Genomic DNA, 72089 nt, shown 5'->3' on the forward strand with positions numbered 1-72089 from the left:
GAAATCATAGGTGCAAGCCTAAGGCATGAGGGGACCACATTGCTTGGTACTCAAATTGCTTGGTACTTCCTCATGACATAGCCTCTAATGTGACAAATCCTGCAAGGTTTTGGATATGGTATTTACATAAACCTTAACAGGAAATAATCAGCATTCTTTACAGCGTCCGAGACAAGGTTTTCAGTAGCGTCTGGATCCTCATCTTTAAACATAAGCATTTGCCTTTAAGCCTGAAAAATTAGAGAACAGAAAATGTTGACTAAATAAGCAGCTAGCATTTTTCTTTTGCGGTCAAATGTAATATGCAGTAACATAAAAGCACGACTATTTAAAAATTACAAAATAAAAAAAGTACTCCCGCGACAGCCGCGAGGGTGCTGAAAGGACAGCTCCGCTTCAGCACCACCAATGTTTTGGACAGCGGGAGAGCACGTGACTGCATGGCGGGGCCGCAGGAACACACACAGCTGGCGGCGAATTATCAGCGCAACCGCTCTCCACCGTCTAGCAGCCAGCTGGAGCATATAAAATGGCCAGCTTCCTCTAGCAAAGAAAGAGAAGGTCTGAATCAATACTGATGTGTTTTTTTTTTTGTGTGTGGTTTCCTAGAGGATACAGACACGACCGAAAACTTTGCTCCCTGGCTGCATCCACAGAATTTCCTGATCGCCAAACGGGATCTCAGCCGCGCTGGAAGACCCCAGCACACCCTCTGCAGGACGACACCTACACCTGAGCACTTCCCCCCCACTGCACCTTTTTTCCACCCACACGCTCACATTATTGAATAAAACTCTCCACGTTCTGCACTTAAACGGCCTCCTCTGTGTCTGTGCTCAGCTCGTTTCTGTCTAAGCTCACTACAATAAGAAGATTGCAAATATGCAAATTAACGTATAATAGGAGTCTAGTATATTCTCAATATATATTTTGCATAAATAGTCCTAGTTGTTCATCACTGAAAATTTGGTTTCATTTAACAATAGGGCTTAAACCCTCATTATTTGGCAGCTTATAAAATATCACTTGATCCAGCAGATCCTATTCTTTTGCATTTTATTTTTATATTGTGCGCTGACAATAAATTTTCATTCCAATCAAGCAGGAGCCACACCCGATTCCACCAGTTTAATTAGTTGAGCTTGGCTTTTAATAGATTCAGGTGTGTGCTTGGTTAGAATGAAAACCTGCACCCACACCGACCCTTTCTGGATAAGATTGAACACCCCTGTTGTAGGGCCTCCCTCATTCTCTCAAAACAGCATCAATTTTTCATGGCATGGGTTCCACAAAATGTTGAAAACATTCTTTTGAGATTCTGGTCCATGTTCTCATGATTGGATCATGCAATTCCTTCAGATTTACCGGGTGCACTTTCATGCTGCGAATCTCAAGTTCTACCACCTCCCAAAGGTATTCATTGGATTCAGATCCAATCTCTGGGAAGGCCACTGAAGAACATTGAACTCCTTGTCATGTTCATGAAACCAGTTTGAGATGACTTTTAGTTTGTAACATGGTGCAATATCATGCTGGAAGTAGCTATTAGAAGGTGGATCAATTCAAACAGGCGGTGGCATTCAAGTGATGATTGATTGGTATTAACAGGCCCAAAGTGTGCCAAGAAAACATTCCACACACCATTACACCTCTGTTGACACAAGGCAGGCTGGGTCCATGGATTCATGCTGTTGGCAAAATATTCTGACCCTGCCACCTGTGTTCCTAAGCAGAAATTAGGATTAATCAGAGCAGGCTATGTTTATCCAGTCTTCAACTGTCCAGTTTTGGTGAGTCTGTTGCATGAATGAGTAGGTGTACTAATCAAATGCTCAGTATGTGTATATTGAGGATGAACCCATATATTGATATTATTTAAGCTGTGAAAGACAGGGGGCTTAGCCTTGCCATCCCATTTATACCAGCTGCCCCTGATTAGAACAAACATGAAGCAATGCCCTTGTGCACTCCACTCTAAAGCCCCAATGTGGTCCATGTCAATTAATGGAAGGGGGTGCAGTGGTGCTTTTGCTGTGCCTGGAAGATCACCCAGTGATATTCATAACACGATGCACACCACCTGTGCACATCATCTTGAATACCTGGCCAATAGAAATCTGCCATGTTTAGTATTTTGTCCAGACCTAAATGTCCAATCAAATCAAATCATGTTAATTTGTCACATACAGAAGCATACATAGTATGACATGCAGTTTTTTTTCATAGGATTAATATTTAATTTGAGTACAAACCCGTATGATTACAAATATATTAAAAGACTAAAGATGAAGAAAAGCTCTAAAGATATGGAGCGAGGATTTTGATCTGAGTTAATTATAACTGATGTAAACATTTAAGGAAACTAACTAACTAAGTAATGCTACCATAAATACTGATGCATAAAAAAATAAAGTGATACTGGAACAATTTATTAGTATATAATAGACTCAGCAGACTCATTTTAATATCCAGTTATTGACATCATCAGATCATTTTATGGTATATTACTATAACTGATCACAGCACAAAGAACCCACTTGAATCACACAAGTAAATAATTTCTGAGTGAAATTCATTTGATGCAGTCAGCATAATCAGAAAATAATTAATATTTTTATTGTTATTCCACAATTTTTACATATATAAATGTAATTTATTTTCATGTGTATATTGTATGCATTTAATTGATTACAATATAAAATCAGTATTAAGCCTAAAACCAAGGCATTTGCAAGTTCTCGATCATGTCTGGGGGACACACACTGTTACACGTGGTTTGTCACTGCAAGGAGGATCAGCTGTCCTTCCTGTCTCCCTGTAGCATTGTCTTAGGTGTCTTGCATTACAGACATTGCAATTTATTGTTCTGACCACATCTGCAGTCCTCATGCCTCCCAGTCCCCAGGCCTATGGTATGTTCATGCAGGTGAGCAGGAACCCAAGGCATCTTTCTTCTGGTGCTTTTCAGAGTCAATAGAAAGGTCTCTTTAATGTCCTAATTATTGTAACTGTGACCTTAATTTCCTACTGCCAGTAAACTGTTCATGTCTTAAGGACTGTTCCACAGGTGCATGTGCAATAATTGTTCATGGTTCATAGAACAAGCATGAAAAACATCGTTCAAACCCCTTCAGATAAAGATATGTAAAGCTTATTGGGATTTTATGAAATTATCTTTAAAATACAGTCTCCTGCAAAAGGAACATTTCTTTTTTGCTGAGTATATTACATCAGCATGTGTACAAATCTGGTCATTAGACCATGTGTGGAGACCTCTCCCTGTAGCCTAATCTGAGACAAAAGTCATTAACAGAACATTTGTTTTCATATTGCTTCAGTTTAATTACCATGGGAAGCAGATGTTGATGCACTGGGTCTCATGTGACCAAGTGTCCCTCAGCTACATTTTCCATTTCACTTGTATTAATGAATATGTTTAATAATTTATAACTTGCTTGTCTTTCACAATCCATAATTAGACACATAGGATTTGAGAAATTTGCATCATGGCGCCTATTAGTTAGTTCTGTAAAGGTAACTTTAGGGCCTAAAAATGTGAAATGTTATCAGCTTTCTTATGTAAGTAGATTTGATTACATTGACAATATTCTGGCTTCAGTGACCATCACTAGGTTCAATGCACTATAGCAAACTGATTATTGCATGCAACCTAGCTTGCTATCCACATCAGTGACGCATGTCTGAAAGTGAATGAGGATAAAGTGTCCTTTTTGTTTGCCATACAGAACAAATACCACTTAACCAAAGGTTTCAGTTAATAATTAAAACCCATCTGCCCATGTGACAGAATCACACAAAATACACATTCATTCTCAGAATGTAATAATAATTATTTCTATAGCACTGTTCCTGTATTCAAAATGCAGCTCAATATGTACAAAACAGAAAGGAAAATTCGTGTAATACAAAGGATACTACTGCTATGAAACTGATCACCTAATCAAAATCTGGAGGAGTGAGGATTCACATACAGAGGCACTTCATTATATAGCCAAGCAAACACCACTGAAAACACAGATTCATATTGACGTCATATACTATAGAATCAAGAAGAGGAAATGTGTGTCAGAGGTCTGGAGAATCTGCTGGACTGGTTTTATAGCTTCCCATCTTAAGTTATCCTTTAAATGCACTGATAACAATCACTATGGTAAGTACTTTATAATGTCATTTTACTACAATCCTGTATTGCAAGCACAATTCTTTTCACCTCTTGAATTTTAGTGAATTTAAAAGGACAATAAATTGGAGAAACTACAGTGAAAAATCCATGAATATGGATTACAGTAAAATGCATGAATAATTAGAGCCTTCTTATGCACTACTGAGTGAGTGTTAAAGGGTGTCAAACTGACTGGCACCAACAAATCATGCCACGGTGAAAGTCATGGTAGATCACATTTTTCCCATTATGATGTTTGATGTAAACATTTCCTGAAGCTCTTGACATGTATCTGCATTATTCATTGTGCGGCTGCCACATAATTGGCTGATTGAATAATTGCATGAATCCTCAGGGTGTTGTGAGTGTATAAAGACCATAAAGACAGTGTTAGTGAAATAATTAGAGGAAGTATGGGTTCTATTTTTCCTGTCTTAGCATACTTCTTGCTTGTGTGTTCCAACAAAGTCAATAAGTGACTTATTGAGCAATATTAATAGCTTTTGCCTACAGTCTGTGACAGGTAACCTGTAAACACTACTCAAAGTATTCCACATCCTCCACTGTCTAGCTAACCAGCAGGCCTGTAACCTGTGGCTACTGTTAGAAATTTTTTTCTCCTTTCCCTTGATACTCAACACTAGGGTTGGAGTCAGTCTTCCCTTTGTTCACCCCTCATTCACTCAGTAGATTTGTTTCTTGCTCAATACTATTTGCTCAGGGAATTCCACATCGCATGATGACACTGTGACTCCAATGCCAATTGGAATCAATTCAAATGACCCTTCTTTTAGACAAATATCGATGTCCATTGATGACATAGGAAGACCCCCAGACAGCAATCTGAGATAGTTTCTGGGCATATTAATTAATAGTTGGCAGACTAGCATGATGAATCAGGAGCTGTATTATGTCACTGGTGGTCTCACAAATTGTAGTAGTAGTGTAGTACATTTATACATTGTAGCAGTAATTTGATCAAGGTTAAAATAATCAGGAATGTGTTTCAGGGATACCATGTGAATTTTACCTGCTCATCTAAACTGTGTTTAATTTAAATATTCCCCAGGGCATGTTTGGTATAAATTGAATCCATATTTCTTGGTGAACAATGTGGTGACATCATAAATAATATTTACAGCATTGTCATAATGTGTGTTCTTTACCCTGTAATAACAGTCAGGTCCTTAGGGTGAAAAAAAACACATTATTTCTCTTCCATTTGGTAGCCTGGTCATTGATACACTTCAAAGAAACTCAGGGGTATAAAAGGGTATGCTTGTTTACAACATGGGATGCTGCTTAGTACCATCAGTGCCTTGACTTTTTGCCATCAAGTGTTTCTTTACCCTCAGCGATGCTTTTTACCATCACACATCCAATGCCCATGACACTGACCATCACTCTGTAAGTTCTCTTTATTTCTGTTGTCTGTATATCATTCTGTATATGTTCAGTGACACAATATGCAATTTATACATTTCAGTTTGTTCACTGTTCAGTGACACTGTGCAATGCAAATAAAAAAGTATTGCAATATATCATGATATATCGTATCATGACCCATGTATCATGATATGTATAGTATCATGAGTCCCTTAGCAATACACAGCCCTAATTACAGCAAGTTTATGATTTTCCAATGACCATATAGGCAAAGACCAGGCCTTCATTCATATGTGCTCTGGACAGATGAATCAAAGATAGAGTTATTTGGCTACAGTAACAGCAGGCATGTTTAGTGCAGACCAAAGACAGGTTTTCAGGAGAAGCACCTCATACCAACTGTGAAGCACAGTGGTGGAAATGATATGGTTTGGGGTTACTTAGCTGCGTCAGGGACTGGACAGCTTGTATTCATTGATTCATCTATGAATCATATCAGAGTGCTTGAAGATAATTTGAGCCCATCTGTCCAAAAGTTGAAGTTGAACCAAAAGTGGACCTTTCAAAAGGATAATGATATTAAGCACACTAGCAAATCCACCAAGGAAAAGCTCAAAAAGAAGAAATGGAGGGTTATGGAATGGCCTAGTCAAAGCCCCGATTTGAATCCCACTGAAATCTTGTATTTGAAACGGGAAGTACATGCAACAAAAACCTCAAACATCTTTCAACTGAACGAATATTGCATGGAAGAGTGATCAAAAATTCCAGCAAGCTGATGTCAGAGACTGGTGAACAATTATGCAAAACACCTACAAGAGGTTACTTCTGCTAAAGCAAGCAATACTAGTTGAGGCCAAGGGTATACTTACTTTTTCCCCAGAAGAATATCACATCTATTGATATTTCTGTTGAATAAAAGATTGAAAAACTTTTGTTCAAGTATATCAACTTTATTAATAGGCCATGTTTCAAAAGATTATCTATTGTTTGCTTGTCCAAATATGTAAAAAAAAAAAGAAATAAATAAAATAAAATAAAATAAAATAAAATAAAAAACTCCAACAATTTTCATGGGGTGTACTTATTTTTTCACATGACTGTATATATTTAAGATGTTTAACAAAAATACTCATTAACCATTTAGAAATTACAGCCTTTTTTTTTTTTTTACATAGATCCTCAATTATCACAGACTCAAAAGTACTTGGACCAACTAACATAATTATAAATATAAATAATATTTTTAATAATTGGATGCAAATTATTGTCTGCCTGAAGTCTAGAACCCATGGACATTACCAAATGCTGAGTTTCCTCCCTTGACCTTCAGTTGCTGCTTGTTTGTGGGTCTTTCTGCCTTCAGTTTTGTCTTAAGTAAGTGAAAAGCATCCTCAATTGAGGTCAGGTGACTGACTCATCCATTTAAGATCATTTCATTTCTTCACCATAAAAAACTATTGGGTTAGCTTCCCATTATGTTTGGGGTCACTGTCCATCTGTACTCTGGAGTGCTGTCCTATCAGTTTTGTAGAATTTGACTGAATCTGAGCAGAAAATATAGCTCTATACACTTCAGAATTCATCCTGCTACTTCTATCAACAGTTAGAAGGGCAGGCTTTTTTAGAGATGTTTTCTAGCCAAGTCTAGTCTTGCCTTTTGGTGCTTGAGTGTTTACAGTGAGGAAAATGAGTATTGAACATGTCAACATTTGTTTCAATAAATATATTTCCAATGAGGCTATTCACATGAAATTTTCACCAGACATCAGTATTAACTCAGGAAATCTGGAAATATAAAGAATTCACAACATTAAAGTGCACAAATAAAGTTATGTGTAATAAAGTGGAATGACACAGGAAAAAAGTATTGAACACGCTAAGAAAAAGCAGTTTTCCAAGGCAAGGTAAGGCAAGGAACCAGCTGAAATTCATAAGTAATTATACCCCCTATCTGTGCAAATTAATATCAGCTGGGATAGTAAATTGATGGTCTATAAAAAGGCTTTTCGTTACCAAGGTGTCACACAAGAAACATCTCAAGATGGGTAAAACCAAAGAGCTCTCCCAAGACCTTCACAACCTTATTGTTGCAAAACATATTGAGGGAATCAAATACAGACGTATTTCAAAACAACTGAATCTTCCAGTAAGCACCGTTGGGGCCGTTATCCACAAGTGGAAGCAACATCACTCCGTCATCAACCGGCCACGCACAAGAGCTCCTCGCATGATTTCTGACCAGGAAGTCATAAGAATAGTCAGAAGAGTAGCCCAAGAGCCAAGGACCACTCTGAAAGAGCTTCAGAAACACTTGGAGGCAGCAGGTGCCATCGTCACAGAGAAAACAATAGGCAGTGCACTTCACTACTCATGCTCACCCCACAAGACTCCATTACTAAAGAAAAGGCATGTCGAAGCTCGTTTAAAGTTTGCTACAACTCATTTGGACAAGCCTATGAAATACTGGGAGAGTGTAGTCTGGTCAGACGAGAGTAAAATTGAACTTTTTGGCTGTCATACTACATACCATGTTTGGAAAAGAAATAGTACTGCACATCACCTTTAAAACACTACACGAACAGTGAAGTTTGGAGGTGGAAGCATCATGGTAAGGGGCTGTTTTTCATCACATGGTACTGGCAGACGTCATATAATTGAAGGAACGATGAATGGAGCCCTTTACCGGGAGATTCTTGAGAAGAATTTGCTGCCATTCACCAGGATGATGAAGACATGGGTGGACCTTCCAGCAGGAAAACGATCCAAAGCATACAGCAAAGAAAACTCTCAAGTGGTTTCAGAGAAAATAAATCAAGGTGTTAGAATGGCCCAGTCAGTCACCTGACTTGAATCCAGTTGAACAAGATTTAAAGACAATATGTTTAGAAGAATGGCCCAAAATCACACCTGAATATTGAGGCCGATTAATTTCTTCATACAGGAAGGACTTTCATAGTGTTCTTGGTTTTTGGGCTACTCTTCTGACTTCTGACTCTTTTTCTTGAGTTAATATCAAAGTCTGGTAAAAATTTCAAGTGAATAGCCTTATTGGAAATATATTTACTGAAAAAAAAAGTTGACGCGTTCAATACTTATTTCCCTCATTGTAACTGCATGTTTTCAGTATTCAAGAGGGGACATTACTGCTCATTATGAGCTGCCTATAAACCCCCTGGTGGTGGTGCAAAAATATTTTGGGTGGGTAATGTAGCAATGATTATACAATTTTTATGGGCACATTATATTGTTTACAAGTGTGTGTTTTGAGTGTTTAAGAGAGTGAGTGAATGAAAGAGAGAGAGAGAAAGAGAAAGAGAGAGAGAGAAAAACTAATTGATTACTCTGCAATTTGATAAGATTGTTATCTTTTTTCAGATTGAATGTCACTGCTGCAAGAGGTGGTTTCATGTGGCATACCTTTCTATGTCAGACAAGCAGTTCAAAAGGGCTCAAAGGTTGACTGGAAGTGCTGTCTAGGTAAATAATTTTTAATTCCTTTGGCTCCCATTAACAATCTAAACATGTACATAAATAAATTAAAAGAAAACAAATAAACATGTTTGAAATATTAAAACATTTGTGTATCATCAGTTCTTTTAATTATTTCCTTAATAGGACATCTATTTTTTTAAATAAAACCATTCAGTCCAGTCATTTTGACCCCTTTTATGCATTCATGTAGTTTTTTTTGGTTCATACATTGTAGGGTTAAATATCAAAAATCTAAAAGGTGTGCATCATAGCTGACACCTACATGAACACATTACAGTTAGTTTTGTGACTGTAAGCCATTCTCTTAAAATGCTATTGAGCCTTAAATTATGGTGTATTTTGTGTATATGCCCATTCGGTATAAAAACATCACAATGTTTAGACATGATTTGACAGCTTATTTTACTAAATATTAAAAAATATCTAAAAGGTGTACATCATACCTGACACCTAGATGGTTGGTTGTGTGACTGTAAGTCATTCTCTTCAAATGCTATTGAAGTTAGAAACGTGTCGTATGTAACTTTAGAGACGGTCCCTTGATTTGTGGATATCTGCGAATATCGAACATCCAACATCAAGCAAACTTTATACCAGTCTGAAACGATACATCTCACTGCTTTTGCAGAATACACAAAGGTTACACTTCATTTAACCTAAATTCTTTACCTTAATCTTTAAAGATTTCCTGTTTACTACAAAGTGAGCTAACATTATGCTAACCGCTGTGTCTAAACACTAAAATCAGGGATCGTACAAGGTGCTTTAAGTGCTTGAATTTAATTTAACCAGATTTTTTGGGGGAGGGTTGGGTATAAGGCAACTATATTTGTGCCCAAAAATGTTAATATTCCTGCAGACTGATGAAGTGTTGAATATGAATAGTCTTTTTTTTGGTCAATATAATAATACACCGACTCAATAATGGGGCATTTAGCTATTTGAATAAGAGGTCAAGAATACTTTATCTGAGTTATCTGAGTTACTGTAGCCTTTCTGCCAGTTCGAGCCAGTCTGGCCATTCTCTGTGATCTCTCTCATCAACAAGGCACTTCCATTTGCAGAGCTGCCACTCACTGGTTGCTTTTTCTTTATTGCACCATTCTGAGTAAACTCTAGAGACTGTTGTACATGAAAATCCCAGGAGACCAGCAATTACAGAATTACGCAAACCAGCCCGTCTGGCACCAACAATCATGTCAAAGTCAAAATCACTGAGATCACATTTTTCCCTTATTCTTATGGTTGATGTGAATATTATCCAAAGCTGCTGGCCTATATATGCATGATTTTATGCATTGCACTGCTGCCACAAGCTTGGCTGATTAGATAATTGCATGCATGAACAGGTGTTCCTGATCAAATGCTCAGTGAGTGTATATTGAGGATGAACCTATATACTGATATTATTTAATCTGTGAAAAACACGGGGGCTTAGCCCTGCCATCCCATTTATACCAGCTGCCCCTGGCTAAAACAAACATAAAGTGATGCCCTTGTGCATTCTGTTATATTGACCCAATGAAGTCCATGGCAATTTTTTCAAAGGGGACCTTGATTAATGGAAGGAGGTGCAGTGGTGCTTTTGCAGTGCCTAGATGATCACCCAGTGACATCCATAGTACAATGCATACCACCTGTGCACATCATCTTGAATGTCTGGCCAATAGAAATCTGCCATGTTTAGTATTTTTCCAGACCTAAATGTCCAGTCAGAGGATTAATATTTAATTTGAGTACAAACCTGTATAATTACAAATATATTAAAAATAGTTCATTATAACTGATATAAACATGATGCATACAAAATAAAGTGATACTGGAACAATTTATAAGGGTACTTTAATATTATGTTTGTAGTAATATTGGAGTTAGTCATATGATAGATTGTGTTTGACCAGACTCATTTTAATCTAGTTACTGACATCATCAGATATTTTTTTATGGTATATTAACATTATTTATTACAGCACAAAGGACCCACCTTAATCACAAAAGTAAATAATTTCTGAGTGAAATAATTTGAAGCAGTCAGCATGATCAGAAACTAATTAATATTTATAAGTTATACCAATATTTTTTACATATATGTGTGTAATTTATTTTCATGTGTATATTGTATGCATTTAATTGATTACAATATAAAAATTAGTATTAAGCCTAAAACCACAAAGATTAATAGACTGAATGTTCTGTGGACAAATATTACATCAGCATGTGTACAAATCTGGTCATTAGGCTATTTCTGTAGACCTCTCCCTGTGGCCTAATCTGAGCCAAAAGTCATTAACGGAACATTTGTTTTCATATTGCTTCAGTTTAGTTACCAAGGGAAGCAGATGCTTATATACTGGGTCTCGTGTGACCAAGTGTCCCTCGGCTACATTTTCCACTTCACTAGTATTAATGAATATGTTTAATAATTTATAATCTGCTTGTCTTTCGATACCCATAATTAGCCACATAGGATTTGAGAAATTGTTGATATGTAATTAACTAATAGGAGCTGTGATACAAGTTTTACCTTTAGGGCCTAAGAATGTGAAATTTGATTTGATTACATAGATGCTATTCTGGCTTCAATGTCCATCATATAGTCCAATGCACTATAGCAAATTGATTATTGCATGCAACCAAACTTGTTATTCATACTGTATCAGTGCTATAGAAATAATGTCTGAAAGTGAGGATATTTTTGTTTGCAATACAGAACAAATACCACTTAACAAACCCCAAAGGTTTTAGTTAATAATTAAAGCTCATGTGCTCATGTGACTTCAGAATCACACAACATAAGAGGTTGAATGACATAACAGGAGGAATGAGGATCCACATGCAGAGTCATGTCATAGTCAGGCAAACACCAGTGAAAACACTGGTTACTGGTGTAACCATGGTTCTATGAACAGTGAAAGACCACCAGAGATGGTAAAAGTACATGGTGGAAAGAGTCACATCTCGCTCACACGTCACACCTGACCTTGACTGATGGCATGTTGGAAGCTATATCAGTTTCCTCCTATGTCACGGTCGGTCTCCTAATCATTCTTGCAATCCGAGATTCTGGCGGTCTTGCGCCACACAGCTCCTATCACAGCTCCTATTAGTTAATTACATATCAACAATTTCTCAAATCCTATGTGGCTAATTATGGGTTGTGAAAGACAAGCAGATTATAAATTATTAAACATATTCATTAATACGAGTGAAGTGGAATGCTCTATTTCACTGTTCCAGACCGCCAGAGATGGTCAGTACATGATGGAAGACTAATACAGCCAAGTCATGAGGAACACAACCTAAGCGTTGTCTGGTAATACAGAAGAACTAACCAAAGGAATAGGGGCCACATTAAGTCTGTAAAATCTTGTGAACGTGCAAGGTGATGCCCTTGTGGCCACCGCACATATCACACAGAGGGGCATACCACGTAATGCTGCCCAAGAATTGGCAAGTTGCCTGAGTTGAATGACACCTGATAGATGCCGGAGCTGTAAGGCCTGCCGAATGATACGCCTCGGCAATAGCGTCTACCAGCTAGTGTGCAAGCCTTTGCTTCAACAAGGGTGTGCCTCTTCTGCCAGACCCAAAATAGACAAATAATCTGAGGCAGTCCTTAGCACGTATTGTCTTAATGCATGAACTGGACATAAGGCTGCCTTAAAGGCCTCGTCCTCCTGTTGAAATTCCGCCAGCTGAATAGGCTGATTTGCGAACTGAGCTGACAGTACCTTGGGCTAGAAAGCCAGGTTCGACCAAAGTGTAACCTGATTATATTCTGGCCCCCACCTGAGACACTGTGGACTCAGCGAGAGAGCATGCAACTTGCCGACCCTCCAGGTCGATGTTATGGCCAAAAGGAAAGCAGTCTTCATAGACAGACTCCTAATATCTGCTTGCTCAGTTGGCTCATAGGCTGCTGAACACAGACTGTCAAATCACAGACCTGCAGACCTACAAATCACCTGCAAATCCCACTGGGTATACACTACACGTGCTGGTGGCTTAAGATGCATTGCTCCCTTAAGAAAAGTCACCACTAGCCTATTTGCACCAATCAACACCTGCCCCACAGGATCCTGGTGGGCTGACAGAGCTGCTGCAAACACCTTAAGAGTGGCTAGGGAATGTCCAGTGTCCAATAAGTACTGCAGGAATCCTAACACTACTCTGATAGGGCAGTCAACTGGGCTAAGAGTTCAATCTATACACCATGAACCAAACAGTTTCCATTTACTGGCAGAAGTGTGACATGTTGAAAGGGCCCTAACACTCATGACAGTGTTCCTCAATCCTGCTGAGCATTGAGAGAGCGTCCTCTCAACCCCAGAGGCCAGATTCATAGCTTTAATCTGTCTGGGGAAGGATGCCACAGCGTCCCATTCATCTGTGACATCAGATCCTTCCGAGCTGGCAGTGGCTGAGGTGGACCAGTTGTGAGAGTTGATAGAAGGCTGAACCAAGGCATCGTTGACCAACAGGGCGCCACTAGAATGAGCCTGTCATGCTTCTCCTGTACACACCTCAGGATAGACCAGAGTAGTGGAATAAGGGGAAAGGCATAGAGAAGGAGGTCTGGCCATTCATGGGCCAGGACATCCTGGCCCAACGAACCCTGTTCCTCCTGCGCTGAGAATAACAGCGGGAAGTGTGCTGTTGCCTTGCTGGCAAAGAGGTCCACAGCTGCTGTTCCGTAAGTCCTCCAGATTGCCTGTACAATCTCCCTGTGCAGACACCATTCCATTCCCCTCCCTTTGGCCCTGCATGGGAGAGTGAACCCGGAGCACTGTTGCAGCATCTGAAAATGTGTGCTGCAGCTCTGACTGACAGGAAGTGTTTGTTTGCCCACTGCAGAAGCACCCATATCAACTGAAGACAGGGTAGGGACCTTGTACCTCCTTGGTGATTGATTAAAAAACCACTGTGGTGTTGTCTGTCCTCATCAGAATGTCTCCCTGAGAGTTCCCACCTGAAATGTCTCAGGGTGAAAAGTACTGCCCACAATTCCAGAAGGTTGATATGAGATGCACCTAGCTGTGGGGTCCAACTGCCCTGTATGCCTCAGTGTTGCCAAAGTCCTCCCCACCCAATAAGGGAAGCGTCTGTGGTTACCACCTCTCTGCATGCTGGGGGTGGAACCTTTGGTATGCATCTTTGTAAGAACTTCTCCCTCCTGGCTGTCAGAAAGTGGACTTTGCAAATAATGTGCAGCTGTCTCTGACCCTGGCTGCACTCACAGTGGGATTGTGGTGGACATTTGACAGGTCACGCAGTGGCTTCAGCCTGGGAGTTGCCATTGCATTTCTCGCGACCCTCACTACACAGCTACTGGTGTACAATGGAGTGTTTCAGACGACAACTTGCTCTTTATGAGTGTAAAGTTGTCCAAGAAAAGATTCATCAGGATTAAAACATCTTATACCATGGATGCCAAAATGAGGGGACCTGCATTCACTTTTACAGTTAAAGAGGTGCTCTCTTACAACAGATACAGTACAAGTGTTGTCTGCGTTTATAGAGCAGGACAGTTTGGAGCTTGGTGGATTCTCATTGGCTGCCAGTACAGCCTCTCTGAAATTTAAAAAAAAGCTGAAACTGGGATCGGTCGATTAAAACATCTCAAACAATGCAAAGTGTTTTCTTTAACTTGCATATGCATCTCTGTTGGATATGACGTGCCAAAGTGACTCAGACGCGGCTGTTCTTTCGGGAATATAAACTCATGAGCTATGCTTTTGGCTCTTACTCATACAAACCGATTCTTTCAGAGGGTGCTGCCAGACAATGTTTTTCTAGGCATAAATAAGAAACACAGATAGAAAATATAATGTATACAGAGGTCAAAGTACAGAAATAGAATCCTTAACATACACATATACAGTACTGTGCAAAAGTCTTAGGGATATTGAAAGAAATGCTGTATAGCAAAGATGCCTTTAAGGGAATTAAAGCATTTCTACAAAAAGAAAATACTATAAAGAGCAGTAAATGGTAAGATACTAAACAAAGTCAAGATTTGGTACGACACCCCTTTGCTTTATAAAAAAAAAAAAAAAAAAAAAATAGTACAGTTTGTGCAGATTTATAAGGAAATTGGCTGATAAGTTTTACTGAGCATCTTGAAAAGTCTGCCACAGTTCTTTTGCCTTTTTTTTTTTTTTGCATGCAAAACCCAACAGCCTTCATTATGTTTTTAGGATTCCTCCATTAAGAGGAAACCTATTGTTTAGTGTTAGTATTCTGCTTCTTCTTCTCCTCCTTATCTCCCTACAGTGTCCAATAACTCAAGATCTGAATGGTAAAAAGTTGTGAAATTTGGCACATTGATACTACAGGCCACGAGTAACTCCCACACACAACTGACACACATGAGCCTATAGGTTGCGCTACAGGCCACGCCCAAAATCTATGTGATTTTTCCTCCGTCCCATAAGTCCACAATGTCTGAAAATTGGTATACATGCATTATTTTTCATGGGGAACAAAAAAAAGACATCGTGACCCATAAAGTCCGCCATGATTTTCCAGTACATTGAAAATTTGTCCAAAACTACAAAAATTTTCTCCTCATGAACCGTAGGTCCTATTGACTTGAACTGTGGTACATATGTGTGGGATACATATCTTTCTATAGGGTGATGAGCAATAAGGAATCAAATAAAAGTTGGCCAAACTATTTACATATTGGTGAATTGACAACTGTTGCACATATTTCTTGTCCATAAATCAATGGAACATTAACCTATTAACCTAGTTTTCCGGTTGCGCAGAAGTGGAAGACTGTTTACCCCCAGCAAAAGGTATGAGGTAATGTCGGGTGCGCTGGGGTACCCGCTCCTCATCATGCTCTCGGGCAAAATGACCTGGCTTTTGACACCGTCTACAAATTATGGGCCCATTACGAGGAACTCGACTATGCATTTCTGGGCTTTGCAATGGGGCGAAGCTTTGCATGAGCTGATTTAATTGATCCTACTGTACCTTCAACATCTCCCTCAATTCAGACATTTGAGATGAAGTATGAGCCCCGCCAGCCAATCCCCATGAACACCATACTGAATCCCATGTGCCAATGGGACGCAAACTTCGAGCCCCCGCACCCCCCGACCTGCCTTCCAGCTCCCATAGAAGGGCTTCACTCTGTACTTCTAGTAAAGTGGAATTAGGCTGTCGCCGCACCAGCTGTTTAAGCTCTCGTCTCAAAGTACTGTCATTCATGTATTCAACAATTTGATTGCAAAGCACGGTTTCAGCATTTACCATAACATTTGGCGACTGTTACTTAAGCTTCTCCAGAAGGCTCATCAAGGCAAGGGAAAACTCCAAGAGCGTTTCCCCCTCTTGCTGCTTCCGGGAGAAGGAAGCTTACTGCAAGGCCACATATGACAATGAGCACCCATAAAACTCATGCAGTGCTCTAATAATTGTCTCAGGGTTCCCACGCTCCTCAGCTGAATGATATCTGCAGGGGATAAATAACGGGTTTTCATACATGCTCTAGTTTCCTCAACCCATTCTTTAAACCTCACCCCAGACTTACCACTACATTTTGGGCACCTCCTATCTCTAGGCACAAATACAAACCTATCAGTTACTGGAGTAGCAGTGCCAGTCACTGGTGGCAATATGGAGGCGTCGACTGTAACAGAAGTACTAGGTCCAGCAACACTGGCCCCTGGCGATTCAGATGCTCTTTCCTGTCGCAATCTCTCATTGTCAGCCCTAAGTTGAGCCACCAGCTCTAAGTTCCTGTAATTCGCCCTCCATTTATGATGGAATACACCTACCCCTTTAATTTTAATTATTTAAATCCAGCAAGCAACGCAGTCAGGCATTGGTCAAATAAAACACACACAAGAAGAAATTAACAATAATAGTCAAAGGAGGGCTGAGGCTTCCTGTATGAAAGGCAGGCTAGTATGACAGCACCAACTATACAAAAGTGAAAAGAACCCCTCCAATCAGAATCATACCCACAAAATTCACTGCAAATAACAACACAGCAATAATGACAACCCTTAGTGAAGTAAAGCCTAAGCTGCAGCAATGATAGCTTCTTTAATAGTTGTGACAGCAACAACTTGTGCTCCGACTGGGGCTGCATTAAAATGCTATGCTATACAGATGGGAGCCCTGACTGCACACCCCACTGAGAGTGAGCAGCACACTACACATGCACACAGTGTCAGTAGCCCAACATCACACTAAACAAGTAAATCGCATGACTGGACTAGACTAGCATCAAACAGCTAAGCGACAAAGCTAAAAAGTCATAACTCTGTAGTACGTAGCAACGAAAGGAAGGGGCAGGTTTTCAACCATGATGCACTCTGTGAGGCATAAACAACAGCTTACATGCTGTGCTAGGGCAAGAGCTCATTGGCCACGTATTTAATAAGGGTGACGTTTTAATCACGTCGTACACATCATTACATTCGCCTTCAATTTTGTCTTCAGTAAGTGAAAAGCTTGCTTAGATGGGTTTAGGTCAGGTGACTGACTCATGCATTTAAGAACATTTCTTGTTTCTGCCCTAAGAAGCACTTGGGTTGCTTTTGCAGTCTGTTTTGGATCAATATCCATCTGTACTGTGGAGTAATGTCCTATCACTTTTGCAGCATTTGACTGAATCTGCTCAGATTCTGAATGATATATAATTCAGAATTCATCCTGCTACTTCTAACAGCAGTCATATCAATCACATAAACAAAAAAAACACCAGTGAACCAGTTCCATTGGCAGCCATACTTGCCCATGCCATAACACTGACTCCACCATGTTTGACAGATGATGTGGTATGCTTAGGATCATGAGCCTGTGATACATTCATGAAGGCATGTCTTGATTATAGACCTTGACAATCACATGGTGGTCTCACCTGCAGAGCTCCAGCACAAGACCACAAAGTAGTCTCAAGCCAGGTTTCTGTCACAGGTCAAAAAGACGACCTCTCAAGCCAGGTTTCTGTCCGAGGTCAAAGAGACATCCTCTCAAGCCAAATTCCTGTCCGAGGTCGAAGGGACGACATCTCAAGTCAAGTTCCTGTCCGAAGTCGAAGAGACGACCTCTCAAGCCAAGTTCCTGCCCGAGGTCAAAGAGACGTCCTCTCAAGCCAAGTTCCTGTCACAGGTCGAAGGGACGACATCTCAAGTCAAGTTCCTTCCGTGGTCGAAGAGACGACCTCTCAAGCCAAGTTCCTGTCCGAGGTCAAAGAGACGTCCTCTCAAGCCAAGTTCCTGTCCGAGGTTCGAAGGGACAACATCTCAAGTCAAGTTCCTGTCCGAGGTCGAAGAGATGATCTCTCAAACCAAGTTCCTGTCCAAGGTCGAAGAGACGACCTCTCAAGCCAAATTCCTGTCCGAGGTCAAACAGACGGCCTCCCCAGACACATTTCTGTCTGAGGTCGACGAGGCGACCTCCCACACCAAGTTCCAGTCTGAGATCAACGATGTGACCTTCCATGCCAAGTTCCTGTCTGAAACCGACGTCACGACCAACCACACCAGATTCTGTTGATAGGACCAACCAAGTTCTCCTCATGCCTGAAACCAATGTCATGACCAACCAGGTTCTGCTCATGTCAGAGTCTGTTGACACGAGAACCAAGTTCTCCTCATGCCTGAAACCAACGTCATGACCAACCAGGTTCTGCTCATGCCTTAAACCGACGTCATGACCAACCAGGTTCTGCTCATGCCTGAAGACAACATCACAATCAACCAAGTAATGCCCACACCTGATGCCGACGTCACAACCAACCAAGATCTGCTCACGCCTGAGTCTGCTGACATGGACAAGCAAGTTCTGCTCCTGCCCGAGTCTGCTGACACCGGCAACCAAATTCCACTCACGCCCGAGTCTGCTGACACGGACAACCAAGTTCTGCTCATGTACGAGTCTGCTGACATGGACAACCAAGTTCTGCTCATGCCTGAGTCTGTTGATATGGACGACCAAGTTCTGCTCCTTTGGGTTTCCTTTCGGTTCTGCAATTCCATCCCACATCTGGACTCTTTCTGCTCTAAAAAATGGAGCCTAGGTGTGCAGATATGAGTGTGCATGGCATTCTGTGATGACTTACTTCTGGGTCTATTCCCACCTCATGCCCAGTGTTCCCAGAACAGGCTCCAGATCCATTTATATATCAACTTACAACATTTAGCAGACAGAAGTGCTTTGTAGTCACTAGCAAAAACATATCCCATCCTCCATTACCCTGACCAGAATAAAATGGTTACTATAGAAGAATGAAAGAATCAAGTACTATTTTCATGCATTCTAACAATATAAAAATCAGTAATAATCCTAAAACCACAGACTTGAGCTTACGTAAACAGGGCAGAGACAGATGCAAATGCAGTTTAAGCTTTATTAAGAGGCAGGCAGACAAATTGAAATTGTTGGGCAAAATCAAGGTCACAAAACATGCACAAGGTCAGGCAATCGGCAAACAGGAAAAACAGCACTTAGATGAGAATCACAAACAAGAACAAAAACCGGATCAAAAACCATGAAACACAGGACACAGAACATAGGCTTGGTAAGGTACAGGCAGCAAGGCACTGAACACAGAAATACAATACTTTGCCCTGAACAAAGACACACAAATGGCTTAAACACTAAACATAATCAAAGGTAAAACATAAACAGCTGTGAATAATGACACGTGAGGGAGACAACTAATAACAAGACAGTGTGGAGACATGACAGAAATCACAACAAATACACGTGTAACAGTAACATAGTCTGACAATCCGGAACTGAGTGCCGGAGCGAGCAGCACGCTCAGCAGCTCAAAAGCTTCGGGTAGTTTGTGTGCGCTGTCGCGCTTTGGGCTGCTGAACGCGTTGCTTGCTCCGGCACGCAGTGCGATGGGGAATCACATGAATAACACATGAATATAATTAATTTTCTGTGGACAAACATCAACATGTTTACCAAATAAAGACAAGTAATTAGTCGTGTGGGGTTATCTCCCTGTGGCCTACTCTGGGCCAAAATCCATTTGCACCTTTTTTTACATTCTGCTTCAGTTTAATTAGTAAAGGAAGCAGATAGTGAATTAGGTCTTTTATGACCAAGTGGCCCAAAGCTACATTTATACATCAATGGCGTTCCCAAATAACATATTAATAAAATATTACTTGGATTTAAAAATGTGTTTAATAGTTCAGAATCTTCTTGTCTTTCAAAACACATAATTAGCCACACAGGATGTCTGATTTTGTTCTAGCTGATGATGTAGATTTTTTGACTGTATTATGTAAGTAGCATACATTACATTGCCATTATATTGCGTCCGGTGTCTATCACCAGGTTCAATGCACTACAACAAAGTGATAATTGTGTACAACCTGGCTTGTTATTCACATCAGTGGCATGTCTCTGACAGTGAAGAAGAAATTATTTACAACTAAAGCATCCAGAAGGACAAATAAATGAGCCATAGCAAATAGCATTTAACCAAACCCCAAAAGTCTGAATAATCCTATAATAAAAACTACAAAGATATTTCAGAATCACACAACCCCCTTTTTAAATTACAGAAAAAGTTCAAAATACTGCTAAACAAATGCACATAATTTAACCTGGCCACTGTTCAATCCTGCCTTAAACAAATTTTTATTTTCCTAAATGCTAAGACTGTTGTGTCTATATCTTGTGAGCTACTTCATGTCTGTCAGACATGCAAACACTGAGAAACCCATAGCCACATACCACATCATTTCATGCAATAAATTGTCAGTCAGTTTCAGTCATAGTGTTAGTGGTAGTAGGTTAGTAAGTACATGTACAATTTTTGGGGTATGAATGGCCCAATGTCTAAATTAATTTAATATCAGAACCCTTGAAATAAGAGGTTATTTTATTACAAATACAGTATCTCACAAAAGTGAGTACACCCCTCACATTTTTGTAAATATTTGGTTATATTTTTTCATGTGACAACACTGAAGAAATGACACTTTGCTACAATGTAAAGTAGTGAGTGTACAGCTTGTGTAACAGTGTAAATTTGCTGTTCCCTCAAAATAACTCAACACACAGCCATTAATGTCTAAACTGCTGGCAACAAAAGTGAATACACCCCTAAGTGAAAATGTCTCACTTTTGTGAGATACTGTATATACTCTGGCTAAATATCTGTTTATTTCACAGTACAGTATTCATATTTTCATAACTCATATGGTTCATTCAGCATATACAAAAACTGTGATTTTAAACAACTGATTAACAAACTTTCATTACATATGGTAGCTAACAAATAAGAATTGCACCATGTCTTATATGCAAACACTAGAAATGTAAAATGTTGGGGGGAAATGCTGTTGATTACAAAAGCAGCGTGGTGTATGTATAGGAGGTTATTAAACAGCAAGGAAGATGAGACAGAAGCAGTGAATTTTATTCATCTTATTTAATGGAATATCACTCTCAATGCATGATGTCATAACATCACTTCGGGCATGAGCCCAAACAGTCCTAACTTCCTTTGCATAATAGTAGGAAGTATTAAAATATTACTTGTGAACAGAACACTGTGTATAATGACACATTTAAGCAAATCCCTAAGGAATAATCCTTATCCTCACATGATGAAGACGAGATGTATAAAACTTAGCTACCCTTCTCAAACTATCCTTTAATTGCTCTGCTAATGGAGACTGTGGTAAGTATATAATAAGGTAATTTTAATATAATCCAGAATTCATGTCATATTCTGTTTTAATTTATTTAATTCGGTTTTCAAACAATTTATTTTAACTTTATTTTTTTTGTCGTATTTATGCCATGAACTGATGCTGAGCTTAAAATGCCTATAATTTATTTTCATTGTTTCACCAAACTAGTTGTTTTCAGATCAAAAAAACTCATGCTGTTTTGTGTTATCCCAGATCTAACACACCTTATTCAAATCAACAGGTATTTGTCAAGCCCACTTAATGTGTGTTAGCACACAGTTTTTATTTACTTAATTTTAAAATCAACTGGATTCCAGCACTTTTCATTTTTCACTTCAGGCTCTACAAATCCTTGACATTATGCAAAATCTGACTGAATTCCCAGGCAATGCCACATCCAGCAACATCACATCCACCATCCTAAAGGTGTGTGTGGTGATCCCACTGTTCTGTGCCTTTCTCTACTGCATTCTGCTGATGCTGCATACATTTGCCTCACACCGGCAATTCTTTGACAGCTCACGCTACATCCTGTTTGCCTACATGCTGGTCAATGACACACTGCAGTTACTCTCTTCTGTACTGCTCTTTCTATTCGTCATGGGCAATGTGAAGTTTGCCATCATATACTGTGCACCACTGCTCTTTGTCTCCGTTGCCACCTTTCAGAATGGCCCACTAATCCTAGCTGCCATGTCACTGGAACGCTATGTGGCTATCTTCTACCCACTGCGCCGACCTATCTCTTGGACGCCTGAAAGAATTTGGGTGATTGTTTTGAGCTTGTTGATCATCAGCTGTATCCCTCCTGCAGTGGATTTCATTCTGATGCGCCCCAACGTGGACTGGGATGTTTTCACCACCCCATTGATCTGCAAAACTACGGTACTCAATGGTTTGCCCATACAGACTCTCTTCAAACTGGCTCTGAACGTACTCTTCTTTGCTGCGGTGGCCATCATCATTCTTTTCACATACATTAGGATCCTTCTGGAGACTCAAAAGATGCGTCAGGATCGGGCCTCGGTAACTAAAGCCCTGCACACCGTGGTTTTGCATGGATTCCAGCTGCTTCTGAGCATGATGGTCTTCACATTCCCCATTACTGAAAACCTGATTGTGCTGAACATCAAATGGATGTCGGAGCATATTCAATTTGCCAACTATTTCTGTTTTGTGCTGCTTCCACGCTTTCTCAGCCCGCTTATTTATGGCCTCAGAGATGAGAGCCTGAGGAGCTACATGAAAAAAGCCATGCCTTGCTGCAGGGCTCGTATTGGGCCACATAAATTGGTCAAAATTCCTAAATGATTGTTAAATGTAGGGAACAGCAACCAAGATGAACTATAATTGTTTTTTTCATGAGTTTACATAAGGCTGGTTTCTAATGTCATTGAAAGATAGTTAAAGCTGATTTCAAGTCTTCCATGACACAACATAACCAGTATGGCATGTGTAATAATTTGAAAAGGACTGGAGTATCATTTAATGTAACTGAATTAAATCCAACTGTGTATGATTAGAAAAAGAGGATCATTCAAATGTTAAATGTGTAGGTTTGTTACCATAATCCAATGAATTTTTTTTTCCAGTGTTGTTTCTTAAGAAATTTATATATGGCTACATGTGTTTAGAATGGTTTTGTTTCATTAAAGCAATTTATGCAACAGCATAGACACAAATTGTAATAACAAGCTCTGGGTTTAAAAAAACTTGTATATAAAGTGCATTACACACAAATACTTGATTTTCATTAATGACCTATAAACATTCATTACACAGTTGTCATGTCCTTTTTTATAGAAAAACCATGAACAGGGATTTACTTGTTAGAATGGACTGCATCCCACCTTGAAATATAATTTGCTTAGTTATGTTGCAATTATCTGTTTGCTGCCTCAACAAGCCAAAATCAAAGATCAAGTGTTTCATCAATGCATGTATGTACAAATGTTATACTCGTATACTATTCACATTTTATCTAATATAAAAAATACAGCACTCTGTCATAATGTAATCACTTATTTGTACCTATCTGGGTACAGGTTACACAGGTCCTCAATTAGATGGCTTAGGCCATGATGATCTCTTTCCATTATTAAATGCTTTTCATTACTATGCAACATAAATATTAATGTTGATTGAAACAGCCAAAAGTAGGATTGCAGTTTTATTGTGGTGTTAACAGCCTCGAAGATCCAACAGACACTGAAGGTACTACACAAAAGCAGTGATGATTTTAATGTGATAAGTCCCAAAAAGACAGGCAAACATATGCTCTGTTACATACTAGTAATTCAGCCACAATACCCAACTGACTGATCACACCCATGCTTGTTTGCAGTCACTACATAGGTACAGCTTCTCAAAAATAAAGGCCAGGAGTCATATTAAGCCAAGTACTCTAAGTCAGGGGTTCCCAAACTTTTCCAGGGCAAGGCTCCCCAAATGGCATTAACATTTGACCGAGGCCCCCCTTTTGCAAGATGTCTTTAAAACACATTAAAAATACAGACTTCTGAATATATCCCCCCTTTTTTATTATTAATAATTACCTCTTTCATCTTTACATTACATTAGGAATTGATTGTGTGTGTGTGTGTGTGTGTGTGTGTGTGTGTGTGTGTGTGGTTGTCTGAGAGTGAGAATCATGTATTTATTTATTTTTCACACCAAATAGTTGAGGCCCCCTGGGCGCCCCCTGGCGGCCCCCACTTTGAAAACCACTGCTCTAAGTAATAACAGGCCTCAGGCTTCATGTAAAAATGACAATAGCATGCCATTCTGTACACATTGAAAAGATACATAAATTACATTAAATTACTTAAGCTACCACTCTCAGTGTAAACATGTAAAAAAAAAACCCTCATCTGTCTGTTGTACACATAGGACTATATTCAGCATTGGCGACATCACCTGGTCTTTTAATCTTCACCTGTCCAGTTTTGGTGAGCCTGTGCCCACTGTAGATGCTCGTTTCTGCCTGCAGAAATACCACTCACTGGATGTTTTCCACAGCATTTTTTATAAACTCTAGACACTGTTGTGTGTGACAATCCCAAATCACCAGTTTCTAAAATATTCAAACCAGCCCATCTGGCACCAACTATAGTGGTTGTTGGTGAAAATCACTGAGATCATATTTTCCCACATTTTTCCCCATTCTGAAGTTTGATGTGAACCTTAACTGAAGCTTTTGACCTTTATCTTCATAATTTTTAGATTGCACTGCTGCCAAATGTTTGACTGAATAACTGTATGAATGAGCAGGGGTACATTTCTATAAAAAGTTTTTTGTAAAAGTTATTTCTATTAAAGTACAACCCGAATTCCAAAGAAGTTGGGACACTGTGTAAAATGTAAATAAATGTAAATAAAAACAGAATGCAATGATTTGCAAATCTCATAAACCCATATGTTATTCACAATAGGACATATAAAATGTATCAAATGTTTAAACTGAATAAATGTACCATTTTAAGAACAAAAATGAGGTACTTTTGAATTTGATAGCCGCAATATGTCTAAAAATAAGGTTGGGACGGGGCAACAAAAGGCTGGAAAAGTAAGTGTTACTAAAAAGAAACAGCTGGAGGTTAACTGGTAAGGTCAGTAGGTCAGTAGGTCAGTAAAAGAGTATCTTAGAGAGGCAGAGTCTTTCAGAAGTAAAGATGGGCAGAGGTTCACCATCTGCAAAAAACTGTGTCTGCAATTTTTGGAACAATTTCAGAATAATGTTCCTCAATATAAAATTGCAAAGACTATGAATATCTCATCATCTACAGTACATCATATCATTAAAAGATTCTGAGAAACTGGAGAAATCTCTGTGCGCAAGGGACAAGGGTGAAAATCAATATTGCATGCCTGTGATCTTCGGGCCCTCAAGAAGCACTGCATTAAAAACAGGCTTGATTCTGTAATGGAAATCACTGCATGGGCTCAGAAACACCTCCAGAACTCATTGTCTGTGAACATAGTTCGCCGTGCCATTCACAAATGCTGATTAAAGCTCTATCATGCAAAGTCATGAAATTCAAAATTACCTTACCTTAATTCTTAAAATGGTACATTTACTCAGTTTAAACATTTGATATGTTTTCTATGTTCTATTGTGAATAACATACGGGTTTATGAGATTTGCAAATCATTGCATTTTGTTTTTATTTACATTTTACACAGCGTCCCAACTTTTTTGGAATTGGGGTTGTAGACTGTAGGTATATACAGTGCATTGCATAAGTATTCACCCACACTGGAATTTTATTCCCACATTTTGTATAACAACCTGGATTTGAAATGGACCTATTTGATATATGTCATGTCATGTCATGTCATGTCATGTCATGTCATATGATATATGTCATGAATATACATAAAACCCAGGCGGAATGCAATATAGTTTGCAAAATTATTTACAAATAAAAAAATTTAAAGTTGTGATCGCATAAGTATTCACCCACATTGCTGTCAAATCCTTGACTTAGTTCTTTATTTTACTAGCTCTTTTAATAAAATCTTTCAATCTCTTCAACAAGGGAGGCCTCTCAGCGGTTGCTGCCTCAGGTCTGTGTGACTAGTGGCACTTCAGGAGCTGCGCCTAAAGTTCCACCTTGGGCCACTAGAGGACACCCTGACTGTCCTTGCAGAACTCCTTCCTCTGTCTCCTCATTTCCTGTGCAACCATATCCATGTATTTGTTATTTTCTCTGCTTGATTGGTGCTCTATTTAAGTTCCCTGGTTTTTCTCCTTAACTGCTGGAGCATTGCATCACGTCAGGTTATGTTTTTTGTTTCTGAGTTTCTTATATTTTTTATTGCTTGGTTTATGCACTGTTTGTTTATATTTAGTATTTTCTAGTTTTTTTTGTTTGTTTGTTTCTGGTTGTCCTGGTTCCCTAGTGTTTCCTAATCCTTGAAGTAGAAAGTAGGGCTGCAACTAACGATTATTTTCACAATCAATTAGTGGACCGATTATTATTATAAAAAAAATTTTTTTGATTAATTGATTTATCGGATGGGGGCAAACCTTCAGTACCATTTTTTCGTTTATTTAAAATAAAACCCACAAACTGAGTGTTACAAATATAAACTTCAGAACAGAATATATATTATTCATTTAGGTCTGTAGTTTAATTCTGTGCTTTTTGTGCATTCATAAAAAAAAATGCATAAATACTTATATATATACACACATATATAAAATAATATAATTATATTATTATTATTATATAATATTTATAAAATATTTATGCATTACTTTTCATGGATGCACAAAAAGCAATGAATTAAGCTATAGTCCTAAATTAATAATAAAAACGCCCTTTCACTGCACCTTGTGGCTTCTGTTACTCGCTGCTTTTAGACATATTGTTTTACTTGTGATCATAACATTTTAATTAGACATTACAGATCTTAATCGCGCTCCCACTGTGTATCATTGTGGCCTCGTTATTAACAGATCACTTCCGTTATAATAAACAACAGAAGTTACGCCGATACAACATATAATGACAATAAACTTAAACTAAACTTTTTAAGCAACTTGCGACAGCATCACTGTCGTGCTTCCATGCTACACAAACTCTGCTTTATAAAGTTTGATCTTTTCTGTGGTGTTTAATATAAAATCCTTAGAGGACTTTCTTCCTCAGTCACGTGATGATTTCTCCTCCGTCTGATGTCGACTGAGGTCATGTTGGAAATAAAAGGTAACGATGACAGAAACAGTAAACTGAAGAAAGTTATTGTCGGTGACTCTGGATATTAGGCTAAAGCTAGTGGCGTGACATTACGTGCGTATGATGCCATGCACCCCTGACTATGAAGCAGCTTATACTCCCGGTTAGTAAAAAAAAATGCTAGTGATATATTTGAGATGATTTTACCTTTCTAAAATTCACACACTAGACAGTAGAGTACACAGTGCATAGTGCAGGTGTACAGTACTTCATTTGGGTCACAACTTTAGTATTTACTCTCCGAAGCGTGTTTTCGGAACAGAAGTAACGTAATGAGTAAACATGCTCCGTGTCGCGCGCAGACCAACTAATCGATAATGAGATTCATTGACAATGAATTTCATAATTGATTATTATCGATTAGTTGTTGCAGCTCTAGTAGAAAGTATGCTTCACTTTTTACGCGTACGCTAGGAACAGCGTACAGTATTTATGATGCAAATTTCATCATCACCAGAGCACGGCCGTACTGTATGCATACCACCAGATTTTTATAACTGCGTATACTTTATATGTGCAGGTCGCACATACGCATTTAATTATTTTGCACTATTTAGTTGTTCCACAAGGTGGCAACAGTGACCCAGGGCCATTGATTCTCAAGGTAGAGCAAAAGCTGAATAAACGAAAATGTGTGCAGGTTAGAAAGTACCCGCATTTGTATAATTCTAGCCTTAAAGAGTATAAGGATTTGTATATGGGTGCTAATTGTGGTGAGAGATTGGCCGAGCATTGTTTTCCATGTTGTTGTGATTCTTCTTCGGTGTTGTCCTTCATACCAAAAGACTTGCTTTACTGCTCTGTAATGACTAAGGCTAGGAGGGGTAGTGCAAGTTGTCATAATACGCGTGCGTCGACCGTCTGTGTACACAAACATGTCAAATGGAGTATTCTTTGAAAGGCTATGCATACGACTGTGTACATACACTAGCGTATAAGTAGCAGTACAAGTATACCAGAGGCTTGAGTCTGTTTCCTTAGCCTGTTCCCTGTGTCTGTCCGTAATAAAGGAAGTTCTGCACATGCATGGACAGATGTTCTAACAATTTTCTTTACAATTTGGTGTTATAATTCAAAATTTATTGTTCCATCAATGATGGCAAGCAGTCCTGGCCCAGATGCAGCAAAACAGGCCCTAACCAGGATGCTACCACCAGCAGGTTTCACAGATGGGAGGAGGTTCTTATGCTGGAATGCAGTTTTCCTTTCTCCAAACATAACCCTTGTCATTTAAACCAAAAATTCTATTTTCTATTTTGGACAAGACTTTCTCCTTGCAAACCCTGCCATGCATGCCAGTGTTCTTCAGTGTTCTCATGAACATTAGCCAATGTGAGAGAGGCCTTTATTTGCTTAGAAGTTACCGTGGGTTCCTTTGTGACCACCCAGACTATTGCATGTCTTGCTCTTGGAGTGATATTTGTTGGTCAACCACTCCCGGGGAGGGTAACAATTGGTTTGCACTTTTTAACCTTAGCAGTTCTACAAAGAGCTATTTCTCACACACACACTCGCACACCAATGGTAGCAGAGCTGCCATGAACTTGGGGTTCAGTGTCCTTGCCCAAGGACACTTCGGCATGTGGAGTCATGTGGGTCGGGGATCTAACCACCAACCCTGCAATTAGTGGACAACCTGCTTTACTACCTGAGCCACAGCCCCCCCCCAAATTTTTTCTATTTGTATGACTTTGTATGCAATCTGTATAACTGTGGATTGGTGGTCAGGCGATCAACTCAGGCAAACAGTCGAAACAAGGCAAGGCAAAAAGATGAGGTCAAAAACAAGAACAAAGTCAAAACCAGCATTAACAAACAAGGTACCAAGGCTTGGTAACAGCAGAAACAGAACGTAACCAGCATATACTTCACAAAGAATGAATGAATAAAAGGTCCTTTTAAACTGTGGTACTGATTGTGCTGTGAATTGGATGCAGGAGTGTGTGATTAGAATGAAGGTGAGTGTTCTGGGAATTGCGGTCCATGGCAGCCATGTTTGTAGGCCACAGTGCAGGAAGGGAAATGTAGTCACTGGTTTGCTGTTATATGACAGGTAGCCTGCCAAACTGTGGGCTCCAAGATTATCTGAGCACACACAGAATACAGTTGGCTGAACTTTGTGACCTAAAGCTTCCACAAACACACCATCTTGCTCTAGAGCTTTTAGCTTTTATAACAACGGACCCATAAATGTCTCAGACAAATTTCCTAATGTCAACACTTTTTCCTAAAATAGCTAACTGGATTGTTCCAGTTAGCTGTTTTGTTCCTAACAGGGTGCACATTTCAAACTCACCTACGTAAAATGCCAAGCTAAGACTCTTCTACTGCAGTAAATCCACATTCTCTATAGCACTTTCCATCTTGGAATGAATTATACTACCCAAGTTGATGTTCCCGTATGAATACAATAATAACAAGGTTTCAGGCACCCAAATGACTGTAACATAAACAAATACCTCTTTATGAGGCCGTGGATAAATATATTCTGTAGGTTCAATTACAGTAAAATGTTGTTTGAAATATAGATTTCTTGTATAGTCAGTAGACAAAGCACCCTTTAAGATGTTGCTGCTAAAAGTGGATTTGCCAGAAATACATCATCTGCCATTTTTTTTGGATTATGGTACTTTCTATGTTAATATTGTGCTTTGTGAGAACTGCTTCAATACTATGAAGGGCATGAGATTTTGAGAATGGCAAGATACACTTAACTTCTTCAACTATTTTCTGTGTAGCATTTTTTGAGAAATGCAACACAGTCTGCATAAACAAAAAAAAAAAGTGAGGCAATCTTATGTTCAAGTGTCTGAATATTTACATCTTCAAAAGGCTGTATTCTATCCTCTTCACCACAGTCAATTACTGAAAAGCTCTGTGAGGTACACAGAACTTAATTATCACAGAACTCAGAATTAGCAAATAGAATAGAATTAGATAGAATTGAATAGCATTAGCAAATACATGAAATATAGCCACATGGCATACATGCTAATAGTATGAGGATACTGAGCAAATTCTAGTGATTTGCAATAGAAATTTAAAGATTTCAGTAAAATGATCTGAACTTCCCATCACTCGCAATTAGAGAATTGATATGTCCTTGGATGGTTGACTTCAATCGATTTCCGGGTCACGAGCTGGAGGACGGAGGACCGAGGAAACAAGGAAGCATCAATCTGAGTATTGAGAAGCACCAACTGATTCACGACCCAGGTATCTAGGGAGCTGATCGAGTTATACCCTTTATCCGTTTTTATTTTGGTATGGTGTTAATTCGCGCGTCTCCCTCTAGGTGGCGGTAAGGAACGAGTCGATATTGTTTCCCACCGTCAGTAGAAGAAGTAGAAGGCGGTAGTTGTGATTGGTAATTTCGTTGCCGAGTTGTATTATGTAAACAGAAGTTGTCAAAAGGACTATGATAAACCTGAAACTTAAAGTTTACAAGTTAAAGTGATGAAGAACAAAAGGGTAAAATCGACCAAGTTTGGCGGTAAAAGAAAGAAAGGTAGGTTCTGTGGACAGAACAGAGCGGCACAGGGATAAAAGAGCCGTTGAGCTTTGTTGACAGTTGATCGTTAATCCGTTCGCCATCCAGATACTTAAACCGAATCCCAAATGAACCCCGACTCCGGATCTAACTGCACTTTATATTAATGAAATTCGGGCTTCTGTAACATTGTAGTGCATTACCTGCCTAATAACTGCTTGGAAATCGAGTCTGGCTAGTTGTCACCTGGCTACCTAACGACTCCGCTTAAAAACCCAGCCGGCAGAGCTGGTAGATTATCTTTCCCAGCTGGTCCATGCGGGTAGAAAGAAAAAAAAGTTTTGAATTAGCATTAATAATGCTACATCATAGATAAATTGTTTCTAGGAAAATTGCACAGCAAGGTAATTAGCAAATCTCAAATATTTATACGAACAGTAAAGTCAAGTCATTTAAAAACCAAAAAAACACAAAAACTTACCAGCTGGCATGATGATGTACCAGTCTTGTCAGTAATGTTTTGACCAAACTGGACTTTTCAGCAGGGGAAATGAAATAAATAGTTATCTCGATGTATCTTATCAAGCTTATAAAACGTTTCTCTATATGATGAATAACAAAATCATTTAAGTAATAGTCTTTCGCATGCTGTGCTCTAAATAACTGCTTTATTGATTTTGGTTACTATTTGTTGTAGCTTGATAAAGAAACGTGCACTAGGTATGTAAGTGGTAGATGGTTTTGTTTCATATGTAATGTAGTTTAATATGTAGGGAGTAGAGAGCTGTGGAAATTTTTCCAGTTTAAATGCCATTAAAAAAAAAAATAAAAATCAGATAATAGAACGGAATGGTGTTTACAAAGCAATAGTGTTTAGAAAACAATGCTTCAAAACACTATGAGTTTCATATTTATTTCCCAGTCTGATTATGTCAAATTAACATTTTTAATGGGATATTCAGAACATGCATGAGGAAATACACAACCAAACAGGCCCAAACCTATGCTCTACATATAACACAAACCTGTCAGTGCTATTGCATTTCTTTGCTCCAAAACTGAACACTTTTTTTTTTCTTTACCAGTTGTCAGTGATGTGTCCCCTTCGACAAGCATTCCTCCTCTTGTGGAGGGCCATGTGCGATGTTTCCTTAGAGTCACATTAAGCAGAGTGCTGTGGACAATAGCCAAGCCTCCACCACTGACCCTGATCCGATTACGATGGTGGGGTGAGACGACCAGTGGCACTGTATTCTGTCCCAGAGACGGATCCCTAGATAGAGAGAAAGATGTGAAATCCACAACCAGATTTCCAGTTCGATGTGGCCCAAAGCAGTTTACTTCATATTTAACAGGTAACATCATCAAACTTAAGATTTTTACAACACCGATCATTGTAAGATGTTAAATATTACCATTATATTAAGGCTATGTGATGAGACAATAGAATGTTGATATCATGATAAAGGATGTCACACTATACTTTTCTGACAGTATTGTTGGTAAGGTCAGTAATATGTTTCTGACAGTATATGTTGGTAAGGTCACCTTTATAATTTTGCTCTACTAATACACTCACACCTGATTAGACATAGTGGGGTTTTTTTTTAAAAAAATTTTTTAACTTAATTAATTATTATTTTTTTTACTTAAGAAGTCATCTCCCTGACATTTTTAATGTGCTATTATATTTTTGCTGGTACACTGCTAGAAAAACTAAATATTTTTATTTATTTTCTTGATATTCTGTTGGTGCCATATTGCCTAAACCTACTTCATACCTTCTACTTTTAGTGTGCCTATAGTTCCTTTCTGCTTTTTATGATTTAGTTCACTGTTTTCTTGTGCATCCTTTTTTATGCCTTATGTTCTTCACAGATATGGGCTCACTGGTGTTGGATGTTCTTACAAAGCCTGATCACTTACCCATAGCACGAGTTCGAATAGCCGGGATTGCTAAATTGTCCCTTTCTCATTCTATTATCGGGTCTTTTACACTTGTGTCACCAATGTCTGAAAAGCTTGGCGAGTTACAGGTGGGTAAAATATAAGATCCAATTTCAGGTCATATCCTACATACACTGAAAGTATGTGGACACCTGACCATTACACCCATAGGTGCGTGTTGAACATCCCATTCCAAAACCATGGGCATTAATATGGAGTTGGTCTCTTTTTTTTGGTATAATAACGTCCACTCTTCTGGGAAGGCTTTCTACTAGATTTTGGAACATGGCTGTGGGGATTTGTGCCCATTCAGTTATAAGAGCATTTGTGAGGTTGGGCGCTAGGCATGGAGGCCTGGCACAAAGTAAGTGTTCCAGTTCATCCCAGAGGTTTTCCATAGGGGAATACCAGCCTCACTTTGTGCACAGGGTTACTGCCATGAAACAGCATTGGCCTAATTCCCTTAGTTCCATTTAAGGGAAATCTTAATGTTACAGTATACAAAGATGTTCCAGACAATTGTGTGCTTCCAACTTTGTGGCAACAGTGTGGGGAAGACTCTCATATGGGTGTAATGGTCAGTTATCCACATACCTTTGGCCATATACTGTATTATTATTCTCCTTTACTTTGCAATACAAGTCATAATACCTAACAGCTTTTTGACCTAAATGTGCAGATTATAATACCTGTGTTGTAAACTTTTAATTTTTGTCAAATGTTTTTACTTTGTTTTCCCACAACAGGCTACGCTGGCTTTAGAGCCACTTACAGAAACCTACGACAGCAGCAGCTCTATACCAACTGTAGACATGAGCACAAACATTGACACAGCAGTTTCTGCTCCAGGACTCATATCTGACAAAAATATGCTGCAGCCATCTTTGTCCCACTTGGGTTCAAAAACCAGTGGAAATATCTCAGATCCTGGAGGCAGTTCCAGGGGCACACCAATGTGTGTTTTACTTCATTCTTTAATAACTTTTTGAGTGTGAATAATGTTTAAGCTTAAATCACCATCATGTACTTTTGTTTCCTCATTTTAAGTAAATAAATAACATTGCCTACCTTGAATTAAATGATTGACTTATTAAATGTATTTTTATTAGAGGAAAGGACCACTTATACTTTCAAGAGAGGGGAAAACCACATTCTGATAGATCTAATGCTGAAGTAGGAGCTTCAGTAAATAGAAATTTGCAGGTGAAAATTGATGAACCAGATGCCCACATTCCCTCAGCATCAGTGGACCTACTTTCTGGTAGGGATCAAAAGCAAGATATTTCTTTCATTACAATCTTTTGCATTTGGATGAAATCACAACAAAGTGCTTTTCTAATTAAATTAATTTAATGACATCTGTCTTGTTCCCTCCTAGTTCTTCTTGAGCGTGGTAGCAAGCTTAGAAATGCCATGGTGGTTTCTGCGTTGCAGTCTGATATTGATTCTGACATGGGTCTAAAGGACACTTCCCTGCACCTACCAGTAGATAACACTGGAGCCGGTTCTTTACCGTACGCCTGCATGTGTTCTTTAAAAATTTTAAGTTATGTAGTGCTGTCCAGAATTATTGCAGCTCTTCAGGAAAATGCATAAATTAAGTAAATAAAGCAATAAAGTAAATAAAACAGTAAATAAAACAAAATTAGTGATCAACCACCATATTTAACACCTGGGTATCAGTTACTTTACTTTTGATGCAGACAGTGTTGCAGGACTCTTCTTTCATAGCTTGTTGCTGTGAAAATGAAATTTAACAGTTAATTCTGATACTTCACGACCAGAAGAATCATTTAAATTGTGCAATCATAAAACTGTAATCTTTGACCTCTTCATACCCCCCCATCTCCCCCCCCCCAATTTTGTGCTTGGACAGTGTGCTCATGGGTTTAATTTTTGGAAAATTTCTAACAGTTTCAGTCATGTGAAACTTTTTGCCATGGCCCTAGTTGTGCTTAATGATATTTTTTAACTGTTAATGTGTGTGTGTATAAATTAAGATATTTAAATAATAGTGATATATTAATAGATTATTAAAATTAATACTGTTATTCAGTTGTTTGAACAGAGAATTTAAATTATTGTATTTAATGTTTATTTTCTAAATAATTTTTGCCTTTTTTTTAAGGGTGCCAATAATTCTGGAATGTAATCAGACTGTAGCTACTGTCTGCCAGATTAATGTTGTTTCTTTAAAAAAAAAATTCCTTTCTTTTTTACCGTCAAGGCCCCCAATTCCATCATCAAGGCAGCTGATGCAGGACATCCTCCACTCAGATATTCAGTACTTGAATCAGGACCATGGACTGCCCAGGCCAGACATGCATGATACAGCTCTGGAGCAGCTTCTGGGGAGGTAATGAAGATGGAATTTGTATTCTATTTAAGGAATATGTCATGTACTGCATCTGTAGCTCATACACAATTATCATAGATAATATCAACACTTTTTGTTGTGCTGAGCCAATAATGGAAAACTTGCTTTATAAGCTCACTTATAATGGAAGCCTAAGAGCACTTGAACTCCCTCTGTAAACATCTAAATAAATGTGTAAAATTGTACATTGACATCTCAAAACTACTAATGTTACACAAACAAAAAGTCTAATAAATAGTTAACAATTAAATTAATATTATGAACCAGTACTAAAGCATTCCTAAAGGTTTTGTGGTATACAAGTGTGATCAGACCTGCACATCTACTTTGGCAATGTAGAACCTCAAAATCTTCTCTTTGAAGTTTCATAATAGCTTACTTTTCATATTTCATTTGTTGGGGAATTAATGAAATGCATTTCAAAGATGCCTTTCACAAACATTTTTTTTACTGCTCAGACAAGTGCCCTTTGACTTGTCATTAGGGAGTTATGAGTCAATGTGCTTAGCCTTCTTTGATCACTACAACGAAACTTGGTGACTATATAATGACAGATAGGTAGATCGCAGTAGGATTATAGAAAAATACTGGAGTTATTCTTTAAAGTATCATTTGTAATATTTGCATGAAGATTTTTTTTTTCTTTTTGTATATGGGTTTGTGGTAAGGCATGTTCAAGTCATGTAATTTGATATGTGTAAATCTTACGCTGTGTACACCGTACAGACATTAAGTAAATTGTAAATTGTTTGTTTTCAGTGTTAATGGATCGGTGCTTGCCTTATGGGATGGAGAAGGTTCCCTTCCAGGCTCTCTCTCTGGCTGTAGCAGTGTACTTATGGACAGTGAGCTCAGTGATCCCCAATATGACCAGAGTCTACTGGAGAACCTGTTCTACAAGGCTTCGGTAAGTTATGTGTGGGCAGTGGTATCTCAGTGGTTAAGGCATTGGGGCGAGGGACTAAAAGGTCATGAGTTCAAATCCCAGCACCACCAAGCTGCCTTAAACAAGGCCCTTAACCTTCAACTTCTCAATTGTATCTTGTCTGAATTGTTAGTTACTTTGGATAAAAGCATCAGCCAAATAAACATAAGTGAGGTAAATGTAAGTCTTACGTTTAGGTGTAGTTTTATAGATATGCTTATGCATTCATGCAATATATGCATATTATGAGCTACAATTTAAATTCAGGACTACTTTGTTTTATGTGGGTTTTCTGGTTTCAGATGACTGATGGCTGTTTGGGTACAGCAGATGATGAGCATGAGCAGCAAAAGAGCTTGGGAAAAAATGCCAGGTAAGCATTTAGTTCTTGATATCATTCATTCACAGGATCAGTTACAAATTTGGAAAAATGCTGTGTGGTTTTTTGCAAATTGGCATAGTGATAGTCAGAGGAATTCCACTCCAGTCATTATTAATTGCAGGTTGTTCCTATTTTTTGTACATCATTGAAGGCCAGATTTGGATGTCATGCCACATGGAGAAAAGAAGAATTCATTCTGTGGGCTAAGTATGGATAGGATTTCACTTCTTGGAAGCATCAATTTAGCTAGAGTTATAGTTATTCAGTTATCAGTCCCTACAGACAATACCTCTAATATACCAAGGAAGCAGTCAGGGAAAGGAAGACCACCTCTACCTCTCACTACTAAGAAATGGTATGGCCCAGGTTCTGTTTTTTTAACATCTTACATAGTGTGTAGTGATAGAAATAATTACCCTTGTGTACATTAACCATTATTTCATTTGATCTTTTTTCTAGCTCATATTTTGTTGAATACTTCTTTCCATTACCATCTGCTAATAATGATACTGGGAAAGCAATTCCTGTTGAGGTCACAAGAGTTGTCTCCAGTAAAGTTGTGGGTGGTGGTGAGTGGTTTTTTTTTTTTTTTTTTTTTTGTATTCATGAGTTATTACCAGAGTGGAGTGAAAATAATTAAATGGTACAAAGAATATATCATTTTCTTTGTTTTTTGTTTTTTTTTCCAGTGGTGAAATTTCAGCATCAGAGTGTCTTTTCAGTGCGCTTCAGTGGCCCTACTATCAAACAATGGTGGGACACAAACCTTAGCTTTACACTCTACTTGAGGAAGAGTCATCAAAAGAAAGTAATTATGGCTATCTCTAATCTTTCAGTGTTTGTAGAATACAATGGTGCTTGAAATTCTTTTCTATTTCTGCATAAAAATGACCAAAAACATCATCAGGTTTTCACACAAGTCCTAAAAGTAGACAAAGAGATCCCAATAAAACAGAGGAGACAAAAATATTATACTTGGTAATTTATTTATTGATCCAATATTTCATATCTGAGTGGCAAAAGTATATGAACCTCTAGGATTAGCAGTTAATTTAAAGGTGAAATTAGAGTCAGGTGATTTCAATCAATGAGATGACAATTGGCTGTGAGTGAGCGCCCTGTTTTCTTTAAAAAAGAGGGACCTATCAGAGTCTTCACAACACATGTTTGTGGAAGTGTATCATGGCATGAACAAAGGAGATTTCTGAGGACCTCAGAAAAAGAGTTTGGACTCCACCAATCCACAGTCAGACAGATTGTGTACAAATGAAGGAAGTTTAAGACCATTATTACCCTCCCCAGGAGTGGAGACCAACAAAGATCACTCCAAGATCAAGACGTGTAATAGTCCGCACAGTCACAAAGGAACCCAGGGTAACTAAAGGCCTTTCTCACATTGGCTAATGTTAATGCTCATGAGTTCACCTTCAAAAGAACATTGGAAAGATTTCAAGGAGAAAACCACTGCTCTCTAAAAAGAACATTGCTCCACATCTGCAATTTGAATATTATGTGGACAAACCAGAAGGCTACTGAAAAAATGTTTTGTGGATGGATAAGAAAAAAATATAACTTTTTGGTTTAAATTCATAGGGTTATGTTTTGGAGAAAGGGAAACACTCCATTCCAGCATAAGAACCTCCTCCCATCTGTGAAATATGGTGGTGGTAGTATCATGGTTTGGGCCTGATGATGTTTTAGGTCATATTTTTGCAGAAATATAGAAAATTCTACAAACTTTCAAGCACCACTGTAAATTCTGTCTCACTTTAATCCCTCTTTCTGCTATAGCCTGTTCCAATAGGGATGGCTGTGTTCCCCTTACGCACTTTGCTTCAGAGTGATCAGCTGAGTATCACTGCTTCACTTTCTGTCCAAAGACTTGACAAAGACTTGAGCAATCAGGACATTGGGCCTCTCAAGGTAACAAATACTTCAACTATTATGACTTTTGGAGGACCTTCAAAGGATCTGTTCCCAGTGTTGTATAATTGTAGTTTAGTGTTGTAAAAAAAAATTGAAGTATTTTTACTAATGTTTTTACCTAAAATATTTAACAGTCTGTTCAGTTTTGCACAATTAATCAAGCTTATTTATAAGCTGACCCTATAGATCTGTTTAGCTAGTATGTATACTTGTTAAACTGTTTGCACTTTATGTAGGCCTGTGTGCAGAACCCATCTATTGTCCTTGAAGGGCTGATGTTACACTATATGTGTATATGGATGAATGATATATCAACAGTGAAGTCATTTTTATGCCCCTGAAGGTCTCATTTGAACTTGCTGCAAACAAGAAACACTTCCAAAGAAACACTTCCAAAAGCAGGTTAGGGAAAATTCCAGAAAGTACAGGCACATCCCCACTAAAAGCAGACATCTCTATTGGACAACCGGACGATGGAGACGCTGAATTTCCACAAGTTAATAACAGTGCTGACAAGAGAGATACCTCACCCATGGCAGATCATTCATCCCTGAACATCCTGATGCCTGAGGCCAGGTCTGTTTCACCACAGAGATTCCAAATCAGTCCCCATAAACCCACTCAACTCCCAGAGGAGGAAGAGAGTGATATTTTGTTCCACACCCTGCTCATGGTGCCAGATGGAAAAGATTTCAATTGTGCACCTTTTAAGCCCAATGTCTACTTAAACTGTAAGCTCTTTGGATCTGAAGAGACAACACGGTCTGTGGTCAGCTGGGGTCAGACACACCCAACATTCAGCTTGGTTCAAGTAAGTGCACTGAGGTAGAGTCTGTATTTTGGAAAGAAAATTATTTTCAAATGTAGGTGGTGCACCAATTTGCTGATGTCTGTGTGTCTGTCTCTGTGTATGTGTTCTGCAGGTAGCACCGGTGCCTCTCACTTCCAAACTATTAGAGAGGATGAGGAATAATGTGATGGTCATAGAGGTTTGGCTCAGAGCAAGCTCTGCACATAATGATAAACTCCTTGGACTGGTCAAACTACCTCTACACCAATTTTATATATCATTCAGGTTGGCCTCAAATGTATTATGGCAGTTAATTCAAAAGATTACTTCAACATATGCACCATATCTGTAGCATATGGGCTTACTTTAGCCGTAGAATTTCAAGACCTTGCCCTGTACTATGAAAAGACCTGAAAACCCATTTACTCAAAACTATAGTGGAAGACTAAGGACAGTTGAATTCTGACAATAAATTCAAATATGCAACAATATAACACTAATGAAAAATTATGCTGTCTCTCTCTTTATCCAGTCATTTTTCTGTGATGTTGGTTTGGATTTGCTTTGGATTGGCAACTGTAAAAGCATCCCCTTTGTAAAGCCCTCATTTGCATAAAGCTACACTGAGCATTATAAGAGAAATTCTGTTGACTGATGAGCAGAAAATATCTGCCTTAGTGAAATGGTAATAATAAGCTGGTCCTCCATGTTAAGTCTTCCAGAAAGATGTGACCCCAGAACATTTCTGTTGGCACACACTTCTAAGATTGGCTTTGCTGAGATTTTGCCACCATGTGTCAATCAAGGTTTCTCAAATTGATACATACCATTACACCCTAACACCCAAGCTCTTTAGCAGCACTCACATCAGATGTGAATAAAATATGCTTTGTGGAAAAAGCCTTTTCACAGCAATGTGCACAAAAATATGGGATCCCCTTCTATTTGAATCCATCTAGATGAATCCAACAATCTGGGATGCGTAGGCCAACAGAAAATGAGTGCAGACCTGGTTTTTCATCTTTCTTGAAAACAGTTTTCTGCTCCTCAACATAATTTCTCCTAACAAGCAACTAATTGCTTAGCTGTTTAATGAACCTGTATTGTCCCTCCAGAAGGACGTCATACCAGGTCTTCATAATTGCCTAATTTTGCTACACCCTGTAAAACTTGAAAATCATGAGATAAAAATCTGGTATGACCACTTTAGGGTGAGATAAACAGAAAGCCATATCAAAGTTTTTCTTTCTGAACTCATGTGTTTTAATATATGTTTACTACGTTGACAACAAGCACAAATTCTGAAAAATGGTCCTATCTCTAAAAAGACAAATTATACAGATATGAAGCTTAATTAATTAAAGAATGTATGAAACCTTTTTATAAAAATATGGTTATGTTTCACATAAACATTTATTGATGACCCTAACAACTGCACTTAGGCTTCCATTAAAAATTTAGTATAAATTAATGGGTGAATTTTTGTTTTCAGTACAGGACATATTGTACTTCTTGTCCATAATCACCCATACATTTCAGAGATGAACATCATGAAAGTGGTGAAAGTGGTGGACAAATAATAAAGTCCTTAGCTCCAATGTGCTGCTTAGTCCCATGCTTTGCTTGGCTAGAAATCTAATGGACTTAGACTAAAACGTGGTAACTAACATAATGTACTATTATATGATCAGCTAGTTAGCAAGTAAAATGCATTAACACTGTGTAAAAGAATATAAGAGTATATGTGCAGCATGTGTTTTTAACCATCTCAAAAAATGTTGTGAAACAGTGCATCTATGAAATGTGGTGTTCTCATATCATACACAAAATATATTATATGAGTCTGGTTAGTGTCTTTATCTGCTTTATACAGGCAAAAAGAAAGCACACCCTTTTTCAGTTCTGTTTTTATTTAACCTCAGGTAACAACAACAAAACATGACGGATTTCAATATGTAGTCGTTTTTTCCTCAAAAAGTAAACCAACATTCAGAAACCAGATGGGGGGAAAAATAAGCATAAAAAAAATAACCCTTCCTACTTCCACAATTATTACTAGAGTAATTAGCAGCCAGGTGTTACTAATGAAATTGACAAGATTAGTTAATTAGTTATTAGTTAATTAGTTAATAATCAAGAAGTGTGGCCTCCTTTATAAAAGCAGAACCAGAACTTTTGGCAGTTTGGTGCTCTGGAACACCAGGTGTGTGTTTACATCAAAAACATTCCAGACAAGAAATCTGCTTTTTCTTATCTCTTCCCTTGATCTGTTTGTATTTTCATTGCTTTTTTTGTATAATTTTTTTTTTTAGTTCATTGTATATTTTTTTTTAAATACACAGTTTTGTGAAATACACCATCATTAGTGGTGAATAATGCATCCTGATGACACTCTTTTTTTTTTTTTCTTCTTTTTCTTTTGCTAACAGAGACCCCAAAATTTGCCAGCTGCTTCTGCAAGCACAGTATCCAGTGGTGGCAGTGGACAGCTACATGCCCATAGTGGACATTTTCAGTGGTAGAACACGTGGGAGTCTGAGGGTGTTTTTGTCCATGGGCACATCCCAGCAGATCACCGCTCTGCAGCGCATGAGAGTTGAGGAACCTAGCTCTGTGTCTCAGCTGTCCAGACCAGTCCACTTGCTTGAACACAGACCCATGGATGATGTAGAGGTCTGTTGTAGGGATTGTAGTAACACCCTGATGTAGCCCTCATGATAGGAATCCATGGCTAAAAAACTTTTTTGAGGCCATAGCTGTAGCTGTCATTGCTTTGTCATTACTGCAGCACATATTTATTTTATGAACATAAAATAATAAAACGTTTCACTTAAAATTAAATAATTTCCCCGGGCTTATTTGAGAATTTTAAGAATACCCTCTAAGGATGAAGCTCCCTCATAAAAATCGTTGAGATGAGGTGTGCGAAGGTTTACCAGGAATACTGTTAAGAATTTTAAATGTAAAATTGTGTTGTTTAACACGTTTCTTGGACACTGCATAATTCCATATGTGCTGTTTCATAGCGTTAAATGTCTTCATTAATATTCTAAAACAGTAAAAGGAAACAGACCTCCTAGCCATACATCAGGGACCAATGGGCTGTGTAGACTTTACTTTGAGAACTATGATACTAATGCATTTTCCAATTTTTCTTTGTGCAGGTGAATGCTCCTTCCTCTGCTCAGGCTAATGTTGAGCATGTGTTTTTGGTACGGATTGAGAAAATAAAGGGATTAACTCCACTGCAGTCTACTGTCTGGGGAGAAGCAGATTGTTATATTCAGTACTCGTTTCCCACTCATGACGAGGCCTGTCAGGACATCGACCCACATATTGTGGAAAGCCGTAAGCATCTGTAGCTTGTCAGTTGCAATGAACGTTCCAACCAAACATTCTAATGTGGTCTAATGCCAGCTTGTAGAGGTTTCTTAGCATCCTGCTAAGCAGGACCCATTGGCTGTAATTATGTGTGCATTTTTTATTGGAAAAATTCTATTAAAACTGTACCCAGATTTAAAAGGGGAATTTTCATTTGTTTTTTACAGTTTTATTTTTTTCAAAACATAATTTTATTTCTTCTTACTCAGACGTACATCTGAAGTCATATCGTACTGCTACTACACTGTGCGTGCCTGATCCCGTTTTTGGCCACTGTGAGGCTCATGTGCTTGTGGCACCTCCTGGTGTTCCAGTACAGAGACTGTTGCTCAGTTCTCTGGCCAGTCAGGGTTTCAGCAATGGAGGAGGAATCCAGTTTGAAGTGTGGTGCAGGTAAAGAGCTAAGCATTTTCCCTCTCACTTTGTCCATAGAATGGTTGTGGAAAAATAACACATTTAAAACAAGTTTTCAATGGAAGAATTCCACAATGTTTTAAACCAGTTTGTTATTGCTATTGGTTTTTTTCATTCGACTTCATTTCATGTATTGAATCTCACAGAACAACTTGGGGGCAGGCCCTCTACTGTTGTTTAAAGGTACAAAAATACCCAATAGCAAATAAAACAAAGGTACATACTAAAAATTTTTAAACAAAAGGTATAAACTAAACATTTTTTAAACTATTTTACAGCAAAAGTGATGTGGTGCTGTAGCCATGCCATGGTACATTTCATTCATACCCTGCATGGCCTGTGCATAACAAGTAGGCTTGGTTGTCATGCTAGCCTTCATGCTCCCTGGTTGGTACTAGCTAGTGGGTGAGAATTAGCAAATGATGAATTAAAGTATGAACATTTATTAAAGATCTTTATGTGATCATATATAGTGCACTCAATACCGGTCAGTACCAGGAATCTTAAGCCCAAAACCTGGTTAGTCATTAAGGCTGGGCATCAATTTAAAATTTCGATACAGATACCAAGCCGATACCTTGTATTTCATCCTTTTAACAAAACAGTACTTTTTTCGATACTTTTCTAAGTACTTTTTGTAATTTTGAGAATAACCAAAGCACACATTATTGTAACCACTACTGATCATGTAGTATATTCTGCTGATATACTGTATGTAGCTGTGTGTAAGTATGTATGTATATACTCACTGGCCATTTTATCTTGTGTTGTCCAGATGTGGATGGGTTCCCTTTTAAGTCTGGTTCCTCTCAAGGTTTCTTCCTCATGATGTCTCAGGGAGTTTTTCCTTGCCACCATCACCTCTTGATTGTTTCTTAGGGATAAATTATAAGTTAATATCCGGATTTCTGCAAAGCAGCTTTGTAAATGTCCATTGTTAAAGTGCTATATAAATAAAATTTCATTGAATTGAAATTTAATAGGAACACCTGTACATCAGCTCATTCTTGCAAATATCCAGTCAGCTAATCATGTGCCAGCAGTGCAGTGCTTACTGTGCACAGTTGAAGAATGTCACCTGCTCAGGCTTTGAACCTGATGTACTACACTGCTGTTGTAGCCTGTCCTCCTCAATTTGACTGGTTATACATTCTGAGAATTTTTTCTGCTCACCACAACTGTAAAGAATGGTTACCATAGCCTTCCTGTCAGCTTAAAGCAGTCTGATCACTGTCCATTGACCTCCCTGAAGAAGGATTTGCAGAACTGCCACTTAATGGATGTTGTTTGTTTTTCACACCATTTTGTATAAACTCTAGAGACTGCTTTGCATTAAAATTCCAGGAGATCAGCAGTTTCTGAAATACTAAAACTATCCTGTATTTCAAACCCGTTGACAAATTTGTGTGAAGAAGAATCTAAGATGGAGTGCTGCATCCATGCAGTCTCTGATACTCCAGGCCCTGTTATCAGTTTCAGGGAAAAAAGTTAGACAAAGTTTTATCTTTGTGCACAGCAGCGGTTGGGCCTTATAACACTAGATTCCAAAAATGCAAGATTAAATACAAGATTGATAAGATTGCGCATGCACTGGCTTATATTGGGTTTCATGGAGAATGCCATAGCCAGTTTACAAACAAGAGGAGAAAGAACTGACCAAGAACAGAGGAGAAAAGATTTGTATTTAGCATGACAAAAAAAATCTGCTTACACACTACCTATGTAATGTAACTTGCTTATATGGTTTAATAAGAAAAGAGCATTATTATTATTATTATTATTATTATTATTATTATTATTATTATTACTATTATCAACCTATAGCTAGCAGTTCCCTCAGCTTACTAATTTGAAAGCAGGATTAAATATAGACTCTTGGTCCTCCCAGGCAAGAGAGCCATTGGAATAGTGGAACTAACTACGCAGGTGAACAGATACACCTTTTCATGTCTTATATTTGCAGCCTAAGAACCTTTGACATAAATAAATATAAACGCACCATCCACTTTATCAGCCAATCATGTGGCAGCAGCACAGTGCATAAAATCATGCAGATATAGGTCAAGAGCTTCAGTTCACATCAAATGAACGTGTTCAGTTTTCCCCAAATCAGAATGGGGGGGGAAATGTGATCTCAGTGACTTTAACCATGGCATGGATGCTGGTACCAGATGGGCTGGTTTGGGTATTTCATAAACTGCTGATGTCCTGGAATTTTCACACACTAGAGTCTCTAGAATTTACACAGAATGGTGCAAAAAACATTTTTTAAAAATCCTGTAAATTGAGGGTCTGCAGGCTGAAACACCTTGGCGATGAGAGAGTTCAGAGGAGAATGACCAGACTGGTCTGAGCTGACAGGAGGTCTACAGTAACTCAAATAAGTACTCTCTACAACTGTGGTGAGCAGAAAAGCATCTGAGAACTCACAACACAACATCAAATCTTGAGGTGGATCGGCTACAACAGCAGAAGACCTAATAAATGACGGCTATTCCCGTCAGCCAAGAACAAGAATCTGAGGCTATCATGGGTACAGACTCACCAAAACTGAACAGTTGAAGACTTTTCCCCATAATCTTCAGCTGTCCAGGTTGGGTGAGCCTGTGCCCAATGATAGCCTCAGATTCCTGTTCTTGGCTGACAGGAGTGGAACCCAATGAGGTCTTCTGCTGTTGTAGCCCATCCATGTTTGATGTTTTGTGCATGCCGAGATGCGTTTCAGTTGTAAAGAGTGATTATTTGGATTATTATGTCCTTCCTAGCAGCTTGAGCCAATCTGGCCCTTTTCCTTTGACCTCTCTCTTACCAACAAGGTGTTTCCAGCCACAGAACTGTCACTCACTCAATGTTTTTTTTTGTTTGTTTTGTTTTGTTTTTCACACCATCTGTATAAACTCTAGAGACTGTTGTGTGTAAAATTCCCAGGAGATCAGAAGTTTATGAAATACTCAAATGAGCCCGTTCTGGTACCAACAACCATGCCACGAGATCAAACTTTTTCTTCGTTCTGATGTTTGATGTGAACATTAACTCAAGCTGCATGATTATTTTTTATTTTTTGCATTGTGCTGCTGCCACATGATTGGCTGATTACATAACTGCATGAATGTACTGGTGTTCCTAATAAAGTGGACGGTGAGTGTTTACTAAGTGTAAACTTAGAATATATCAAATTGCATAGCAAGCTGCCTGAATTAGGTTGCCTGTGTAGAAGAGAAAAATCTGCATGCTAACACAAATCTGTTTACTTCTGGGGTTTGCCATATGTATGAAACCTAAGAATTTCAACAATCACCTCTGCAATCACCAAAAAAACCAAAACACAAAAAGTATGATACAGTCATGTGGAAAAAATGAGTACACCCCATGGAAATTGTTGGCTTTTTTGACACATTTGGACAAGCAAACATTTGATCGTTTTTGAAACAGTGCTTATTAATAAAGTTGATATACTTGAACAAAACCACAAGGAATCATTTATTCAACAGAAATATCAATAGAGGTGATATTCTTCTGTGGACAAAGTAAGTACACCCTTGGCCTCAGAAGCTAGTATTGCCTCCATTAGTAGAAATAACTTCTTGGAAGTGTTCTTCATAATTGTCCACCAGTCTCTGACACCGGCTTGCTGGAATTTTTGACCATTCTTCCATGCAATATTCTTTCAGTTGCAAGAAATATTTCAATGGGGATCAAATCTGGGCTTTGACTAGGCCATTCCATAATCCTCCATTTCTTCTTTTTGAGCCATTCCTTGGAGGATTTGATAGTGTGCTTAGGATCATTATCCTGTTGAAAGGTCCATTTTCCTGTTCAACTTCAGCTCTCGGACCGATGGCCTCTTATTATCCATTATCTTACAGCACTCTTTGATATGATGCTGAATTCATAGTTGAATCAATGAATGCAAGCTGTCCAATCCCTGTGGCAGCGAAGCAACCCCAAACCGTAACATTTCCACCACTGTGCTTCATAGTTGGTATAAGGTGCTTCTCATGAAAAGCTGTCTTTGGTCTGCGCCAAACATGTCTGCTGTTACTGTGGCCAAACAACTCTATGTCAACCCTGATCTTTGCCTATATGCTCATTGGCAAACTGTAGTCTTACTTTAATGTTCTTTTTAGACAGCAAGGGCTTTTTCCTTTTTCTTTTTTTTTTTACCTCCCATGTAGGCCAAATTTGTGCAGTCTCTTTCTGATTGTAGAAGCATACACTTTGACACCAACAGTTGCAAGACGGTGAAGAAATTTTGATCCTGTTTACAACTGTGATTAAATTTTGGGGGTTTTGAAGACTTGTTTTTGCATCTGACTGTCTGCTCTTGGGCTGAATTTGCTGGGATGTCATTTGAAATCTGCACCACTTGTAGATGATATTCCTTACAGTGTAATGATGTATTTCAGATAATTTGGAGACCTTTTTAAATCCCTTGCCTCATACGCATTCACATGACGTATTTTTTCACATGACTGTGTGCATGTGTGTGTGTGTGTGTGTGTGTGTGTATATATATATATATATATATATATATATATATATATATATATATATAATAAGTATATATGTGTGTGTGTGAGTGTGTGTAACAGGCCTACCACCTGATGTGTTATTCTTTTTATATGCAGTATATTACATTTTGTTCATTTTCGCAAAGGGAAAATACTGGAGAGTACTGTATAGTAGTGGTAATGCATGTTTATAATGGTCTGACAATCTGTAAAGGTATTTGCACATTATATATACAAAACCAGTGCAAGAACGTACAGAAATTTATGCCCCTCTCCTTCAGTACCAGGTGCAGTTGTGGCATGCTGCACAAACCATTGCTTCTGATGTTAGAATTGTTTTGCCCAATTCCACATGCCAGATTCTTTTGACAAACATGGTGATGCTGTCCTTGTGAAACACTGGCAGGTATTATTACCCGAATGTGCGCGAGCAGCTGGTAGCCAGAGGACTGCTGCCCATGGCCAAGCTGTGTGCCATGGTGACAATGCAGAGGCAAGGCCAAATGGAAGCACAGCTCTTCTGTCTCCCACTTGTGCCAAGGTCTGACAAGCCTGCCGATCTCCAGACACAGCCCTCAGGTACTCTTCATCAACAAATTCATTAATATACACTCCTGTGCAGACATTTAAGCAGCCTATTGAAGTTGTGGATTTCAGGATCTCTAAAGTCATACCTAACTTTATATAATGTGCTTGTTAGTAAAATCATTTAAATGAATAGACTTGTTAAAGTGTTAAAACTGACATGGCAGTGATTTTGCCACACTCTTTCATGGGAGATTTGGATTTATTGATTGTCGTATGTCATATATATATATTAGAGTTTATATGTGGCTTTATACCTGTTACTGTCATTATAATAGCCTATTTAATCAGCCTATGAGAATATACACTTCATACACCGGACAAGTATTTAAAAAATGTTTTTAAAAACAACCAAAGAACATGGAGATAATTTGGTCTGTAATTTTCTTGCCAAGTATTACCAATATAACCTATTCATTGACCAGGGTTTTAAATTTTGTCATGTGACAAAGTTGAATCTCTTGATTCTTGAACTTTGCAGTAATGTATAAATGAAAATACAATTTTTATATTTAATTTAACTTGTTCATAGTCTTTATTTATTCAGTTTATTCTGTTTAAAAGCCTTTGTGTGATGCATAAATGAATGCATACTTCTTACAATCGCCTCTCTAATAACTGGGGTTGCAAAATTTATAAGCTTATATAATATCAGTTGCACTACCCTGTAGGTCTACTTGAAGTGGGTGTTCAGTACAAGACCCGGCCGGTGAGGAGAAATAGTTTAAAGGGTGGTATTGCGCCGTCCCGTGTGGTGAATCTGGTCGTACAGGTGCACAGAGCCACTGGCCTGCAGGCCGCAGCACGGTGAGTTATTTGCCTTCCTATGAGACTACTCTGTCCTCGTAGCACCCTCACCAAAGCATCAAAACTCAAAATTAGAAGAATATATGTTAATCGGAATAATGCGGCTAAAGGTTGATGGCAGCTAGTACGGATGAATTATTATGATTGTTGTACTTTATACTAACTGTCCTGTGTTTTTTAAATAATTAACCGTGTTCGTATTGATCTTGATAAAATTCTAGGCTGTATTCCCCACAGTCCATCAGATTTGTCTCTCCACACAGGGCCATAGGATTACAGTACTACTCAGAAGTGGGAGTTAACTCGTTCGTCACTTTGCAGCTCTCATTCCTGCCTGAGAAAGAGAGCAGGAGGACACGCGTAGCGGCCAGGAGCTTTTGCCCAGAGTTTGAGCACCACACTGAGTTTTGCTGTCAGCTGCTGGTGCAGAGGGACAGCGGAGAGAGTGTGAGTCTAGCTGAGGTGCTACAGGAAGCTATGGCCATTTTCACAGTTTATAACAGAGATAGACGCAAAGGTGAGTAATCTGAGGACAGAAACTAGTACTGGTTAATCGTATCAGTTGATCTAGTATTAAAAATGCAGATAAAAATCACTGTAATATTTCAGTATTGCATTACCCCATGCAGAATTCATGACACTGAAAGCCACAGGTTGTAATTAAGCATCTTAATAATCCTGACCATAAAAAAGGTTTTTGGTGAGTGCAGAGTGTCTTGATGAATTAAAGGAGCAGCTGGTAAATTTTAGAGCCTTCTGTTGCCTGCACCAAAAACACTGACAAGACTCCCCCTTACCACGATTTAATCCTTCTCTGTTGAAACTACTTCTTTCAGCTCATGACCTGGGAACTGATTAAATGTTTTTCATGCTTATCATTGATTTTTAAACAAATCTTCTCAGTGATGAAAGCATCAAGATCTGAAGACAGCATTCTAGGATCGGTGAAAATTCGGCTAGCTGACCTCCTTTATAAAAGAACAGGTAAGAAGTGTGCTGAGTAATAAACTTTAATCTTTAAACTTTAACCATAACTGTTAACCATTCAAACCTGGTGTGTTTTTAGGTATATCTGGCTGGTATGGTCTCTCCCTCCCTCCGAGTGTGTCTTTACATAACAACCTAACCTCAGCTGGAGGGCTGGACCTCTCTATAAACTTCAGCCATCGTACAGACCGGCAGCGTGTCCTCAGTTCAGCACGGATCCTAGGGTGGGAAATCGAGGGAGACAGCGAGGAAGACTGGGAGGATGAAGAAAAAGGGTGCACTCCTTCAGAAAGTATGTGCACAATGACATTTTCTGTCATTGTGCCCAGAGCCTGGCTACCTGTCCATTGCCTGCTGCTTCCGGGTCACACAGAGCTCCAGAGATCTACCTATTGTTACTATAGATACAAACTGTATGATCAGGAGGCCTTCTGTTCTGAGCTGCGACATCCAGCACTGGATGATGGTGAAGAGGGTGAGGGCATGGCTACAGTGGCATTCAGCGGCACCCAGGCAATAGAGCTGAGAGTGGGCCAGCCACTCCTCTGGTACCTGAGGGAGGAGAGGCTAGAAGTGCAGCTGTGGGTATCCTTCGGTAAAGAGAAGCGGATGCGGCCTCACAAGTTGGATCGTCTGGTGGGGTCCGCCTTTGTGGATCTTTCAGCCCTCACAACAACTTCAAAGCACAAGCAGACAATAAGTGGTATAGTAATATTTATGTTTATTAGGTACACCCAGCTTATTCCTATACCTACTGGCCATTTTATTAACCATAGAGGTGCACATTGTAAATGTACAGTTACTGGCTGTATTTTTTTTATTTTTTTTTATTAAAAATTAGTCAATCAGTCAGTCTTCTAATTGAATATTAGAACAAAATAAAAGTATGCATCTTCAAACTGATAGTACACAAGTTAATTTCTGAACAACTGTTAATTGAACAACTGCAGCTAAATCTTGTTCTATTTATAATAAACTGAACATACAGCACACTACATAGAAGAGGTGTAAACCTCGGGCTTCCACATGATACGATGATAATTATTCTAGAAAGGCACAGCCTTGTGTGTTGTGTGTGCTGCCCATAAATTGCTCTACTAATCTCCACACTTTCAGTGAACTAAATGCTTTATCTTCGAATTTTAATGCAGTTCTCTTATAGTCCTTCCCATTATACACCAAATAATGAAGTCTGTGTGGTCTAACCAGATAGCCCTTAATAGAGCACAAGGTGTGTTGCCCTTAATTGAACTGCCCAATAATACAGTTTAAGATCATGAACCCTAACAACACCTGATTGCTTAGCTCTCTGTAATGTTTAAATGCAGACCCTAGGTACCTTGTCTGCTCATGTAAAGTGAGAAATTAGACAGTGTGATTTATTAAAATACTCAGGTGGTGGGGAGGAACAACGAGAATTAAAAATTAAAAAATGAAATCAGGGGAATACATTCATCTTCACAAAAGATATCCAACCCTGTAGAGAGACTTTCAGATGATTCCATTTTTCCTAGTCATGGTTAATGTTACATATAGTGCTTATGAAATTGCTTGAGTTTGAAATTGCAAACTGTTAGTTTGGGTGAGTATTGAATATTTCTAGCAACATTGTCAAGAGCATGAGTGTTATCTGGTGGTCAAAACCATGAAGTACAGCTCAGAGTTGATCTGGAGCTATGCATTCTAATGCTTTGAAAATGTGTTTTTTTTGTTTTGTTTCGTTTTTTAAACAATAAAGTCAACTCGTAACATTTAACAAGTAAAATGTATTACGTAATAAATAAAAAGCAACCCCCTAGGTTCTAGAAAGCTATTATGTATTCCAGGGGTGTCTAGCGTCCCATCGAAGTATAGAAAAAATAAATGCCTTGCTTGTTCAGCAGATGGCTCCCATCGGTCACATTGTAAAAAGACGTTTTCTTCCCTAAAGTTGGGGCCTGATGATGTTGAATGTATCTGAATTGCCATATGACAGTATATGTATAAATTACCTCTCAATACTGGCCCAATGCAACTGACATAGACTAGGAATTTCTATTACAGGATTTTCAGGGTGACTCTTAGCAGCTGAAGAACATAATAATAATTATTATTTTTTTTAATCCTATGATGTAGCATTCTAAATGTGCCACACACTTCATCCTCTGCGGTGTATGTGATACAAATGCATAAGGTAACACTGCTGCTGAAGTTAATCTTCTCTGTGGCAATAAATAGTTGTAGGCTCATTAATATTCAAATGCATTCAAATACTAAATATTTTACTTAATTAAAATTAGAATTCAAATTTAGCCCTTACAGTAAAAATACAGAAGGTACTTTTACTGTATTTTTATGTACAGATGGGTGACAAAGGAAAAAAATAACAGTGGAAATTAACTAAGGATATGTGTGATATTTCTGATTCCTCTGTAGGTGTGTATCCTCTATTTAAGCCTTCTGCTGCTGATCTGGGGGGAGCCGCTCTGAGAGCCAACATCACTGTGACCGCAGGATCCTTATCAAATGCACCCCTGGCCCCACCGCTCGTGGAGAATGAGGTGCAGCCGAGCAGTTCAGGAGAAGAAGAGGATAGAGGACCCTCATCTATACATTCTCCTGCTCCAGTCAGTCAGTCCGGGCAGTGTTGTGTAAATATTGAACAACACACTAAATCAGTGCTCAACCCAACTGTGATCACCAATGACAACAGTTTCACTGCAACTGTCAGTGTAGAGCGAGCTATGCACCTTAGTTTGAAAGGTAAGATATACTAATGAAATAAAAATGTCTTACACAATGTACTTCTTACATACAGGAAGTAGGGATATGATAATATTAAAATTTCTTATTGGCTAACCTGTTATTACACTGTTGCATTAAAACATATTACTTGTGTACCCATTTCATTGTGCTTGACATTTGTAAACATGATCCCTTGTAGAGGCAATTCATTCTGCCTTGTTTCTCAAAATTACCTAGAACTCTGTTCAGTTAACCAAGTTATATAATTGCCAAGAGGGACACATTGTCACCTTCAAATTAAAGACAACATTTGCAGGCTTCCGTATGGGCCAATGTTTCTGAGAGTGCACAACTGCTGCCCAAAACTTCTGTCCACTTAGGCAGATGCCTTCTAATGGAGTGCAGGGATAGTATATTTAATTGGTACTGGTAACCCAGTGGTTACACTTGCATAACACAAGTTGTGTACTTGCATAACTTTTCAGTGGAGCCAGAACGTTTGTTAACCCTTTAGAATGTTCTATATCCACCTTTTTTACACAGCATTTTACCAGTTAATTTGAGGGTGAAATTAGAGTCAGGTATTTTCAATCAATGTGATGACAATCAGGTGAGTGAGTGCCCTGCTTTATTTAAAGAACAGGGATCTATCAAAGTCTGATCATCACAACACATGTTTGTGGAAGTGTATCATGGCATGAACAAAGGAGATTTCTGAGGACCTGTAACAGTACACTAGGTCACAAAGGAACGCAGAGTAAATTCTAAGCATAAAGGCCTCTCACATTGGCTAATGTTAATGCTTATGAGTCCACCATCAGGAGAACACTGAACAACAATGGTATGCATGGCAGGGTTGCAAGGAGAAAACCACTGCTCTTCAAAAAGAAAATTGCTACCCTTCTGCAGTTTGCTAAAGATCACATGGACAGAAGGCTGCTCGACAAATGATTTGTGGACATCTGTCCACGAAAGTGGGTCATACAGCAAGACAACAACCCTAAACACAGAAGTCATTCTACCAAAGAACAGTTAAAGAAGAATAAGGTTAATGTTTTGGAATATCCAGTTCCTCCAAGCCAATGTGCAGGATGTGCAACAGTTATTCCTCTATAAATAAATGACCAAGTATAATATTCTAAAGGGTTCACAAACTTTTAAGCACCACTGTAGATCCTTTCCATTTCCAAAAAGAGTATTTTTGGCTTCAAACCTGATAACTCTATCATATATTGTTACCTCTTTTGGCTGTTCCCATTCGGGGGTTGCCACTGTGGATCATCCATCCGCATATTTTGATCCTGGCACAAGTTTTACGCTGGATGCCCTTCCTGACACAACCCTCCTCATGCAACCCTCCAGTGGCTGGGGTTGGTTCCCTGACCGGGAAGTGAACCTAGGCCGCAGGGCTGAGAGTGCAGCATGCTAGCCACTAGTCCACCAGATATCATACAGCGTCTATTTATTCACAGGTTGCCCTTTAGCTGAGCGGAGTAACACCCTCCCCAGCTGCTGGGTGTCATATGTAACAGCTGATGAACCCGCTACAGTGAGCACAGCTCCAGTACAGGACAGTGAAAGCCCAGTGTGGGACCATCAGCAGGAATGCAGGTGAACTACATTCTCTCTCATGCACATGCACACATGAACATGGACACACTATATCGTGTATGGCTAATCAACTTACATTTTTCTCAGGCTTTCAAAGGAGCTACTTTTAGATCCACAGCAGTCGCTGGTGTTCAAAGTCTGGCACAAAGGAGGTATAGTCTGTGCACATGCAGTCTCATTTAAATTCTGTTCTTTTTTGCTTTTTCTTTTGTGCTATCAAATTGAGTAACTGGTGATCTTAAAAGAATTTCAACATTTACAGTTACATTTCCTTTTCCTCTGTTTTCCTGTTGAACAGAAATAGAGCGTGTGATAGGCTTTGCTTCAGTGGACCTGTCCCCACTTCTGTCTGGCTTTCAGTCCGTGTGTGGCTGGTACAACATTACAGACTTAAGCGGGCAGTGTCAGGGCCAGATCAAAGTGTCTGTGTCTCCTCTAAAGGGTGTGCAGGAGCTCCGTGCCCAGAGACAGGCCATGTGTGAGAACATTGCCACAGAATCCAGTGTATGTATATTATAAGCTCCATTTATTTTTATGTACTTTACTTATCCGCAGTGTTTTTATATCCTCAATGTCCCAAACTGGAAGAAACATGGCTAGGAGTGCCTTATTGTACATTGTCTCTTGAGCAGTTGAGGATTAAGGGTGTTTTGTGATTTAAACTCACAAACTTCTGATTACTAGATTAACAATGATTTCATCAAGTTAAGTGAAATTGACATTAATGCAAAAAAAAAAATTTCTTACGGTGATATTAAATCAGTGTAACACACACAATGACAAAGTAAGACACATTTGCTTTATAAGGGTATTTTGTGTTACTGGTGAATATAGAGAAATATTTCTGTCTCTGTTTCAGCCTCTGTTTAGTGCCATGCCTCTGTGTTATCAAACCACAGCTGTGTACAGCAGCTTCCCGAGTCACATTACTCGCTTCTCTGAGCAGAGGATCAGCACTCCTGAACAGGGGGACCGAATGCTTTTTACAAGGTATGAACCTTTAAAAACAATGGTTTAATTTCTAAGATGGCTTATAAATGAAAATTACCATATGAGTCATTAATAAGATGGTTATTTATTTATTATTATTATCATTATTATTGTTATTCTTATTATTACTATTATTATTATTATTTATAGTAGTAGTAGTAGTAAGACCTGTTGAACTGTTTTCTGTCATTTAGAGGTGCATTTTGTAATCTATAAAAGTATTTCTAGATCTCTAATGATTAGAGATGCATCGGCCAATAATCAGTATTGGCCGATAAAGGCAATTTTAAAAACATCCGATGATCAGGGCCAATTATATCTTGTCAATCAAAAGAGGGCGGGAAAACACATCGATTTCATGCTGTGTAAAGATGTCTCTTGTGTGGAATGACGAAAAACTGCAGTTTGTAATCTCTGCACTGCTAACATTTTTACACCGGACGCTGCAGCAGTGAAGCGGGAGTTTCACTGAAAAAAGATTTAAATGAAGATGAGTTGACAAAAAAGTATATATTGCACAGAAAAATATATTTGTATAGTAGTATGTTTCATATCCAGTCAATGTTAATGAGTTAATATCATCAAAAAAGTGAATGTGAAGCCTAACAGGAGGTTTTTTAGAATTCAGTCAATGTTAATATGAATTAATAACATTCAATAAGTTAAGAAATCTTAATTTAATCTTCAGAATTTAGTTCATGTGTTAATGTTAATTAGAGTAATGTGTTTTCTGTTGATGAGACCAGTTACTGTGAAACAACTTGTTGAAATGGAGAGAATAAAGTTTTTATTTGCATTTATTTCAGAATTGTGTAATTAATTATTATTAATTTAAAAGAAGGCATAAAAGGCAGAACTATCGTTATCGGCTGATATCACTCTGAATAATCAGTTATCGGTTTCGGCTGAGAAATTTAGTATTGGTGCATCTCTACTAATAATGATATAATTTCAAAGATGCCTTGGAAAAAATGTGAATCTCTATATGGCCATGCAGTGGATATTCCTAGTATTCCCAACAAGATTTCATTTCAAGTCTTAATTTTAATTTCATTTTGACGGTCTTTAATAATTTTTCCATTTGCTTTTTAAGAGTCTTTTAGCTTCAAGAAGCACATCATTCCATTCTGAAGGGCATCTTAAGGCTTCTATTATTGTTTTTCTGGCAGTAAAATATCTCACCCAGTCAGAACAGAGCTGCTTTTCTCTGCCGTGAGGCAACTCACAAGGCATATACTCACAAGGCATATCTAATGGGTGGTGTTTTAAATGCATTTTTTTCACTTGGCATCAAATGGCTCTGAAAATTACAAACTGCTGCTTTAAGGGGACAGTTCTATGAAAAGATCCTAAAATGACCAGCAACGAGATAAACGTTGCTAGTTGACAAATGGCAGCACTAGATTTCATGTACTGTTAGCCGCATCAGCATTTTTAGTGTAAGCATTTCCTAGTTTAAAGGGATAGCGTAATTAAACCATTCGAGATAGCCTAAATGTTAGTTGAGAAGCTTTTTTGCAATGATGGGATACATTAGCACTGCTGAGTTGATCTTATTATCATTATTTTTTTCAGGTCTAACCTGGTTGATCATCATGATGAGCACGTGGACAACATTCGCCAGTTCCATAAGACTCTGCGGGAGAAGGAAAGTGCCATACTGAGTAACTGTACTAAAGACATGAATCCCTCTAGCTCAGCACTCTTCTCAGCCCTCAGGTATCAATTATCTTTTTGTTATGGTTACAAATTAAGTTGTGAATTGTGATTAAACATTTTCTGGGCTTACATTTGTGCTTAAGAAGCCTGGAGATTTTGTGAATCAGGTTTTACGGTCTTTCAGGAAAAACCTCAGTGAGCTGGATGATATCCGAAAGTACTTCAGCCACAAGTTGTCAACACCTGTGTTCTCTGTACTGGGAGAGCAGAGTCAAAACTCTGTTGACAGGAAAATGCACGGGGATTCAGAAATAGATACGCAACAGCTATTGCTCAAGTCCAACCAACTGGTGGGAGAGGTCAATGACATCATTAAAAGTAAGCCCGTCATCAAATCTGCTGTTTTCCCAAATACTTTACATTATGAAAATTTATATCCATGTTTTTTCAGATCTAAGTGAGCATCAAACCAAAGATTCATCCTCAGACTCACATAGGAGTCCTTCTACTCCAGATGAATCTGAAGTGTGTGTTTTTTCAAGTGTGGAACATTCAAACCTAATAGAGTCAGAGAATTGTGAGACAGAGAACTTTAATAAAAAGGCCCCAGAAGCAAAGCCAGAGGACCTCTCACCCCTCACGTCTCTTACTTCAGAAGAACTTGGACCTAGTAATGAGCAACTCCACCAGGACATTATCTCCACTGAGGATGAGTATAAAGAAGAGGATGAGGTGGATGAAGATGATAACGAGGAGTTTGAGGAGACGTTGATAGAACCTCGGCCACTCAACGAGGTCACTTCAGCCACGGACAGGACAAGCCCATGGACTACCATGCTGTCTGATCCTGAACTTGGCTCTTTAGAGAGTCTTGAGGCAACAGAACAGCCTGTAGACCTCATACACCAAAAGGGGAGAGAAACTACAATGTCTCCACCAGGTACTACCTATAAACCACAGAGTACACCTCCTGATTCAGATCTCTCTACTGGGTCTGAATCATGTGAGAATGCAGGAGGAGAAGCAGAAGGAGGTGCAGGAAATGTGCATAATGTTTGTGTGGAACATAGAGATGAAGAGGTGTTTTTTAATGAGGATTCCACACAAGACACCAGGCAGATGACAGAACATGACCATCATGACAGAACGACAGATACAGAAGATTGTGACTCACCATTATCATCTAGCTTTGGATCTAGCACAAAGGCAAACAGTGGAAGTGAAAAGGATGAAAGCAAGGTAAAACTGTATCCTTTTTACCTGCAATATTGTCTATGAAATTTTTCATCCAAGACAAGAGTAACAGGTCAAGTTGACTGGACATGTTTTATAGTCATTAAGATATTCTTCATGCATTGAGATCTGTATGTGTGATTCATGGTGACGATATGGAACTTGTTAGGCTAACCATAATCCTAGGTTCAGAAGACAGTGAAGGCTGGAGATGTGACACAGTATGAAACCTCAAGGATAGATACATTATATGTATTTGTTATACGTCACATTCTCTGTAATGGGACCTTAATGGCAAATGTAAATGTGTGCATCTTTGTTAAATGCTGTATTACCAACAACAACAAAGAAAACCCTGATGTCTGCAGGTTTGATGAAGGTCTCCAACATGACTGGCTAAAGATATGCTGCTAATGTTTCGAGTATGAAATCACTATAATAACTGTCTAATTTCTGATTCCTAAGGCAAAACCCTAGAACATCACAGAGCTGGCATTTGACTTCTATTTATACCTTAACCGGCTTTCTTCTAGCTGTGATGCTGTAGAGATTCCAAACTTCTTTCTTCCATCTCACCACTTGGAAGCATCTATGAGAGTGCTGCGTTTAGCTCCTGTGTTTCCCTCAACCTCCCCTGATCCTGTAAGTGTTGCTATTATATTTCTTTTCTTTTGAACATTATGGAAAATCTGATGCATATCTTCAAATGGTAAAGATTTCAAAGATGACAGAAGGTGTTTTACATTGCGGGTGGAATTTTAAGCAGCATACATGTGGCATGAGCTATGATGTCACACTCAAATATTAGTCAAGTCATTTTTCTTTTAACAGAGATTGAGTGTTGTTTACAATAATTATACCACAGCTTTTTAAAAGTCAGTAATTTTTCTAACACTTATGTTACAGCAGCTCATTGGCTCACCAGCCTCTCATTTTCCCTCTTTTGGAGTTAATAAGACAAAAATGCCGCTTGTCATGAAACAAACAAACCAGAAAGGGCAAACTCCTCTGTGCTTTGAACTGCTAAAAAGTGTGATGTTCATTAGTAAATTACAAATTTTAATCATTGGTAAATCACTCTGGTATAAGAGGAATACCAGCATACAATCTTGTCTATCTCTGGCATACCAACTTTATTTATTATTATTATTATTATTATTATTATTATTATTGCAGTTGAACCTGCATTTGCAATTTAACAATTCCTGAAAGTTTGGGGCTGCCCCAGCACCCCTACTTCCCACATCCTTGGATGACAGATATTTACTCAGCTGAAGTGTCTGTGTTTTTAATTTTTCCAATTCTTGGAAGTGTTATGGGCATTTTATGGTTTTGTGCCACAATTCCCCTTATGTCTTTAAAATAATCTGTTTTAGGCTTCTGGAAAATCTGAGTTTACATATCATAGAATGACTCGGCCAAGACCCAGTGTTCATCCATCATCGGCGAAGAGAGAAGAAACAAAAAGAATTGCAAAAATCTTTGCGTCACATTTTTCACAGGGAAATTAACAGTTTTGTATATTTTTGTTGACTTTTTATTCTATTACCTTTTGTGTGGTGTAGCCTTTCTGTATAATAACCGGATGCCTTTATTTATATGATCTTAATTATGTAAATGAGATATTGAATAATGTGAAGGATAAAATATATTTGGCTGTTAATTTTTTTTAAGTAAATTTTTTCTAAATAAAGTTTAGATTGTTTTTCCAGGTGTGTTTATTTGATCAGTTACACATGTAGTTAAGATTCCAGGTGAATAAATGATTAATGCTTGCGTGCCATTTAGGTCTGTTTCCACTATGGCAGACAGCAGTGTAGCAGAGCACCCAAGGGCACTAAGCACTTGGCTGGCAGATGAGAAAATTGCCCAATTTGAGTTGTAGGGAACACTGACAGTCACTGAGAGCAATGTAACTGAAGTCTTATCTAAGGGCAAAGAGGCAAACACTGCCTCCACTCTGCCCCTTTCTCTGTCTCTATATCTGTTCAATTTAGATTTGATCAAGGAGCCAAACCTCTGGTTGAACTTCACCTGCATAGGGTGAGTCCAGATGACAATGGGCTTGTAAGTCTGATTATACTAACTACTAAAATGTATTTAATAGGATTCAGTATTTTGGAGTCTTGGTATTATTGGTTTTAAAAGTAAAACTCTATTCAGTTTTTTGTATTTAAACCCTTATTCAATAGACAATGTCACAACGCAGCTTTACAGAAATCTGGACGTGGATTTAGATCCCTAATGAGCATGCCAGAGGCAACAGTGGCAAGGGAAAACTCCCCTGTAACATTGAGAGGAAGCAGAATCAAAGGGAACCCATCTTCATCTTGTGGCTATTATGTAATATATTCATTCTAATTCTTAAATATTAATATAGCTCTGCAGAAATAAAACTTCATGGTGCATGATCTTTAGTTTTCTTGTAATGCTGTAAATGGGCTTCCATTTGTGGCCATGTATTCTTAAATTCTTGTGAATGCCCTGCACTATTTTTGTGTATTAAAGGCATTCACAAATCAGCACCTGCATAGTGGTTAAGACAAGGTAGGTATGGTGGTCTAACAGACTGATAGATGGAGACATTAAATAGAACATATTCATTACACTGGATGATGTCTGGTCACTTGGAAGAAGTTCTTCCTTTCTCCGGTTTCTGTCTGTTTACATGTGGGCATCCTGCATTTTCTCCAACTGGACCATGTGAGCATGGTAGAACTTCTGAATGCTTTGAAAAGATTCCACATGCAAACAATCTATCAGCAACATTTTACCCTCCCTAAACTTCTGCCCAAGACTCTAAAATCGTAGAAACAAAGGTTTGGCTATTTCTTTTTACATTTACATTTCATCACATAGAAAATATGAAAAACATATTTCAGATTCATCCTTAAGATAAGCAAGCGTTTCTTTTAGAAGCTGATGAGTTGCCTTCAGGCTCAATTGCCCATTCATTTTGTCTACATGTTTTAAACTTAAAAACAAAATTATATAAATGACTGCTAAGCAATTCTGAAACTGCGCTCATTAAATAAAGGCACACTAGCTTGGAAAAGTTAGTGCTTACCCAATTCTTTTTGCTTGTGTCTTACTGAGGTGATAAGTTGGCCAAGAAACTGGAACCTATCTGCTAGCAGCACTTTGTTGTATTTCAGATATGGCTGATAGGATAGATTTTGCTATGGAAGCTTGCGGTTTGAGGTGCACGAAAGCTCTTTCTGTCTCAGAAGTTCCATATTTATTTAACAAAAATATGGCGGTTAACATGGCGGTTACCAGAAAGAACCAGATGCAAAGGAACAGTATGGTGGGTGACCTTGAGAGACCTCTTTTGACCAAGAGAGAGCTCCAGTGTGAATTGATAAACTGGCTGAGTTTGTTCATTTTGTCTTTATTGAGTTTTAAAAAGTTGTTTGCCATCCAGCTCATGTTGGGTCCGAGTCCACCTTTGTCGAATTCAAGTCAAGACCAAGTCCTTAAACAATTGACTCTGAGTCCATGTCCAAAAGGTGCCAAGTTGGACTCAAGTCAGAGTTCTTAATGGCCAAGTCCGGCCGAATCTAGGAAGTAATTAAATTGAAAAAAAGATTTTAAATTGCAATTGTAAACCCAACAGTGAGCTGTTAAATTTATATGTTAACCTTCACAAACCAATGGCTATATAAATGTAACAAAAAATACCACTATTACATCTTTCCATTGCCATTAGGAAGGTCTATCAGTAGTATTCAAGTAAGAAATACTATGGAAATTGACTAAAGCAATTAAATGTAAAATAAAATAAACTTCACTGTCTGACATATAAAGTGATTCTTATTAAATTTAATGAAGCTACTCAGTCAAATGAGTGAGTGATTGATTTCCTCTTTGTCTTTTGTTGTTTGATTAACATTAATGACACAGACAGCAGCAGGTTTATTAGACTGCTGTCACTTTAAGACCTAATGCACAGATCCAATATACTGTATTGACACACCTCCAATTTTTTTTCCAACTGTTTAAATACACTTAAGACATAACCGACTGTGTTTGTATGAATACTCAGCCAGACCTGCATTTTGACATGATGTGTGTGTATATTTATTTGACCGTAATAAGCCCCTAAAGAGAACTCAATTTGGTACTCACATGATGAGGCAGCTTTCTGTGTGCGCACAGAAAGTCCCTGGTCAGGCAGGGAGACATTCATTATTTTCTTATCATCTTAATTTTATCTTGTTATACATTTTTTTATCTTCTTTTCATGTTACACATGACGCGGACTCGACTGTACTTGGAAAAATATCTGAGTCCAAGATGTCTGAGTCTGTGTCAAGTTCGATTACAAATTTACCAGAGCGCATGACAAGTCTGAGTTTGTTTGTAATTGGACTCAAGTCTGGGATCGAGGACTCCAGCTCTACATCCAGCTTTTGACATCTTCCAGAAACTCACTGAGACTCTGTGAGTCTCAGTCTCACTGAGTCTCAGTGAGTACCAGAAACTCAGTGAGCACAAGTTATTGGGCTTCAAAGGGAGATAGATTTGTGTGTCATCAGCGTAACAGTGAAAAAAAATGTTTATACTTCTGAAAGATGTCACTCAGTGGAAGCATATACTGTATATTAAAAAAAGCACAGGCCCCAACAAAGAATCTTGAAGGACTCTGTAGCCCCTGGTGTCAACAGATGAAAAACAATTGCCACCATTAGAAAGAACCACCCTTTCCATAACTTTGGACAGAAAATGTAGTTTTGAAATAAGATGGAAATTGGGTTTTTAAAGCAAAGGCTAAACTATTTCATGTTTGAGATATTCAGGGACAGTGGCAGACGTTAAGCAGTTATTTGTGATCGATAAACTACTAGGGCCTGTGTTGGATTTCCATGTATCTCAGGAATCTGAGATCATGCCTTTCAGCCTGTTCTACAATTACTTCTATTAACTTTTAGTTCTGTGCTGCTATGAGCTAGAAAGTGTGGTTTACCACAGTGTTCAGGCCTGGGGGGTCTAAAATGAACACACACTGACTTCATGCATGGTCACACAGACATCCCACTTTATTCATGCAGAGCAGAAGTATTTATACACATTGATAACGGCAGTGTGTGGAGGGTTTCTACTGGTGCAGGGGCCAGACAGATAGACAAAACACACAGTGCACAGGGTCATACTACAAAATAAGTCTACATGTTTCAGCTATATTAAAGGATGGCAGTTGATCAGCTTATTCAAAGAGGTAATTAAATATATACATTCATCATAGGTATTTGATAGCACAGAGACACACAAACAGAAACTATAACCCAGTATTCCACATATCCAAGGTAATACAGTTCAAAATATGAGAGTACATGATATAAGAGAATTTCCTTTCAGCTTGTTACATTTAAGAGGTCTATGAAAAAAGTATTGGCTTCCAAACCAATTGGCATTGTTATCTGCTAAAAGATTATGTTTGGAAGCTATATGTACTCTATAGTTTCCATAACTCTAACCCTGTCATGTCTGTGGCTGTGTGCTTATCCTGGCTTGTCTTTATGCCTCTAGAATCACGCCTTCACCTGCCTGTCAGCATTTACTTCCTGCTTTACCCAGCCCCAAAACAATTCCCCGAACTTGCTTCCTGTTTCCTGCTGCTGCTATGACCTCCAGCTCTCCTGTTGATAGAACATTTAACATTTCTGACAGTATTTCAATAAAAATAGGAAAGGTTAAATCATCAGTGGCATACAGACTACTGTAAATTCCTTTACAAATACATTTCATGTTCATTTGAAGGGTTTCATTTGTGTTTTGTCATTCCACAGTGTAGGATGATCATATTCAGGTTACCGTAGCAACAGTTGCCGTGCAACAAGGTGATGGAATTTTTGCATAGTATCTTGTGGAATTCACCCCAGACTGATCTACAGTACCTTTCATTAAATCCACATTTTTATGTCCCAGTGTGGCTGAGACACTATTATGTTAATAGTTTACCCAATTCTTCCTTAGCTCACTGTGTACCCCTGTATTAATTTGTTGTAGATTAAGTTGATTAGCCAATTTTTTAAGTTAATATCACATAGCACGTTTGCACATAATTCCACAATAAGCATTTTTATTGTGTTTATTACAATTAACTAATAGTTTTGTAAAGGATTATAATGGCCAATACTTTTCTGACATTAGAAAATGCCACATTTCTGAATAAAGATTATGCATTCCTTAATTCAGTTCTGAAAGCACTGAAATTCAGTGTTCAGCTTAGAAAGAAAAAAAAAAGATTAATAAATCAGAGACAGTGAGCAGGAGAAGGAAAAGTAAAGATAAATTCAAAATTCCATCATTCACCTTTCTTTGTTGTTTCAAATAACAACTTAAAATGTACATAATCACTGAATAGTAACCTTTTTGCTTCAATCAGCCAATAGAGGGAAGCAAGTAACAATGCTTTGCTCTCGTCTGTGTGGCTATGACACCTCCGATATATTTCTCCCTTCTATGTTCAAACTATTTGGCATAATACAGAAATATATCTAGACAGTGATTCAGTTTATATTCATTAATATTCTGTGCATACATCTCTGAAGAATCCTCTAAAACTCATTATAATTCAGACTTAGTCCAAAACATATTGCGTTTGAGTTGGGAAAGCACTGCTGAGGGAAATATACAGGCTAGGGTTGCATATCAGCTCATCAAGCATCTTTGGTGACATTGTCAAGGTGTGGACCTATGGTGCAAAAACCTAAGAGGGCCTGAGCACACGTGCAGTCTCACAGGCCTTGTATGCATGTGCCCATGAGGCTATAGAGAGTCTGGTTCCTAATTCCTGAGCACCCGATATCAAAGTGGTCTCTTACCCCTTGTAGTTGTTAGTGAGGACCAACTACAGTGGATTAATTTGTTTGTCAGAGTACAGTAGGGCAGATGAAACAAGTCTTACAGTGTCTTTTATTAATAATTTAACATGTCATTAAACAGCAGTGCTTTAGTTATATGAAACAAACCCATCAACATAACCATTAATTACCTAATTTAGATAATTGCCTAATTAATGTTCATAGTCAATTGATGTTGCCATGTTACATAATTTAAAATTATCAGAAGGAGGATCTTGATCTTGTTTTGCTTTGGTGAAAAGACTGACGAAACGGTAATGAACTTCATTCATCTACATATTGAAGATGAGTTTAATTTTTCACTGTTCTTTGCATTGCAGCCAATTATTTTGAATTATGTCCTATTTGTATCTTGTTGAGACAATTCTCAAAAAAGTATTTTAGTGATAAATGACACTGTGAATTGGTGAGACATAACAAAAGCACCACATTTAACACAAAAGGCAACAACCAGGAATGTGATGAATCTTGGACTGTCCCAGATGCTCACTTTTATGCCCCTAAACCCTCAATTACTTGCATACTACGGCGCCCTCCGCTAATATTGGCACCCTTAGTAAATATGAGCAAAGAAGGCTGTGAAAAATTGTATTTCTTAAATATAGGTTTGCAACAATTATTGCCACTCATTTAAGTCAATACTTTGTACTACCTCCCTTTGCCAAGACAACAGCTCTGAGTCTTCTCCTATAATGCCTGATGAGGTTGGAGAATACATGGCAAGGGATCTGAGACCGTTCCTCCATACAGAATCTCTCCAGATCCTTCAAATTTCTAGGTCCATGCTTGTGGACTCTCCTCTTCAGTTCACCCCACAGGTTTTCTATGGGTTTCAAGTCAGGGGACTGGGATGGACCTGGCAGGGCCTTGATTTTGTGGTCAGTAAACCATTTTTGTGTTGATTTTGATGTATGTTTTCGATTATTATCCTGCTGTTGTCCAGCCCATTTTAAGCTTTCTGGCAGAGGCTATGTATCCTAATAAAATGTCCAGATCCTCTGGCAGAAAACAGCCCCAAATCATGAAAGAGCCACCACCATATTTAACCGTGTACATGACGTACTTTTCCATATGGCTACCTCTCTGTGTGCACCAAAACCACCTCTGGTGTTTATTGCCAAAAAACTCTATTTTGGTTTCATCTGACCATAGAACCCGATCCCATTTGAAGTTCCAGTAGTGTCTGGCAAACTGAAGATGCTTGAGATTGTTTTTGGATGAGTAGAGGCTTTATTCTCGAAACCCTTCCAAACAACTTCTGATGATGTATGTGATTTTGGATTGTAGTTTTGGAGACTTTTTGACCCCAAGCCACAACTTCTGCAATTCTCCAGCTGTGATCCTTGGAAATATTTTGGCCACTCAAACCGTCCTCTTCACAGTGCACTGAGACAATATAGACACACGTCCAATTCCAGGTTGATTCATAACATTTCCAGTGGACTGGTATGTTTATGTTTATAACCTTTTGCCTTTTCTAGAATCTAGAGATATCTTAAGATAATCAAAACAAGTGGTGAGCAGAAAAGCGTCTCAGAACAGCAAAAGAGCACATCAGATTTCATCAGGATGTCACTCATGTCAGCTAAGAGGAATCTGAGACTATAGTGGGTACAGGCTCATCAAAAGATCATTGAAAACTGAGAAAATGTCTCCTGGTTTCCAATTTTTGACTGCTTAGTTTCAACAATACTGTGCACACTGTAACCTCAGATTCCTGAAAATTTTCACCCCAGCAACTTGGCTTGGAGAAGGAGAAGCATGCCTTAGCTTCCTGTAAACTTCTGATTCAAAACAAAGAGGAAGCTACTTTTTCAGGGGCAGGAGTGTGGACTTGATTAAATTAAAAAAATTATTACACCTCACATAGGAGCAGTATTTTAATGAATGAATAGCCTACTTTATTATGCAGCCGTTTGAATTCAGTAAGTGACATATTGAATCGAGAGCCTTGTATTTCTCAATTATACAGTATATATAACCTGGAACCCACATATTGATCCTTGAGATTGAGGAGGGTGGCCCTGGATTTTTATGTTCTCTCTCTGGTTTTTATTAGCCAGCAGGTTGTTCTGGGTTTCTACACAGTGTAAATGAGAAATGCTTCTCCAGCCCTGGCAACAGGCTATCCATTGGCTGACCTGGACGCTCAGACAGTCTGCTATTGGCTGGCAGTACAGCGTAATTTAAAGAGTGAGATTCATGCCTGCACAGCCGGGTGTGTTACTGCATGAGGCTGTAGCTCAGTACTCCACACAGCAAATTAGTCTTACTTTGATGTAGGCTAATAACAAAATTTTATGGAAATGTGATACAGAATTAGACTACAGTGAACAGTGTTGTATTGCGTATTGTTATGTTAATGACAAGCACATTGATAATTTAGTGCAAATGGTAGCACTCAATAATATGCACAAATAAACCTTTGCATTCCATCTGCAAATTTGTATCACCAATGTTTAATGCTAACTAGGTGACTGCATCTGTTGAGTCTGACATATGAGATGACAGCCCCATATTGTCTGACTGTTCACTCTGCAGCACAGTCAGATAAATGATCAGTTATAGATCAGTTCATATTGAGAGTATTTTTGCTTGGTTCCATTGGAAAACTGTTCATCGGGTACAAAGACACTGACATTGCTATGGGTAGAGCTAGAGGAACTCTCTCTATCTCTCTCTCTCATTTAATTATTGACTTCTGGTACTATTAAAAATGTTGTTTTTTTTTTTTGCTTTGTTTTGTTTTAAATTATGATCAGGACCAAAATGAGAATGAGACAAAAATGGGCTCTACAAATAAACTCTAAATGTTAATTGCGAGTCAGCTTTATTTTTTCGAAGTATGATCCATTCTCCTCAAGTACAGGTTTCTAGCATGTTTTTCAACAAAAAATTACCTAGTGATAAACTGAAGAAAGCTGCGTTTGGTCGTTTGATATATCCAACCATGAGCATATGGAAAGGAATATGGTGTCCCCTGTTTCAGTTTCATGGTGTAGGCTAAACAATAAAGGTCTGCTTTAGTTTACAATCCAAACACACATAAGTCTAAGAAACACAACATGCAGAAGATTGAATATTTCTGACTGGGTTGTGTTTGTATTATGCGACTATTTCGATAATCTAAATAGTTGCATAATATATAATATGTTGGGGTTTTTTTACTTGCTTCAAAACAATGTCTCTCACTACACATGACCAACATAGAGGCATTGTGTCTATGACCACTTTTTTCTTTATTTATTTACTTTTTTATCATATCTTATTATTTTGGATCTTGTGCAACTGCTACATAATTATTCACATTCAAGATAAGTGTCACTCAGGAGACAGCTAAAAGTTAAAAAAGGAAACAAAAATAAATATATGAATGAAAAAAAAAATAATACTGCCAAATACAATTTATGGTCCATGTTCTGATTGTGTCACAGAAACACTGATTCTGATACTTCACTGTAGCTCAAACCATACATGTTTCATTTTGCATAACATGACACAGAAAAAGCACTCAAAAATCGCTGAGAGCAGAAACATTGTTAAACAATGTCATGATATAGTTTACTGTGGAAAAAAACATGTGCACAGTTAAGTGATCAGTAGTGTTTTTCAAATTTTACTTTAGCTAAAGAAATAAAACATATTTCATGTCACAACAGCAACGCCCATAACAGATCAGTTTATTAATAACAATCACAATTTTTAAATTAGCAAATCAAAAAAAGATAAATAAGAAGTAATCAGTATGAAGCATGTTTGACTTCTCAATCATAGGAATACATAACATCCAAGGTATAAGTTAATAAAGTCAAGCTATTGTATAAATACATCACCAGCATGCACAATATTGAATTATTGATAGTATCATCATCTTACACTGACAAAACAGTATAGTTGGCAAGTGCAAAAATAAATTAAACACAGAAGTAAACCACAAACTTTGAAGCTGCAATATTTTTTTATTTTCCTTTTTTTTGTTGTTTTTTTTTTTAAGTCTCTGCCTATCAGATGTGACCTTTTAAAATAACCTATGGTTCCAGAAACATCATAATATGATGGCAATAATATTTTGCTTTGTTAATGTATATTTGATTATTTTGGAAGTCAAAACATTAGAGTAATCTGATAAATATGCCATGTTTATTTTATTCACATTTAAACTCTTATTTAAACTCAGAAATTTGCCTTATATATGTTAATCTTTTATGTGACTAATACTGGAACCAATTAAGGCTATTTTGCAGACATTAAATTCAAGTGTGTTTTTTTGTTGTTGTTTTTGTTTTTTTAGCTCACCCTCTTTTTCAAATGCTTTTCTACTACCCAGAAACATAAATGAGCAGCATCTCTTTATCTCTTTGAACTACATCAGTCCATATGCCAGTGCGTGGCTGCAATTCCAAACCAAGGACGACCCCTTCCCGGCGGATTGACTGACATTTTCAGTGGTTTGGCAAACGTCATAGAGAACCAAGACAAAGGAGGCTCGTTCAGCTTTATAGATTTCTGTTTATCCTCAAACTAAGACTTCAGCCCCACCCCTTTTTAACTGCTCTCAATATTTTTTTCTTTTTAAATTCATGGAAAAATAAAGAACTGCCACTGCAGAGGAAACCATGGCAAAAGCTGCTTGCCAAAGTCCACCAGCCGTATTTCTTAAATAAATTTTTCTGCACAGAGAAAGATCTACCACTTAGTTGTTGCCCTCGCCGCCCTCGTCATCCTGCTGATCACTCGTCCACAGTGTCAAGTTGTCTCGCAGCAGCTGCATGATGAGCGTGGAGTCTTTGTAGGAGTCCTCGTTGAGGGTGTCGAGCTCGGCAATGGCATCATCAAATGCTGTCTTGGCCAGGTGACATGCCTGCTCCGGTGCATTCTGGATCTCATAGTAGAAAACTGAGTAGTTGAGTGCCAGGCCCAGGCGGATGGGATGTGTGGGCTGCATGTGTTCCTTGCTGATCTCATGCGCCTCATTGTATGCCTTTTCAGAAGACTCCACCACTGTGGATCGCTTCTCACCTGTAGCAACCTCTGCCAGGTAGCGGTAGTAGTCGCCCTTCATCTTCAGGTAGAACACCTTGCTTTCATGCTGTGCATCGCTGCAGTTCTTGATCAGATAGTTGTCGAGCAGGCTAAGCACATCCTGGCATACAGTCTCCAGCTCTTTCTCAATCTTCTCACGGTAGGCTCGCACCATCTCAATCTTCTTTTCATTGCCATCAGCTGAGGTCTTCTGCTCAATGCTAGAGATCACCCTCCAGGAGGAGCGGCGTGCACCTACCACATTCTTGTATGCCACAGAAAGTAGGTTTCTCTCCTCATTAGACAAAGCCTCATTTAGCTCTGTTACCTACAACACAAACAAGATAATGCTAGGTGAATAAAATAATTAGGGAAATGCACATTCTACCAATGTCAATTCTTCTTGTTCAGTCCCTGCTACAGCATACATGGCACAGCCTGTGTTGTCTATCATGTCTTCATTTTCACTCTGCATGTGTTTATTTTCACGTTGCTCTAGTGAAATTAAAAGCTCATTGAAGTAATCAGTGCCACTTTAATAAACACTCTAGTCAGTGTGAGGAAAGCAGCTTAGTTTACTGAGCAAAACACTAAGCTTAGTTTACTGAGCAAAGAAACCTTTTTGACAGTTTATTCATCTTCAGTAACCACTTTATCCTGGTCAGGGTTGCAGTGAATACGGTGCCTGTCCCAGGACAAGGAATGTCACGATAACTAATTTTATTGGACCAAATATTTGCCAAATAATTGCGATAAACGATATTATAGTCATTTTAAGATCATTTTATGCCACCGATATAATGATAATATCATAAAAAAAACATAATTTATGTCTTCTGACAAAAATATCCTTTAAATTTAGTCAGTTTTTCGTTGTCATATTTATTCATTTTTTGTCAATTGTACTCTGACTAAAATGGGATCGAATATTAGTCAACGGCATTTCAGTTGAGGAGAAAATGCAGAAAGTAAAACCAAAGATTCACACATTTTATATAATAACTTAAACATGTATCAATAAAAACATGTGCAAACCGCCCTTGCTGTGAAAACCTGATCTCTTGATATAATAACATTTCAAGGAGTAGACTATTGTAATACAATATTGTGAATTCTTTGTGCTTTAGTTATTCACTGTCCATGTTTTAGTGCACTGTCACGGAAAGAGCGTATCCACATGACTTACCCATTCTACCTAGAGCCTTACTTAAGTTCACTTGTGCGTCATTTTGTGCAGAAGCGAGTTGTAACATTAGGTTTATGTTGTGTAAATGTCTGATTAATCTCATATGTATATCGGATGCGTTTGGGTGAGTTAATGTCCTTACTGAGACATATAAGGTTCCGATGATACCTTTATTAGTACACACAATGGGTATATTTATGAAGCTGGGTATGAACAAATTTTTGTTATTTTTATGTTCATATGAGCGTTTACACAAGAAATCTGGTGTTCAGGAAAATCCTGTTTTTTGTATTCCTACGAGAGCTCCTGAATTTACATATACGGAGACTTACCCGTGTGAACCTCAATCACATGAACTTCAAATCACATAACTGACAATTCTTTACTGCAAATTTCAACACAGATTACACTGTCAGGTTTATATAGCTTGTTTATTTAAAATTACACACAAACATTTTGTGAAGCCCAGTCTGTGAGCTTTGCCGTTAATGGAGTTGCAAATGAAATCCGTTCTAGTGCTAGTACATCTGCCTTACATTCATCAACATATGCACGTGAGTACAAAATAAACCAGTGTTACCCAAACTTTTATAAATCTGATGGAAATTTTGCAATTCAGTTTGGCCTTTGAAAACATTTACACACAACTTTACTAAAAAAAAATAATAAATGAGAGACCCAATGTCACTAATTGCTATTTAAATGCGAGGCAGATAGCGCCAAGCCATAAGTCCTTGGTTGCATAACAATTATGATCACACTGAGCTCCCTGAATGTGACTGCACAGG

At 38.4% G+C, this 72089-nt stretch overlaps 3 protein-coding genes across 6 annotated transcripts in view; 2 read left to right on the forward strand and 1 right to left on the reverse strand.

Annotated features, from left to right (window-relative positions):
- Nucleotides 1-21857: 21857 nt before the first annotated feature.
- Nucleotides 21858-23298, forward strand: or95a1 (odorant receptor, family 95, subfamily A, member 1). The gene has a single exon (XM_053647909.1). The coding sequence runs from the start codon at nt 22108-22110 to the stop codon at nt 23056-23058; it is 951 nt and encodes a 316-aa protein (XP_053503884.1). The 5' UTR covers nt 21858-22107; the 3' UTR covers nt 23059-23298.
- Nucleotides 23299-30291: 6993 nt separating this feature from the next.
- On the forward strand, nt 30292-59938 carry c2cd3 (C2 domain containing 3 centriole elongation regulator). 4 transcript variants are annotated; one of them, XR_008388274.1, is made up of 33 exons: nt 30292-30704; nt 32064-32333; nt 32857-33014; nt 33672-33880; nt 34035-34186; nt 34304-34439; nt 35153-35281; nt 36062-36209; nt 36530-36600; nt 36761-36964; nt 37069-37178; nt 37299-37417; nt 38401-38532; nt 38879-39346; nt 39459-39610; nt 41755-41998; nt 42490-42673; nt 42916-43099; nt 48038-48210; nt 48888-49023; nt 49287-49540; nt 49927-50007; nt 50090-50713; nt 52426-52752; nt 54207-54345; nt 54433-54497; nt 54644-54849; nt 55205-55335; nt 56911-57054; nt 57179-57372; nt 57446-58233; nt 58761-58869; nt 59604-59627. XR_008388274.1 is itself a non-coding variant. In XM_053647163.1 (33 exons), exons 1-33 carry the CDS (start codon nt 30596-30598, stop codon nt 59736-59738), a joined length of 6693 nt encoding a protein of 2230 aa, XP_053503138.1. In that variant the 5' UTR covers nt 30293-30595; the 3' UTR covers nt 59739-59938. The 4 variants fall into 4 exon arrangements, 3 of the variants coding, with proteins under 3 accessions (XP_053503140.1, XP_053503138.1, XP_053503139.1); XM_053647163.1 differs by having other exon boundaries at nt 30293-30704; nt 57446-58241; nt 59604-59938; XM_053647164.1 differs by lacking the exon at nt 30292-30704 and adding an exon at nt 30714-30996 and having other exon boundaries at nt 57446-58241; nt 59604-59938.
- Nucleotides 59939-69662: 9724 nt separating this feature from the next.
- Nucleotides 69663-72089, reverse strand: part of ywhag2 (3-monooxygenase/tryptophan 5-monooxygenase activation protein, gamma polypeptide 2) — a 12194-nt gene continuing 9767 nt past the window's right edge. Inside the window, exon 2 of the mRNA XM_053647360.1 lies at nt 69663-70443. Within this exon, the coding sequence (XP_053503335.1) occupies nt 69787-70443 (657 nt within the window). The 3' untranslated portion in view covers nt 69663-69786. The remainder of the gene's footprint in view (nt 70444-72089) is intronic.

Source organism: Ictalurus furcatus, chromosome 17, assembly GCF_023375685.1.
Source record: "Ictalurus furcatus strain D&B chromosome 17, Billie_1.0, whole genome shotgun sequence".
Classification (NCBI taxonomy): Eukaryota; Metazoa; Chordata; class Actinopteri; order Siluriformes; family Ictaluridae; genus Ictalurus; species Ictalurus furcatus.

Excerpts from the sequence above, each read along its gene's own strand:
- c2cd3 (XM_053647163.1), top strand. The coding sequence starts at position 30,596 with ATGGTTGACTTCAATCGATTTCCGGGTCACGAGCTGGAGGACGGAGGA. Across the intron at positions 36,210-36,529 it reads ACCTGTTCTACAAGGCTTCG|ATGACTGATGGCTGTTTGGG; the intron begins GTAAGTTATGTG and ends TTCTGGTTTCAG. Across the intron at positions 58,242-58,760 it reads GATGAAAGCAAGGTAAAACT|CTGTGATGCTGTAGAGATTC; the intron begins GTATCCTTTTTA and ends GCTTTCTTCTAG.
- or95a1 (XM_053647909.1), top strand. The coding sequence starts at position 22,108 with ATGCAAAATCTGACTGAATTCCCAGGCAATGCCACATCCAGCAACATC.